Genomic DNA, 72089 nt, shown 5'->3' on the forward strand with positions numbered 1-72089 from the left:
TGTCGAACGCATTACTCACATTTCCACTTCGAAGAAACCTCATCTGCTACGGGTTCTCCCTCTCAAACGCATCATCCTCTCAGTAAGCCTCTATTTCATTTCTATCTTCATAGATTCACCTCTTCATCATCTATAAACATCATTCTCTTCACAGATTCCACATCCTTTTCACCATTTCTTCATTTTCACCGTTTGATCTAGCTTTTGGATCGATTAAAAACCTCTCCTCACCTTGTTTATCATTTTCCACCGATTAAACACCTATCTCATCATTTAAAATCCATTTTCCACTGTTTAAACCGAGGTCTAGGGTTTCGTTGTGTTCACTCTCGGTTTCCTTAGATTTCATTTGATTCATTCCTCGATCTCGTGTTCCTCATCATTCCGCTGCGTCTTTACTCGTCGGAGGGAGCTTCGAGGAGGTCCAGTTCATGTTCGCGCAACTTCAATCGACCTCTCCTCGGGCGCTCGTCCATCAGAGCATCAATACCATTTGCATTTCTAATGCACCAAATATTTGTGGCTGATTTAGGGTATATTTCAGCTGCTAACAGCTTATCAACTTTCTTAGCACCTGGTCTCTCCTTTGCTCCAGAACTAGTTGTAGGTGCACTCCTCCAGAGATTTCATTTTCCTACCACTCCCTTGTGACAATTTTCTATCTACTTTCACATTAGATTCATTTAGTGACATGTCAAAACTTTTTGCATCATCCAGATGAACAAGACCAAGAATGTTATCTCTGGCACGCATTTCCTTTATAGTTAATTCAATGATACTCTTAGAAAGTGGTGACAATAGGTGAGGGAGGTCGGTCATAATCAAAAGGAGCTTCATGAGGATCACAAGAAATCCCCTCACTTTCTGAGGGACTGTTATCAGCACCTTTCCAGCGCCCTAACTCTTCGCAAATCCATCCCCTCCCACCCCTTCCTCCGCTTCCACACCTCTCAATTTCCCTCCCAAAAAGTCGGTCTCCCCGACGCCCTCGAAAACATCTCCTCCATCACCGACGCTGACCAACCCGTTAAGGTCTTGAACGCCACCACCGTGCTCCAAACCCCATCTAGAACTTTGTGGAGGAGAATCCACCTGATTGCACCATCGCCAACTTTCTATTCCCTTGAGTTCATGACTTGGCCAACAACCTTAACATCCCTAGACTTGCCTTCAACGGCTTCTCCCTCTTTACTGTCTACGCCCTACACTCCTCCTCCCACTCTTCCAATTCTCTTCTCAGTCCGACCCTTCCTCACTCCATAACCCTCTACGCATCACCACGAAGGAGTTGGCCCAATTCCTTGATAAGTACCTAGAGACGGAGCTCGGAAGCTACGACCTAATCATGAACAACTTCGCGGAGCTCGACGGAGAAGAATACATCCGCTACTACGAGAAAACGATGGGGCACGAGATTGCATGCGGGATTGAAGCATCGGGTCATGGGTTCATATGGGTGGTGCCAGAGAAGAAGGGGAAGGAGGAGAGTGAGGAAGAGAAGGAGAAGTGATGCCCGAGGGGTTTGAAGAGAGGAATGCAGAGAAGGGGATGGTTATCAAGGGGTGGGCTCCACAGTTGGTTATCTTGAACCATCATGTCATTGGAGCATTCTTGAGCCATTGCAGGTGGAATTCCACCGTGGAGGCTGTGAGTGGTGGTGTCCCCATGATTACTTGGCCGGTACACGGAGAACAGTTCTACAACGAAAAGCTAATAAGAGAGGTGTGGGGAACAAGGGTGAGGTGGGCGCAGCAGAGTGTAACTACGTAGGGTTTGGTGAGAGACATATGATGTTGGTGTGGAGAGACAACATTGAGAGACATCAGTATCACTTTACCGAGAGAGGTGCAGAGGAAAAAGTATTGATAAAGTGTGAAAAGCATAAGAGAGAGAAAAAAAATTCAAAGAGAGAGAAAAAAAAAATTTCGGATCTCAATATATTAACAACTCTTCTTTGCTAACTTTTTTAAAACGCCACGTGTCAGCATAAGATTGTGAGGGTCAGATCACGAAAGCGATACAAGAGTACAGTCCTTAGGACTCCGTACACTGGAAATAGGACAAAACATGAGTGATTTGTGTATTTAGTTATTTTAGAAAGTAAGAGATCATTGTACATAGATGAACAAAATAATGTATTGTAACATTTTTTTTAACGTTAATGAAGATGGATCTTGATTTGCATTCATTATTGTGAATGTTATTTGAAGTGTTATTCCTTTCCCTATTGGCATTGTCAAGTGAGTGTTGTTTGGAATCTTTAAAACAAAGTGTCCAATGTGATTGAGTATCATCCATTAATAATGAGAAATTGACAAAAATTTATTGGATTTCAAGCATTTGCAGGGTACTCTGTCACTTATAATCGATCACAAGGACTCTGTAAATGATTACATGAAAAAAAATCTGGTTTTGTACAAAAACTTGTGCTGTAGGAGCCAGATGTGGGCACATAAGTAGCCAAAGACATTTTACATAATTTTTTCATATTTCTTGAATGGATGAGACTTCCTTTTAGTGTTTAAGTACGAGTAGAGCCTGAAAATGGAGGTTTGGGCAACCCATGGATAAGGAAAGCCCCAATGTTGGTGTGATGATCATGTTAGCTAAGTCCTGAACGCAGCTGTGAGAACGTGACTCCCCAAAGGCAATTTGAGTGAGATAACATGTTGTCAACTTTGACCTTTGCTAACTATTTTAATCATAACTTTTTCCACAAACCTCCAAATGATGTAATTTTTTATATTATAAAATAGACTCAAAACTCTTTCCAATGACTACTAATTTGTGATTTTTGGACGTATGAGTAGGTGCAGTTAATTCCTTAAAGTTAACGTTTTATACATTTCTGCCACCACTAACCTTTGCTGGTTGTTTTGCTCATAACTTTCTTCACCGAACTCCAAATGAGTTGATTCTTGTTTTGTTGGAATCTAGACTCAAAGACCTTTGAAATTATGTCTTGGTAATCAAGTGTAGGCCTTTTTGGCCATTGTAATCGATTACAAGGACCCTGTAAACAATTACACGAAAAAAAAATCTGGTTTTGTACAAAAACTTATGTTGTAGGAGCCAACTGTGGGCACATAAGTAGCCAAAGACATTTTACGTAATTTTTTCATATTTCTTGAATTGATAAGACTTCTTTTTAGTGTTTAAGTGTGAGTAGAGCCTGAAAACTGAGGTTTCGGCAACCCATGGTGGAGGAAAGACCCAATGTTGGTTTGATGATCATGTTAGCTAAGTCTGGAACTCAGCTTTGAGAACGTCACTCTCCAAAGGCAATTTGAGTGAGATAACATGTTGTCAACTTTGACCTTTGCTAACTATTTTAATCATAACTTTTTTCACATACGTCCAAATGATGTGCTTCTTTTTTTATTACAAAATATACTCAAAACTCTTTTAAATGACTACTAATTTATGATTTTGATCATCTGAGTAAGTGCAGTTAATTCTTTAAAGTTAACCTAGTCAATATTTTTAATTTTTTGACATTTATCCAATGGTTGACACTTTTTTTTAGTGTTGAAGTGTGAGTAGAGGCTGGAAAGTCATGTTTGGGCAGTCCAAGATGGAGGAAAGAAACAATGTTTGTGAGATGACCAAGTTAGGGGAAGTCCTAAAACTTGTGTAGACAAAAAAACACACTTGTAATCGATTACAACTAGCTCGTAAACGATTACGCAAACAAAAATGGGATTTTGTACAGAAAGTTGGACTGTAGGAGCCAACTGTGATAACCTGACTCACCATAGTATATATTCTTGTAGAAATATATATATATATATATATATATATATATATATATATATATATATATATTCTAATTTGAGACTTATAATTAAGTTATGTTTAAGTTGTACGATGATTTAAATATTAGCATAACAAATCAGATTACATAGTGAGCAGTAAAAGTTTATACCAAATTACTTTTTTTTATGTATATAAAGATCTTGAAGTAAATTTTGTTTAAAAATCTCAATTTTAAAGAATTTTCTTTTACTTTAGAAAAAAAAAATCATGAGTTGCTCTTTTATGGATATGATAACTCTATACACTTTCTCCAGTTTAAAACTTTATTTATCCTTAACCATGGTTAAAATCATACCCTATATATATAGTCAACCCAATTGGTAAAATCATAGAATAAACCAATCTTTTAATTTTTGAAAACTTACTCATAAGTGTAATTGATATTTCAATCTGCTCCCTATCATACTTTTGTTTTCTGTATTAGCATTATAGAATTATTTCAAATAATATTAGAAATATAATTATGAAACACATTCATAATCTCCAACAGCGCATCTGGTGTAGTGGTATCATAGTACCCTCCCACGGTACTGACCGGGGTTCGATTCCGCGGATGCGCATGTTATCATGTTCTGGTTTTATAATTTTAGATTTTTTCTATAAAATAGAGTGTTGTATTTTTTTTTATTCAAGAAATTACCATTTATTAATAATCACAAGACAAAAATAGTTTAAACCATTATTTATTTTATATACATATTATTTTTGTTTTAACATCTTAGTTTCAGTTAGGTTAAAATTAATGAATAATATGATTGGTTTATAGGAATTAACACTCATAAACATGGAGCAAAGACATTTATGCTATAGAAAATTTGTACACACCATCTTAGTCTTGGACGAAACTTAGAAGACTATCTGCGTAAGTAAGACTAGTAAATAGTTAAGAGGATTAAGAAATAAATGCTGTAAAAAGTAAAAGATGTTAATTTGACTTATTTGCATATCAAGCTTAACTTGTTTTTTAAAATACATATATTTTTATTGACTCATAATGAATAGGTTGAAAAAGGTCAATCTCACAAAATTTCCCATATACCCATGTAGAATGAATTAGGGTTAGAGTTAAAATAGGTTAAGATTAAAGTTAAAGTTAATTTTATCCATTAAAATATTAAAATAGTATTTTAATAAAGATAAATTAAAGATACATAAAATAATGCACAACGTTCATTATGAAGTTTTGTTTTTAAATTTACTTGTAGATTTAATAAAACATTACTTAAAAAATAATCACGTTTTTTTATACAAACAAAACTATAATTTTTTATTTTGCTTAATAAATTTGTATGATTAGTGTTATGTTTGATTTTCTGTTACAATATTTATAACATATTTATTTATTTAATTATAAATATAACTCACAGTAATTAAAAAAATTAATCTGTATATTTATTATTGTTTATAATTAAAATAAGTTTCAGTTTGAAAATTGATTTTAACAACGCTGAATTCAGGTGTTAAAGTCATATATTTTAATAAATCTTTTATTTTAATATTATTTAATATTTTTATTTATTTATTTGGATGTGTATAATAAATATTTATGTAAAATGTAATCCTAACCTAACATTTGGTTTTGATAAAGTGTTGTAAAACAAGGTATAAGTTGTGAAGACTCTTTTTGTCTTATAATCCGAGATAATGACACATATAAATACTTAGTCTCATAATGTCAAACACAATATTTTGTTGAATGATAATAAATACAATGTTTTATTTGAGAACATTTAAGATAATGTTTGGATAAACAATAATAATGATATTCAGATTTAGTTAAAAGTGGTTAAAATTTAAAGAATACTCAATTTTATTAAGAAATAATTGTGATCAAAAGAATATTTATACTTTTATAGCAATAGTAAATACAGTGATTTTGTTGTTATGAGGCATGTTTTCTGGTCATGTTATTTCTGACTTGCCTTGGGTGTTTTGTTGAGGTGCATATGCCATGTTTTTGTTGGAGTTGACCGTGGATTGTTATGTTGAATGATATAGTCTCTATTATTTATTGTTGATTTGTGTTTGGTGGATGAGCGGTGGGTTTGGCTGTCAAAATATTTTTTTTACTAATTTTTATATTTGTAGTCTGGTTCGGTGCTATTAATGATAAACCTCACAGGTTTCACTAGCTGTAGTGTTTGCATGTCATTGGCTTGACCATGCCTTACTGAATATGATCTGTGTTTAATTTACTAAACCATGACATCTTCCCGTGCATACATACTTGTAAAGTAAAACTTCATATGTATATATGTTTGAAATATGTAAGTTTTAACGTATAACTTCATTCATATAGACTTGGAATCAGTAAAAATTTTAATGAGTTAATTGACTTGTTTGGTTAATTCATACATATTTAAGAATTAATTGAATGGTAATTATATGATAACAAATGAACAATTTAACTATGAATGAATTGTAGAATTAAACTATCTTTATATAATTATTTTCTTTTGATGAGTTTTTTATATTTCATAAGGTGTCATTATATATAATAGATATTTTACTCTATTTAATTGAATAACAAAAATTCATGAGCTACCCTTTGTTCGTTGGACTTTTATGGATATATTAACCTCATATACTTTTTCTTGTATAAATTTTCTTCATACAAATCTATGTAGGTTAAAATCATACCTATATACTCAATCTAATTGATTGGTGTACACTAGTACACTAAGAGGATACTGCACCGGTTACTTTTGCTTTTAGGCACCGGTTCTACAACCGAGGCATATACCGGCGAGGTAAAAAGATTAAACTTTATGCCTCGGTTATAGACCGGGATAAAATGAGACAAGAATATGCCTCGGTTCTTAGATAACCGAGGCAGTAGAGTGTATTTTTTTTTTTTATTTTTTCGTACTGACTCTCTTTCCCGGTTCATTCATTTCTCAGTTTATTCATTTCTCTTTCCCGGTTCATTCATTTCTCAGTTCATTCATTTCTCAGTCATTCTCTCATATGCCAAACAAATCCAAATCCAAGAATTCTCCCAAAATTTCTTCCAATTTCAGCTCCCAAAATTTCTTCCAATTTCAGCTCAAAAATTTAAAACAAAGAAGAAAACTGTAACAGGAATCAAGTAAAACAAAGAAGAAAACCCAAATCAATGTCCAAAGCCTTCTTCCCTTCCCTTTCCTTTCTCAGTTCTAATCAATCTCTTTCCCTCTCCTCTCTCAGATCCCACTCGCAGTCCAACAATCACCCTTGTAATCCACCTGCGCCGCTGCAAGACCCTCTGCATGTTCCTCGCCCGACGCTGATTCATCCCCTGCCGCAAGATCCCCCGCCCCTCCCCGAGGCCCGCGTCCGCCACAAGCTCAAAGACCTCTTCGTCTCCTCACCTCCGCCACCCCTTAACGAAGACAAAACAATCTTCCATCAGCAACAACAACAAAGAAAAGAAGAAGAAGAAGAAAACCGATGGTATCTTTATGAATACCTTCCTCGGACTGGAATCGATTGAGGCATTTACCCTGTTGGACCCATCATTCAGATGAGGTCGATTGAGGCATCGGCTTCAGATCTATGAAGAGGCATCGGCTTCGGATCTACGAAGAGGCATCGGCTTCGGATCTACGAAGAGGCGAACGACAAGGGCAGCGGCGGGGCAGGTGGAGGTGGCTCCCGGGAACGGCGGGGCAGCGTAGGGGCAGCGACAGGGGCACTTAGCGCAGGCAGCAGTGGAGTGTATACAGAAGAGAGAGAAGCAAGAAAAATAAAAGGGAAATGGGAGAGATGTTAGGTTTTCTGAAGATTTGCACGGGCGAAGCCCAAGTTTTAATAGTCTTATGCCTCGGTCCATTTGTTAACCGAGGCAGTATCTCTTTCACCTAAAGTATATATCTCGGTCCATTCTTTTAACTGAGGCAGTATTCGGTTTAGACACCGGTTGCTTAACAACCGAGGCATATAGTGGTTTAAAATTTACAAAATTGCCACCGCGTTTTGATATGCTTCGGTTCTGGAAAAACCGAGGCGTAATGTGCGAGTTAAAAATGCGATTTTTTACTAGTGGTAATAAAATCATAGAATTAACCAATTATTTAATTTTTAAAAAGTTACTTATAATGCTTACGTATTATTCTAGATTTCTTCGAATTATGATTACTATTCATAATAAACTTTAAAGTACTTAGTGCTCTTTGAATAATCTTTAATTTATCTATTTAGGTTTCTATTTTCGCTCAGAATCTCAAATAAGTCCCCTTCTTTTTCGGCGTTTCAATTGGATATTTATTTTTGTAAAATTGAATCAAATAAAGGTTTTTCGTCAAATTGATCAAACGCCGTTAAGTAGAGTGTTATGTGGCATGCTGACAGTGTAGTTTTTTATTACGTGGTATTAAAAACGTGACTGAGTTGTAGTTTGTTAATTTTTGAATTAAAAAATGAAGTGTACAGAGTGGAAACACGTTTTTAAGTAAGGACAAAGTTGGAAATGAAATAAAATTAAGTGTTGAAAGCCCCATTGTCCTTTGCAATTGCGAAATCGAAATGAAATTGGGGGAAGTTCACGTTTAGGGTTTGTGGGAGAAAAGAATATTATTCACAATGATCCAAAATCGACTTGACATTCCGAACAAAATATATTTACACTTTGTCAAAGGTGGCGGAAGGAATTGTATCATGTGCCTGCTTAATTCACAAACTAATGAATTAAAAAGAATGAACGAATGTGGTGGATTTTGTTTATAATCACAGAACCAGCAACATTTCCAAGAACTTCACCTAACGCCGATCCAGCCATCCAATTCTGACCAATTCTCTGGTGTCTTATCGGTGATAAGCTGCCGGAGACGACTCTCCGGAGAACTCGACCACCCAAAGTGCTCATCGGAATCCATGGAGGACGGGAGCGAAGCCATTACGGTGGACGCCCAGTCAGGAAAATCGAAGTGGGTCTTCGACGACGGTGATGATAACGTTTGATGAACATTCTCGAACGAAAATGAGTCAACTTTGATGAAAGGGTGCTTCAGAAGCATCTCAGTGCTCCACCTGTTTTTGGGATCCTTATCAAAGCACTTCTCCAAAAAGTCTTTCGCCTCTTCCGACAATTCTTCTGGAATCTTTGGCATATCTTCTCCCACTCCAATCCGAATCATCAATGACCAAATATTGGAACCGTTGCTAACACCCCACGCGGGTTTTTCGGTCACCATCTCCACGATGGCACATCCCAAGGCCCAAATATCCGTCGGCGGCTCATATTCATCGTCGTTCACCGATTCCGGCAATATAAACAACGACGTTCCCCTGAACTCGCATTTCCCTTGTTTCTCCCCCTTCTCCTTGGTGAGCCCGAAGTCCGCGATTTTCACCTCGCCGTCGAAAACGAGAATGTTCTGAAGCTTCACGTCGGTGAGGGACCCTTCGGTGGCGCATTCGAAAGAAGATCACACTTTTGTTTTCTCCCACGAACCCTAAACCTCAACTTCCCTAATTTCATTTCGATTTCGCAATTGCAGAGGACAATGGGGGCTTTCAACACTTAATTTTATTTCATTTCCAACATTGCCCTTACTTAAAAACGTGTTTCCACTTTGTACACTTCATTTTTTAATTCAAAAATTAAAAAATATAATTCAGTCATGTTTTTAATGCCACGTAATAAAAAACTACACTGTCAGCATGCTACCTAACACCCTTCTTAACAATGTTTGATCAATTTAACAGAAATCTTTTATTTGATTCAATTTTACAAAATAAGGACCTGATTGAGACGTCGAAAAAGAAGAGAACCTATTTGAAATTCTAGGTCAAATTAGAGAGATATATTAAACCTTTAATGGGAAATGAACCTTTGTGTGTGTCTATATTTTTTATAAGAAAATACAATTAATAAGAAAATACAATTAATAATGATGATTGCATACAATAATAGTTGGGCTTTATAGTACATTGTGTGTGGTAATAGTATATTGTGGTGTTTAAAGATGTAATATGTTTTTGTCGTGTCGATATATATAATAATTATTTTTAGTATTTTGATATTTTATTTTCTTTTTCTTTTTAAATCATTATATATTATTTTAAGATATTCTCAAGAATAACTTAAGAATATGACATGTGTATACAAAATGGGAGAACTTCTTTATATTATAAGTAATGTAGTCCTTCTTTTCATAAAAACAATAGTAATTTTAAGTGTTGAGAACAAAACTATAAGAAAATATTTAGTTTAATATCTATGTTAATATTTTACTAACTCACAAGATAAATTTGAAATATTTTTTCTACTTATAGACTAACTTCTAGAGGGTAAATATTATTTAGTTATAGTTAAAACAAAAAATAACATAGCTAACAATTGGTTATTGAATATTACAATTTTTTATATTAAAGTTATGGTCTAGTTCTAATTTTCAAATCTTGAAATAGATTTTTCTCTTCTGCTTTTATGATTTTAGTCGTTGTATTTTAGAATTTTTCATAAACTTTTTAAAAGTATACTTGTTTTGTTTCTTTTATTTTTATCCAATTAAATCCTAAACTTAACATATCCGTTTATGGTAGTATTAAGAAATAATTTAATTAATCAACATTTAAAATGAACTTTTCGAAAAGAAATGATAATTATTATGAAAAGAAATTAACTAAAATTTAAGAGAAAACATTTTAAAATGATTTTTTTTTTTAAATTATGAAAAGATAAGAGAAGAAAATAAAAGCATATTTGAACATGCTAAGATCGAATAATTATTAATAGCATATTTTATTATATTTAATCATTGAATGATAGGCCTTAGCCAAGCGCATCTGGTGGAGTGGTATCATAGTAAATGTTTTATAAATGTTTAGTTTTTTCCTAGTTGTTTTCGTGGGATATTTTTTTAATCCAAAAAATTACTGTTTATTTATTAATCACATATAAACATTAATTTGATATATATATATATATATATATATATATATATATATATATATATATATTATTTTTATTTTAACATCAATGCCTACTTAAGGTTAAAAAATAATGAATAATTTTATTGGTTTATCATATTTTTATTATATCATAATATATGTAAACACTTAGACTTGGATGAGTGTAAGTGATTAGATATATTAGTGTAGGAATTCAATGTTTATTTCATTGAACTCAGGTTCTTATATAGCGAAAATGAAAACATAACACATTACCCATAAGAGACTACAGGTTATGCCTTGTGGTTTACTAATCATTGAAGAGATTTTTTTATTTAAAACATATATAAAATGGTTACTATAATATAAGATATATAAAATAATTATTATAATATAAACAATTATATACGAGGATTATTTCTTAAACGAATTCATTAAAAGGATATAAATTTATTATGTATGAGATTTTCGTTATATAAAACAAATTTAAAGAGATTTTCAAAGAAACATAAAACAAAAAAGTAGGATAAGATATATATAATATTTTATTATTTTTAGAAGATCACCTAAAATCTTTTAAGAGTATTTAGAATTTTAAAAGTGAGAATGAAACCCATAAATATACATACTAAACGAGTGAATTATTGTTACCTTTGGACGAAAAAGAACGTGACTGAGTAAATTTGAAAGAGAAGCAACGAGTAAGAGGTAAAGGGAGCTTAGATTCTTTTATTCTTGATTTTCTTTTCTTGTCTTTTTGTTTGTATGTGATGTAGTATTTTATATGAGTCTAAATTGCGGAGTAGATGTTATTTAGTAAGATTGTGTTGATATGTTAATATATATGTGCTTGTTTAGAAACATAAATAAATGGTTGTGTGTGGTGACTCGATGAAAGGTGGTGAATGGTAACTCTGTGCAGTTGTACCGGAGGTGAACTTTGTCGGGAAAGCTTTGTTAAAACAAGATCGTCTAAAGAATAGATCGTGTAAGCAACCCAGGTTTTCAAGTTTAACAAAAAGCGTTAAATGAAATATTTGTGCATGTGAAAAGTTGTTTAAAGCAATGGCGTCTAACGTTTGAAGCAAAGTTTATAAATAATGTTTTATAGATCAATCTGTCTAAATGAATTAGAAAATCATAAACAACATCTTGAAGATGTCTAAAAGAAATTATTTCTCTTTGAATTCATCTATTAGATTATATGAGAAAAACAATCTAGCATCTTATGAAAATAGAAGTCTATCTCTTATATAACACTAAATTTAAAAGAAGTTTTTATTTAATACAGTGTTATATCAAACAAAGTTTTCTAAATAAAACATCGTTTGATGAATAATCACTAAACGCTATAGCCTTTGAAAAACCATCTTATGTTTATACCATATGATGATTATATGCATTAACCAAACAATGCATTTATGAATGAAATGACAAATAAAAAATGTCTTGAACATGCTACATTATCTAACGCTTACCAACGTTCAAAACATTTAATGCATGTATGATAAAGTACATCAATGCTTGTATATATTTGTTTCTTGATATTCGTCCAGATCAATAAAAATGAAAGATATGTTACTGCATCCTAGAAAAAGACGTTGTGAGAGTAGAAGAACAGTCTGGGAATGTTTCCCTTAAAGCCATATGCTCTGTCACATTGTACAAGCTCAAGTTTCACTATGAACCCTATAAAGTAGACTAAAGTATGACTTCACATCTAAAGGCTACCATCTCTCCAAAAGTCAACTTCTTTGTCTAACAGTCATCTTTCAAGAGAAGCTATATATGGAAGAGAATAAGAAGATGATAACAAAATAAATATAACATAAAAAGAATAGCAACGTGAAAAGATAATAGAAAGAAAAACTTGTTGTGCTCATATATCGTTTGAAGTTGAATATCTTTTGAGAGAAAAATCTTAGCAAAATACATAACACCTCATACCGTTTACATCCTCTCCTTAAGAGTTATCATCTATAGTTTGGTTCCTAACACCGTTTGTGTTGTAAATTTTGAAAGAGAATTAAAACACTTGTTTGGACGTGTTGTCTAAGTTTGGAACCAAGAGTTGTGGGAATACTACTTGTTGTAAACCAGGAATGTCTAGTCGTGTTGACTATTGAACAAGGAGTGGTGAGAATACTCAGTGTAAACGTGGAGAGGTAAAACTCGTGTAATCTTGGAAAAGATTAGTGGAACCCTTTAAGAGCTCTTAAGGGAGAACTGGACATAGCTCAAGTTGAGTGAACCAGTATAGAAATCTAGGATTTATTGGTTTTCCATTCAAAATGTTTTCCATTCAAAATGTTTTCCATTTACTCATCTTATAAAAGTCATCGTCTAAACATCTTACAATCTTTATACATTCTCTTTACAAAGTATTAGACACTGTCATGCGAAAGAACTTTAAAAACTTCTAGTGTTTTTCTCACGTTTTCAAGCTCTCGATAAGAGTGATGGGAAGTGAACCCCATCTTTAAGGCTCGAGGGAAATGAGAAGGGTGTCATATCTGTAAGGATTCAGGGAAGAAGGAAAGGTGGTTTCTTTAGTGGTGAGTGGCTATTAGTAAGCTGCATGTGAGAGTTATAAATCAACTCTTGACGTTGAGTTCACTGGTGGTTGTATAAATTGTAGTGATGACATGTTTTATGTGTTTATGTGAAATAGTTAGTGTAATTGTATGACGTTGTGAGACACTGAGAATATGTCAGGTTTAAGTGAGTTGTTATATTGTGATGGATGTGTATGTGCTATGATGTTTGGATGTTTGTATGTTAGCTCACCCTTGGATTGGTGGTTTCCACCGGCGATGGTCGTTTTATATGAAAGCAAATGATCGTACAGGTGTTGAGGAAGATGCACCTAGGGAGAGTGGTCAATATCGGGAGACATTTGAGATAGTCTTTGAGTCTTATTTTTAATAAATTTTATGGTTGTAAAATAATTTTTTTTTTGTTTAATGAGATTTTCATTAAAATAGGAATTAAGTTTTATTTTAAATTATGTAATTTGTATTAATTATAGATTTTAGTAAATGAAAAAATTGCGGTGTTACATAAATTGATTGTAGTATGTAGTTAGTTCATTTCAACAAGATCAAACATTCCCATATTCTTCTTGTGTTTTTGGAAACCCTCAAATTTCAAGGCTTTAGTCATTAGATCTGCAACTTGTTCCTAACTTTCACAGTACACCATCTCAACTTCTTTGTCTTTCACAATATCCTATAAAAAATTAAACCTCACTCTGATATGCTTGGTTCTTCCATGCATAACTGGATTTTTTGAAAGTTTAATAGTTGAAATGTTATCACATATAATTCTAGTTCTATTTTGAGAATGAGATGCAAACCTCAAAACTTTTTTCATCCATATTGCTTGGCAAGCACAACCAACAACAACCACAAATTTACCTTTGTGCTTGAAAGAGTAACAATTGGTTGCTTCTTTGACATCCATGACATTGTTCCTGAACTGAATAAGAATACATAACCAGATGTTCTCTCAAAGTCATCTTTATCACTTACATAATCAGAATCTATGAAAGCTAGTAAATTTGCTTCCTCTCCTTTCCTGTAGAATATTCCATAGTTGGTAGTCCCTTTTAGGTAGCGTAGGATTCTCTTAGCTATTTACAGGTGTAATTCAGTTGGTTTTCGAGATGTATATGTTAGTTAAGCTTACACTGAACATAATATATGGTCGTGTAGTTGTTAGATACATTAAGCTACTCAAATTTCGTTTAAATTGGATATCATCCACAAGTATGCCATTAACATCTTTGTTAACCTTACTAAATGAGACAATTTGACTTTTCACAGGTTTACTCACAAACATTGCAAACCTTTTCAAGACGTCATTAGCATATTTTTGTTGGCACAAAAATATTCCTTTTGGTTTTTGTAAGACTTCAATTCCAAGAAAGAACCTCATCTTCCTTTAATTTGTCGTATCAAAATTTTGTGTCATACACTTCTTACAAAACAACACAAAGCTTTTATGGTCTAACACAAGCACCAAGAGCTTGGTTTAGCCATATAAAAGCACACTTCTCGTAAAATGACTTTAAAAAATGTCCCAGTGAACAAACTTGTTCAACAAAAAGGGCGTTGAGAAGAACTTATTAATTTTCAGCATCTATGTTGATGCCCCTTTTCACATATCCTTTTGGTTGATCTACGTACACATCTTCATTCAACTCTCCATACAAGAAGACAGATTTAACATATAGTTGAAAAATGTCACACCCTTTGCATGTTACAAGAGTCGCAATCACCCAAACTGTGTCCATCCGTTCAACAAGTGCAAATACTTTACATAAATCAATTCCATGTTATTATGAATAACCTTTGACTATTAATCTTGCTTTACATTTATCAATTTCTACCATTTTATTCAGTTTTGTTTTGTAAATCCACTTAATTCTAATTGTTTTTACTCTAACTGTAGATCCATTAATTTCCAGGTGTGATTCTTTTCAATTGATTAGATTTCATTGTCCATGGCTTTTCTCTATTTTTCATGTTTGATTGCTTCTTCAAACAGAATCGAGTCCTCACTAATGACATTTTGGACCATGTAAGACATTACCTCTTCTCCTTCTTCTTCACTTAAAGCTACACAACTAGCATAATCTTACATCTAATTGGTTGTTGTCGCTCTCTTCTTGGAACTGCATTGGTTTCACCATCATCTTCGAGTTCTCTATTTTCATCAAGTTGAATTCCATCATTGTGTTGATGTTGTTCACTATCATCACTATGGAGTTCATCATCACCCCAGACCAATTTAGTTTCGAGCTACTCTTTATAATTGTACTCCAATTCCAATCTTTTTCTTCTTCAAATAGAACATCTTTGCTAATCACAATTCTCTTGGCTTTAGGATTAGATAAGTAGTAACATTTGGATTCATCACTGACACCTAACATGATACAAGGAAAACTTTTATCATCAAGTTTACCTCGTGTTGCATCTAGTACATGAATGTGACCTAAGCATCCCCAAACTCGAAGGTGTTTAATAGAAGGTTTAATCTTACTCCAAGCTTATTGTGGTGTGACATTTTTTACAACATGTGTGTGACAACAATTAAGCAAATAAAATGCCGAACTGACTGCTTCAGGCCAAAAAAATTTAGGAACACTTCTTGCAAATAACATACATCGTACCATATTCATAATGTTCTTGTTTTTACGTTTAGCTACTCTGTTTTGTTGTTGCATGTAGGTTGTGGTAAGTTGTCGTTTGATACCATTTTCACCATAGAATGATCTGAAAGCAAGGGAATTAAACTTCACTCCTCTATTTATTCAGAGACACTTGATGAGTGCTCCCACCTTTTTTTCAATTGTGTTTTTATATGATTTGAAATGTTCCACAACTTCTGATTTCTCAAACAACAAATACATTCAACCTTTACGACTATGTTCATATGTAAGGCTAAAACAAATACCTTTTTCCACTATCGAAAATGGGTTTTATAGGTCCAAAAATATTTGCATGTGTGACCTCTAAGATGGTGCTTGCATGCCATTAGAACATGCAATACTCATGGAGTCAAGTGTGGGTAGACCATGCACGACATTACATGTCTTCATGCCTTTGTAATGTAGATGACTAAACCTCTGATGCCAAAGGTTAGTGATATCTATGGTAGTATGTAGGCAGTCGTCAATTGAAGATAGTGTGGTTCAACTTTAATTAAATAGAATGAGCATTCGATTTAAGGTCATGTTTGTTTAAACAATCAAACCTTTAGACAAGTGATAAATACTACATTTTCCATTTTGTATGAAAATGGAAAGTCCTCATTCCTGCAACTATCCAATACTTAACAGATTTGTATAAAGCTTAGAGACATAATAGACATTTTGAATAAGAAAAGTAGTACCTGTAAGACTCGTAATAAATAAAATACTTATTGATTTTAGTATTTTATTTATTAGTGTGATTTATAATATTACATGATTTAACTGTGGTGCATTAGTGGCTGATGAAATTGTGGTAGAAATGAATATAGATTTATTTGAATTTAGTTTTATTATTAAATTTTCAGAATTTTTGAAGAAAACCTTATATAGTAATATTTGTGTTATTGTTTGAAAAAAAAAAGTGGTGGGCCGTTATGGTATAATGGGAAGTAAGAGAGAGAAAATATAAAACTGCTTTACTCTTTTTTTTGGCACGTGATAAGGGAGGAAAAAAAATAAGGGGCTTGGCCTACATTTATTGGTAGTGGAGGGGGGCATGCACATAGCAAAGGGAAGTGGTTTCTTTTTAACAGACTATAACGGATTCAACGGGAAGGAATAAGAAAAGGTGGGTTTGGGTTTTAGGAGATATTTTTTAGGGTTACAAAAGTTAGCTTGGAAGAGAAGGATCCAGGTAAGAAGAGAAAACAAAAACCCTAGCTTCATTTATCCTCTAGACCGAGAGATAATGTGAGGAAGGAAGAAAAGGTTACATTTTAGTGTGACTATAGAGAGTGGGAAAGGAGGATTAGTCGGTAGTCATTAAGAGTGACTACACCAGTGACTGTGGAGGGGCATAAGCACTAGAAAACATTGGATTCAAGAAAGTGAGCAATCCTTGGATCCAAGTAAGGGGAGCAACTCGTGGCTTGTTGTGTGAATGTCGTATTTTAAACCAAACCTTCTATATTGGGGAATTGTTTCGGGTTGATGGGGTGAATTTTCTTGTGCGTGATTCGTTTATGTGTTGTATGTATTAAAGCATGTTGCTTTGCTTGTTGTTTTGGTAGTTGTAGTATTGTATGGTGGTGACCTATATGTATGTATGTATTATTTTTACCTTGAAAGGAAGAAAACAAAATGGAAAATGTTTTTTTAACAACATTTTTTGACAATTTAAAAATGAAAAATGTTTTTTTTTAAATATAGACGGGTAATATGTGTATGTACATGATTATATTCTTTTGGGTTTTTTTCAATAAAGAAGGGACACACACACAACGAAAAAAGGAAAGTAGGAGAGGCGTGCAGGGACATAGGTTTATTAAAAAATGCTATAAAACTTTAGGTTAAACTCCTTTAGTTGTCCCTATTTATGTAGGTTTTTCCCAATTCGATCCCCGTTTTTTTTAAATTCCCAATTGAGTCCTAAATAGGGCTAATTTGAATCAATTATGCCCCTTCCATTAAATTGACTTAACAGAGTTAAGTTTTTACTAAAGTTGAACATTGACGTGGCCAGTTTTTGAAACGTGGCATCATGTGGAATTTGATAAAAGAAACATTTTAAAAATAGAAATCCTATGTGTTGCGTCCTTTTTGGCAGTGGATCGAAACCTCTGAAGCTCAAGGCCATGCCACCGTCTTCATTGCCAAATTCTTTGGTCGTGCTAACCTCATGTCCTTCATTTCCAACGTTCTAGAAAATCAAAGACCTGATATATTTTTTTTATTTTTTTTTACTCTCTCTACAGTATTCCTTTCATCATTTGTCAATTTTAACCATTGTATCAAGTACTTTCTAGCTTTGTATCACAAAACTTTTGAAGTTTATTTGGCTTTTCATTTTGCAACTTAAAGTGGCTTGGAAAAATGCTTTTTAAGCAATTTCAAGTGCACAATTAAACATTGTAATAACTTAGTTTTCACTTGTTAGTGTGAAAGTGTATCAAGGGGCTCAAAGTGTCACTTGCACTTTCACTTAGGACCGCTTAGCATTTTCCATTTGCATTCCTTTACTTTGCTTGATTTTCTTTTATGTTTTAAGTCTCCGTGATACATAGGGGCGCGTTTCATTTAGCTAAACCTTCATTTGGTTTCTAGGTGCATTTCATCTTGCATTCAAAAAGCTTTTGAAAGATTTCTACCTAGAAACTAAGGTAAGAAACAACCAAAGACACTCTGACTAGGAAGGACAAGGTTTTTAAGCTTGTCCATTTGTGACTCACCTCTCGTTCTTGGGAGCTATTTGGTTCATTTTACCTCTAGAATCTTTCTAGAAATCCTTCACCAAAAATCTAAAAAAAAAGTTTGTGAAAAGTTTTTAGACTCTCTACTTGTGCAAGTTTTTCAAACTCTTGTGGAAACCTTTCTTTCTTACTTCACAAGTATGAGTCACTCAAGTGTCCAAGGGAGTATAAAAAATGATTGTGAGAATGTGCAATTAAGTGAGAAGCTTCATAGAACTCAAGCTCAACTTAATAGGACTGAAGCCAAGCTTAATAGAACTCAATCTGAGTTTCAACTAGCTCAACAAGAGATAAATGAGCTTATGCAAATGGTTACTAGCCTCACGCTTAACCGAAGAGGTCAAAATCATGCCGAGTCTTCTCATAGGCAAAACAATGATCGTGGTGATCATCATTCCCATCATAGTGACCAAAATGTTTATGGTGGTCATCATAATGACTACTATCAACACCAACCTAAAAGACACCACCATCATAGAGATCATTATGTGGAACCGAAACTTGACCTTCCCCCCTTCTATGACCGAGATAATGTAGAAGAGTATTTTGAGTGGGAGATGAAGGTAGAACAAATTTTTGAGTGCTACCACATTAATGATAGAAGACGAGTTACCTTGGCAACTTTGACCTTCCAAGGCGCAACTCTATATTGGAGGACATCCTTGATTTGTGAGCAAAGAATGCAAGGAGACTACACCATCCAATATTGGAATGAACTCAAAGCAACCTTGCATAGAAGACATGTTCCAGCATATTATGCAAGGGAGATCATGGATAAGCTCCATAGACTCCAACAACGAAACATGAGTGTCGAGGAATATCGACAGAAGATGGAACTCCTCATGTTATGAGCTGGAATTAAAGAGGAAGAAAGATTCACCATAGCTAGGTTTCAAAGTGGCTTTAATTATAAGATCCGTGATAAGGTAGAGCTTTTACCTTACCTAGATCTCAATGATTTCGGTCAGCTATGTGTGAGAGTGGAAGAGCAAAATAGAAGAAAATCTTCCACTAAAAGGAATTACCCTACCACCTTCAAGTATAGGAAAGATCCTAAGAGGGAGGGTAGTAGATCGAGGTATGAGGAACCTCGAGAAAAAGAAAGAGAAAAACATAAAGAAAGAGTGAGAGGAAAAGAAAGAGAGAAAGAGAGAGAGCGAGGAAAAGAAAGAGAAAACTCTCACCAAGAACCTTCATGGGAAAGAAGGGGTAGAGAGACCAGATGTTATAAATGTGGAGAAAAGGGACATTATTCTTTTGAATGTCCTCACAAAAGGTCTACTTATCTCTTAGACCATCAGAGTGAAGATGATGATTGTCAACACCCAATTTTGTCCGGGTTGAAAAAATGTGTTTTTATTATTTTTCTTTTATTTTATCTTTTTATTTTTTATTTTTATTTAATTCAATTTTTATTTTATTTCTTATTTTCAATTTGTTTTAATAAAGTTAATTAAATAAAATAGTTAAAAAAATTGAAAAATAAAATTAAAATTAAAAATAATTAAAAATAAAATTGAAAAAAAATAATAAAATAAAAATAAAATAAAATAAAAAAACAAATAAACAAAAAACGTGGAAAAGGGGTACGTGGGAGGCGTGTCTCAACAGGGGGGACCAGGTGGTTAGGATAGGATAATTCCAAGATTTTGGGGAGCAGAATTTGGTTGGATCAGAGAGAGAAAAAAGGGAGAAAGAGCACGCAGGGAACTATCATCTGGAATCATCATCCAGAGTCAGCATTGGCACCGGCACCGGCGAGAAGAGATCACCAGCTACACAGCTAGCAGTAGCAGCAGCCATAACAGCAGGTAGGTCTTTTGTTCACCTGTACATTCAGATTCATCATATATGCTTACTGCATAAGCTCCATTCACCCCTTATCTCGTCAGCCCATGCACCATCATCAGAATCATCTATCCCCTTCACGCTCAAATGCACACAACACACTCATCTCTTCCAATACCAAATTAACGAGGTTCAGCCAACATTAAACCCATCAGTAAACATTAAAAATTAGGGGAGGCAGAGAGGGAAAAATGGTGTTGCAGGGGGGCATTCGGTCTTCGAGAAAATCATCGAATGAGAGGAAGAGAGTAGCTGATTGTTTCGTGGTTGGCGGTTTGGAAGTAGTAGTCTGCTGTGTGGTGGTGGCAGTGGCGTCGCTAAGGTCGTCCTGGTAGGTGATGGTGACCGTGTGGGTGGCCGAGGAGGTGGACGAGTATAGGCACGGGGAGGGACATTATCGTGACAGTGGTCGTGTTCGTCGTGGAGGTTTTAGCAATGGTGAAGTTGATGTTGATGGATGATGATGGCGCGAGCGGATCGGAGATGAAGACGGAGGAAAACCATCCCTGAGAATCGCTGGTTTTCGAAGAGAGAGAAGTGGAGACGGTGGTGTCTTGGCTGACGGTGGTTCTGGTGGCGCGAGGTATCGCCGGTGAGGCCAAGGAACGTTCTGTTTGAGGCGACGGTGGCCGGCTATGGCAGAGGCGGCGGTGAGCTTGTGGTGTCGAGAAGGAAACCTTGGGTCTCTGGAGAAGGCGTGAGCTGGGGAGTGGGAATGAGGATGAACCTCCTGAACCCCTAGAAAATTCTAGGTTAGAAATTAACCATGTGGGCCGGGCCCAGAAATGAGCGTACGTCCGGGAGCCTTGGGCCTCTTTTGGAACGCTCGTTATATAGCGTTCGTTCGCCATCTCCCCAACACGAACGCTCGTTATGAAAACCAACGAGTGCTAGTTATCTAAACGAGCGAACGCTCGTTATCCTTAAGCCTTTTTGACCGTTCGTTCAACATTCTCACCAATGAGCGCTCGTTCGTCATCTCCCCACAACGAACGCTCGTTACTTAGCGCTCGTTCGCCACTTCCACAGCGAACGCTCGTTATTTAGCGCTCGTCCGCCACTTCCACAGCGAACGCTCGTTACTTAGCGCTCGTTCGTCACTTCCACAGCGAACGCTCGTATTTTAGCGTCCGTTCACCATCTGCCCAACGAACGCTCGTCATTCAGCTCACATTTTTAAACGTCCGTCCGTTATGTTCCCCAATGGGCGTTCGTCTTCTCCCCCAACGAACGTTCGTTATTCTGAATCTCTTCCCAGCGTCCGTTCGGCACTTCCATTTCTTTTGTTTGTTCATTTTATTTTCTTTTATTGTCTTATTTTATTTTGTTTTATCTATTTATTTTAGACATCTACTTATCTTAAAATATATATTTAATAATACAATATTTATAGTTTAAATAAAAAGAATTTACAAAAAAATATTTTGAAAAGGTTTAAGCACACGTGCGACCGCTCGCGTAGGCCTTGTGCTAAAAAAACCTTTTCCTTTTCTTTTACAAAAGTTAAAAATCAAATAAAAATATTTTGAAAAGGTTTTAAGCACACGTGCGACCGCTCGCGTAGGCCTTGTGCTAAAAAAACCTTTTCCTTTTCTCTTACAAAAGTTAAAAATCAAATAAAAATATTTTGAAAAGGTTTTAAGCACACGTGCGACCGCTCGCGTAGGCCTTGTGCTAAAAAAAACCTTTTCCTTTTCTTTTACAAAAGTTAAAAATCAAATAAAAATATTTTGAAAAGGTTTTAAGCACACGTGCGACCGCTCGCGTAGGCCTTGTGCTAAAAAACCTTTTCCTTTTCTTTTACAAAAGTTAAAAATCAAATAAAAATATTTGAAAAGGTTTTAAGCACACGTGCGACCGCTCGTGTAGGCCTTGTGCTAAAAAACCTTTTCCTTTTCTTTTACAAAAGTTAAAAATCAAATAAAAATATTTGAAAAGGTTTAAGCACACGTGCGACCGCTCGCGTAGGCCTTGTGCTAGAAAACCTTTTCCTTCTTTATTAAAAATACTAAAATATTCCCGGCTACAAGTAATCTTTCAGCTAGAACTACGTTACCCTTGATTCTTCACCAAAAATGGAGATACGTAGGAGCAAGGCCAGTCCTTGTCAGGTTCATTTCCCAAAAATACAAAATCATTTCCAAACAAATTTCTCAAACAGTTTCAGAAAGAACTACGTAACCCTGATTTCTCATTTTGAATGAGAATACGTAGGAGCAAGGTCCATCCTTGTCGGGCCCAAAAAACTAAAAAATATATTTTGTTTATTTAGAATTTTATTTTAGGGACTAGTTAAACATTTTGAAAACCACATCATATTCGTGCATTTAGTTAAAGGTACTGCCTTCGGGCAGGCGTTGTAGGGTGCTAATACCTTCCCTACACGTAACCGACTCCCGAACCCAAAATCTGGTTTTCGTGGACCGTGTCTTATTATTTTATGGTTTTTCCGTAGTTTTCCAGAATAAATTATGGTGGCGACTCCAAATCTCTTTTCCAAACCCGTTTCTTTTTGGATCGTCGTCCCGTCGCGATTCCGGTTGCGACAGATGGCGACTCCACTGGGGATGTTTAGAGAGTCGAGCCATTTAATTAAATGCGCGAATTCGATGTTGTTTTTGCTTATGTGTTTTTCTTTCCCTTTTCTCTATTTGTGCTTGATATTTAGAATAACTGCAATAACTGTTGAATATTGAACCCTAGGGTAGACAATATGTTCATATCTGCCTGGGAATTTTTCTGGTTGTTTTGCAGGTGAGGGTTTGGGTGTGCATAATTTCCTCCCTTCACACACACACTTCTAGCATATCATGAGTGGGGCCCTATACCCGGGTCTGAGCGTAGCTTAGAATTAGAGGGGTTGTGTAGCGGTGTCACTCTGGGATGTACTTCCTGTTTGGCTATCGTGAGAACTCCAGCTAGAGTCTGTTCTCTTCATATGTGTTTCCACACCTAGTTGATTACTCGACTGTTGTGGAGATGCTATGAAGGGGGCCATAGCTCTAGTGACCTTTGACCTTTAGGTTCAGGGAATCATCCTTGTGAGATTGCATATACTTGACCTTGAACTCCAAGCAGTGAACCTTTGGTAGGGCACGATGGGAGGAATATGTACTTCTGTAACCCTCACGCTGTTCATTTTTTTTTGTGACATTCCATTTTATACCATGCATGTGCTTTGTTTCGTCATGTTGTTTTATTATCATGCATCATATTCATACATCATTTAGTAACATGTTAATTTTAAGGGAAATCACAGGTACCTACTTGACTTCATACGAGATGGATGTTAACACAAGATCCGATGCTACACAGCACACCGACTCTTCCGATTTAAGAAAGAAGTATAGTCTAAGGACCCAGGTTGGAAATTTGACCGGGCTGATAAACTTGGGCAAGAGGCTTAAAACTATGAAGAGGGAAACCTTTCAGAGAAGATATGGAAATTTGTTGAATTTAATGGAGGTTGAAGTACAAATACCCGCTATCACAGCCTTGGCACAATATTATGATTCTCCGCTTCGATGTTTCACATTTCAAGACTTTCAGTTGGCGCCAACCATAGAGGAGTTCGAGCATATCTTAGGTTTGCCACTGGAGGGCACCACTCCCTATCAACATTTAGAGCATCATGCCTCTATACCCACCATTGCTACCATTATGAAATTACATCCCAAGGAACTTGAAGACAGGATGATGATGAGGAATCAATTGCATGGGTTATCACAGGGATATCTAGAGCAGTATTTACATCACCTGGCTGATAAAGAGGATTGGGAAACTTTCATGGATGTATTAGCCCTCACCATATATGGCATTGTCTTGTTTCCCAAAATAGAAGAATTCGTGGATTACGCCGCGATAGACGTCTTCGTGGCGAGTAAAACCAGATCAGAGAATCCTGTAACAGCAGTCCTTGCGGATGTTTATGGGTCCTTAAGTTTCTGCCATGAGAGAAAGGGAAAGAAGATTCTTTGTTGCTTACCGGCGTTGTATATATGGATGACAGCGCGCGTGTTTAAGGAGATGGTCGATGTCAAGAGTCTATCGGAGACTTTGTCACACCAAGGGCTTAAAGGTAAAGGAGGAAACGATTGGGCCCGATTCCTTGCTGGTTTGAGCGAAAGAAGTATAAAATGGCGCCTTCCTTGGCTCGGAAATAAACTGGCTATCCAGCATTGTGGTAGTTTTCCTAACGTGCCTCTCATAGGTGCCCGGTACTGTATAAATTACAACCCTCTTTTGGTGCAAAGACAATTTGGGCATCCCATGAAAGGGGCACCTTCATCAGATTACCTTGCTACCCTATTCATTTATTACGAAGACGGGCATTTCATCGAACTGTTAAGAAAGGTTAAAAGTGCATGGGAAAATGTTGTTCGAGCAGAGAAGGACTTGAGGGATGGAGTAGTGGATAGCAGGGTTAGTTATCACACCTGGATTCTGGAGAGAGTGAAAGTGGTCAAGCTGCCTTTCAGGCCAATCAAGGATCAATCAGTTAGTGAAGGACCATCCCAAGCTCCAGAAAGTGAAGAGGTGCAACAATTAAAAGCTGAGATGGAGAAATTGAAAATGAGGAATGCCAGGTTGGAAAACGAATTACAAAGGGCGCGTAATGATCTTGTGGATATGAAAAATGATAATGAAGAAAAGTCGCGGGCTTATGAAAACCTTGTCAAAAGCCAGAAGGCTGAGAGGGATTACACATTTCGAGTGAAACAGGATCTAGTTGCCGCGAGTAAGGAATTATCCATGAGGGTAAATGAGAAGAAGATGGCTTTAGAAGAGGGAAAGGAGTGGAAGCACCTCTACGAAGAAGCCAAAAGAGATAAGCGAGAAGCCCTGAAGAGATTAAGAGAAGCGCAGATTCAGATAGAAAAAGCGGGGCATGAGATGAAAGAGATGGCCATGTCGTTTGAAGCGGATATGAATCGGGAGCGTTGGAAGCTAACAGAAGCAGAGGAAGAGCATCGAACTCTGATAAAACAAATGGAGGAATATATCGAGGAACAGGAGGAGCGATGGAGGTCGATAGAATTTGAAGAAAGGCATCAGGCCTTGATAAAGCGAATGGAAGAGCACATCGCCGAGCAAGAAATGGCTGTAAAGCACTGGAAGGAAAGATTCTCTCAGTTGGCTGCTTTGGCAAACGGGGCAATTGAAGACATCCCCAGGATGGTGTCGAATGCTGAAGCAAGCACTCATTTTTGTAACTCACCAGCGGAAATAGAATTGTTTATTAATCATTGTAAATGGTTGGTGCGAGAGATGAAATCTTTCATTGCTCGAGCGCGGGATTGATGTACATCAGAATTATGTGTTTTGTTCCTTAGACGATGTAATGGATCAAATTTTCTTGAAATGAAAGATAGGGGATGTTTGTTTGGTATCGGCTTGTGTTAATTTTCCATCAGTATTGTCATTGTTATCTTGTGATTTCCACTTATCACTAGCATGCATCATGTTTTCTTTTTGCATTTTTCATCCTTATCTAATTTAATAAAAAATAATCATCAGTACAAGTGAGAAAACAACGGCAAGTTTTCCAAGACATCCGTACAGGACCAGAGCTAATTCGAAGGTCATGGAGAATTGGGAGCAGTCACACGAATCTATTAAGGCCGATGTCAGCCAGTTGAAGGATCAGATGGCCCAGATTTTGGCGGCTCTCGAAGCCCTGAAGACTACGGGAGGGGTGACCCCTGCGCAAGTTGAGGGAAGTGCTCAATATTACCCTCCGTTGTTCAATGCTGGGAGCCAATCTGTTTCATTCCCAATGTATGGATTGCCTCCAGGTTACACCCCACCTGTGGGAGAATACACAGAAGGGGAGCATACTTCATTCTCTTTCCCTACCACTGCTAACGTACCGCCAATCAGTACTCAGGGACCTGTTGTAATGTCTGCACCTATGGTAAATGAAGGGATGTATGCAAGCATGACTGATGGAGTACGAGTAACCCCGGTGCCACCTGTGATTACCGGAGAGGGCTTTTCTACAAAGGCTGCGCCATATACTTTGTTTCAGGGGGTAACTAGTAATGTTGATGGGGCGAAGGATAAACTGGAGAGCCTAGAGGCAAGATTGAGGGCTGTTGAGGGGTATGAAAGTTATGGATTTGGGGATGTTTCTAGATTGAGCTTGGTTCCTGGCGTCAAAATACCACATAAGTTCAAAGCGCCAGATTTTGAGAAGTATAAGGGAAATACATGCCCAAAGAGCCATCTAACCATGTTTTGTAGAAAGATGGCTGCATATGCTTATGATGAGCAGCTGCTCATCCATGTTTTTCAAGATAGTTTGGCTGGAGTGGCGTTAAACTGGTATACCCATTTAGAGCCGACTCGAATTCGTTGTTGGGCGGACTTGGCTGATGCTTTTGTGAAGCAGTATATATATAATACACATGTTGCGCCAGATCGTTTACAGCTGCAAAACATGTCAAAGAAAGACAACGAAACTTTTAAGGAGTATGCTCAGCGGTGGAGGGAATTGGCTGCACAAGTTGAGCCACCTTTGTATGATAGAGAAATGGTGGCAATGTTTGTTAATACGCTCCAACCACCATTCTATGAACATATGGTGGGAAATGTATCTTCAAATTTTGCCGATATCATCGTGATAGGCGAGCGGATAGAGATCGGGTTGAAGAATGGGAAAATTGCATATGGCTCATCGGTGGTTGCACATTCTAAAAAACCCAACTTCAACTCAGGAAAAAGAAAGGAAGGAGATGTGCATGCAACATCTGCAACCCCGGTGTGGAGAGGTCAGGTTCCCACTCATAACTATCGACCATACTGGGGTCAACATCCACATGCAACTAATGCGTCATTTGGTCATCAAATTAGGCCTCAACAACAACCGGGATACTATCAACCACAATACATCCCGACGAACAATTGGAGGGGAGGGGCAAATGTAGGTTCCAATATGAATGTGGGTCCAAATGCTTATCCAAGAAGGAACCAGGAAAGAAATTATGTTAACTTTACTCCAATTCCTACAACTTATACGGAATTATTGCCTCAGCTTATCAAACAAGGGCTAGTTGTCGTTTGTCCCCTGAAGCCTTTGCAGCCTCCGTATCCAAGAGGTTATGATGCAGATGCAAAGTGTAGTTATCATGGAGGGGCCACTGGTCATTCCACTGAGAGGTGTCTGGCTTTCAAGCATAAAGTGCAGACTCTAATTGATTCCGGGTGGTTAAAGTTCCAAGAGGATAAGCCTAGTGTCGAGTCCAATCCTTTATCAGGGCATGGAAGTGCTTCGACGAATGCTGTTGAAGTGAAAGAACATGAGCTGGTGAGAAATGTGAAAGAAGTCATGAGCTCTAGGAGGTTTATTTTGGAGGCGTTGCTGAAAGTGGGTATCGTGAAGGGTGATTATAATGAGAGTATGGCATGCGCGCTCCACCCAGATGCTGAGCACTCTATTGAGGAGTGTGTTAAGTTTGAAGAAATTCTGCAAGACCTGTTAGATCGTGGCCTGATGCAGGTATGCTACAAGAAAGAGGAGGGAAATGTATTTGCACAAACTGGTGATGAATCCGGCATGAGTTTACCAGAACCATTGGTGATTCGTTTCACTAAGACTACCTCTATCCCACCAACTCAAGGAAGGTCGCCCGTTGTTATCCGTGTACCAACTCCTTTTCCTTACAAGAACGAAAAAGCCGTCCCATGGAGATATGGGACACATGCGTCAAGCGAAGCACAAAGCGTTGACCCTGTCGTCAAAAACATATCAGGGATAGGTGGAATGACTAGGAGTGGTCGAATTTTCACATCACCAGAGTTGGCACAAGAAAGAGTCAATGATAAGGAAACAACGATGGCTGCGAAGGCAAAAGAATTCTTAAAGGGGAAGGGTGCACAGACAGAGGAGATCCCCGACAAGGAAGAGAGGAGAGAGGTTTCTGAAGAGGAGGCTTGTGAATTTTTAAAATTCATACAACAAAGTGAATATAAGGTAGTGGAATAGTTAAATCGTATGCCTGCTCGTATATCCTTGTTAGATTTGCTCATGCATTCGGCATCACACAGAAAGTTGTTAATGAAGATACTCAGTGAGGCTCATGTGGAGCAAGGTATTTCGTTGAATAAATTCGAAGGTATTGTTGGCAATATTGTTGCTAATAATTATCTCACCTTTACGGATGAAGAGATACCTGCTGAGGGAAGAGGGCATAACAAGGCTCTTCACGTCTCTGTGAAATGCCTGGATCATGTTATTGCGCGTGTTTTAGTGGACAATGGGTCCTCCTTGAATGTTATGCCGAAAACAACCTTGGAAAAGCTACCTTGCGAAGGAATGCATATGAGGCCGAGTTCAATGATTGTGAGGGCGTTCGATGGCAGTAAAAGAGAAGTGATGGGAGAGGTGGATTTACCAATGCAAGTTGGCCCGTGTGTCTTTCAAATAACATTCCAGGTTATGGATATCCTGCCAGCTTATAGTTGTCTGTTGGGACGCCCCTGGATTCATTCGGCTGGGGTTGTGCCTTCTACACTACACCAGAAGTTGAAGTATGTGATGGGAGATAAGCTGGTGATAGTATCAGGAGAAGAAGATCTTCTTGTGAGTGGGCCATCATCCACACGCTACATCGAGGCGGCTGAAGAAGCTCTCGAGACAGCCTTCCAGTCGTTGGAGATTGTGGGAAATGCTTGTGTGGAACCGTTTCCAGTAAATCCTCGTCTATCATGTGCTTCTATTATGATGGCCAAGATTATGATAAAAGGGGGCTATGTATATGGGGAAGGTTTGGGCAAATATCGGCAGGGGCGAGCATTCCCTATAGAAATCGTTGAAAACAAGAACAGATATGGCTTGGGGTACAAACCTACCAAGGAAGACAGGAAAAGGATGATTGAAGAAAGAAAGGAACGCAGTTTGGCCCGTGCAGAAAGACGAGGGCCCAAAGAGAGCAAAATTCACATTGTTGACATCAAGGAAAGCTTCCGCAGTGCAGGGTGGATCAACACTGGCCAGATAGCAGCTGTGAAGGATGAAGAAAGGACTCAAAGTTTGAGCTTTGTGTGGGCTTGCTCCCCTGATACTCAACTCAACAATTGGGAAACACTGGATTTACCTATGATGCTTAATATGAACAAAATGTAATAGTTTTAATTAAGCTTATAGTTTCGATTGGGGCTTTAGAACTGAGATTTTGCGGATTGATTCTTTTTTACTTTTCACTCAGCGTGATAATAAAGATGCATTTCATCATCATTTGGCATTTTTCTTTGTTTATCTTATTTATTTATACTTTTTCATAAATTTAAATGATGCAGATGTGACAATGATTGTTTTGAAAATAATGATATCAATGTTCCTAATTTTGAGCACCCTATCAATAATACGGAAGATGATTTCGAAGATGATGTGGAACCCTCTCCAGAATTGTTGAGATTAGTGGAACAAGAATCTAAGGAGATAAAACCCCATCAGGAGGAGATTGAAATACTCAACTTGGGAGAGAAGGATGAGATAAAGGAGGTGAAAATCGGTACTAGTATGAAAACGGAAGTGAGGGAAAGATTGCGTGTACTGTTGAAGGAATTTAAAGATGTGTTCGCGTGGTCTTACAATGACATGCCGGGTCTAGATACCGATATTGTGCAGCATAGGCTCCCACTCAAGACGGAATGCCCTCCAGTCAAGCAAAAACTGAGAAGAATGAAGCCGGAAATGTCCTTAAAAATTAAAGAAGAGGTCCAAAAGCAATTTGACGCAGGATTTTTGGCTGTGGCAAGATACCCACAATGGGTAGCGAATGTTGTACCAGTGCCTAAGAAGGATGGGAAGGTTCGAATGTGTGTTGACTATCGTGATTTAAATCGTGCAAGTCCGAAAGATAATTTCCCGTTACCACACATCGATACTCTGGTTGATAATACGGCCAAATTTTCGTTATTTTCGTTCATGGACGGATTCTCGGGGTATAATCAAATTAAAATGGCACCGGAAGATATGGAAAAAACGACCTTTATCACGTTATGGGGAACATTCTGTTATAAGGTGATGTCTTTTGGACTCAAGAATGCTGGGGCAACATACCAAAGGGCAATGGTGACACTCTTTCATGATATGATGCATAAGGAAATTGAAGTTTATGTGGATGACATGATTGCAAAGTCGGAGTCAGAAGAGGAGCATATTTTCAATCTAAGGAAATTATTTGAGAGACTGAGAAAGTACAAACTCAGGTTAAATCCCACGAAATGTACGTTTGGAGTAAAGTCTGGAAAATTGTTGGGCTTTATTGTCAGCCAAAGAGGGGTAGAAGTTGATCCTGACAAAGTAAGAGCGATAACGGAAATGCCTGCGCCCAGAACAGAAAAGGAGGTTCGAGGTTTTCTGGGAAGGCTGAACTACATTGCTAGGTTCATCTCCCAATTAACTGCTACTTGTGAACCAATGTTCAAGTTGCTACGAAAAAATCAGGCTGTAGTCTGGAATGAAGATTGTCAAGTTGCTTTCGAAAAGATCAAACAATACCTGCAGGACCCTCCTGTATTGCGTCCACCTATGCCAGGAAGACCGCTCATTTTGTATTTGACCGTACTGGATAATTCAATGGGTTGCGTATTGGGTCAGCATGATGAAGACGGGAAAAGAGAGCATGCCATATATTACTTGAGCAAGAGGTTCACAGATTGCGAACAACGATATTCGTCGTTAGAGCGAACTTGTTGTGCACTGGCATGGGCTGCTCATCGTTTAAGGCAATACATGTTGAGTCACTCTACTTGGTTGATATCTAAAATGGATCCTATCAAGTACATATTCGAAAAGCCCGCTCTCACTGGAAGGATAGCTCGATGGCAGATGCTATTATCAGAATACGACATTGTATATGTTACTCAGAAATCTATCAAGGGTAGCTCTTTAGCAGAATTTTTAGCCCATCAACCCATTAGTGATTATCAGCCGATGCAACCTGAGTTTCCTGATGAAGATATCATGGCTTTATTTGCTGAGAACAGAGATGACAAAAATGAAAAAGCCTGGACGGTATTATTCGATGGGGCATCGAATGTAATGGGGCATGGAATAGGGGCAGTGCTTATCTCTCCTAAGAATCAATACATTCCAATGACGGCAAGGTTGTGTTTTAATTGCACAAATAATATCGCAGAATACGAAGCCTGTGCTATGGGTATTCGAGCAGCAATAGAGTCTAAAGCAAAAATTCTGGATGTATACGGAGATTCAGCTTTGGTTATCCATCAATTGAAGGGAGAATGGGAGACTAGGGATACTAAATTAATTCCATACCAAGCTTACATCAGGGGATTAATTGAGTATTTCGATTCCATCACGTTTAATCATATACCGCGAGAAGATAATCAATTAGCAGACGCGTTGGCTACCTTGTCGTCGATGTTTGAAGTTGATCAAGATGCAGAATTGCCAATGATTGAAATGAAGAGTCATGCGGGGCCAGTGTATTGTCATTTCATCGAGGAGGAAGTAGATGGTAAACCTTGGTACTTTGATATCAAGCATTATCTTAAGACTCGAGAATATCCAGAGAAGGCATCCGAAAACGATAAAAGGGCGCTAAGGAGGTTGGTTGGCAGCTTCATTTTGAGTGGGGATATTTTATATAAGAGGAATCATGACATGGTTCTCCTTAGATGTGTAGATGCAAAAGAAGCCGAATTGATACTAAAAGAAGTGCATGAGGGTACATTTGGCACGCACATGAATGGGCACTCAATGGCCAGGAAGATACTGAGAGCGGGGTATTTTTGGTTGACTATGGAAAATGATTGCTGTACAAATGTGAGAAAGTGTGAGAAATGCCAGGTATACGCAAGTAATATCAATATGCCACCCACAACATTGAACGTGTTGTCTGCACCGTGGCCCTTTTCGATGTGGGGAATAGATGTCATCGGAGCTATAGAGCCAAAGGCGTCAAATGGACACCGTTTCATATTAGTCGCAATCGACTACTTCACCAAGTGGGTTGAGGCTGCTTCTTATGCTAATGTGACTAGAAAGGTGGTGACCAAGTTCATAAAAAAGGAGTTGATTTGCAGATACGGGCTCCCTAACAGGATCATCACCGATAATGCCACTAACTTGAATAACCAGATGATGACAGAGTTATGTGAGGAGTTCAAAATTCATCATCTTAATTCTTCTCCTTATCGTCCAAAGATGAATGGGGCAGTAGAGGCTGCTAACAAAAATATCAAGAAGATTGTGCAGAAGATGGTGGTCACATATAAGGATTGGCATGAAATGCTTCCTTTTGCTTTACATGGTTATCGCACTTTGGTACGAACATCGACTGGGGCAACGCCTTTCTCGCTTGTATATGGAATGGAAGCAGTACTTCCGTTTGAAGTGGAAATTCCGTCCTTACGAGTTTTAATGGAAACCCAATTAGAAGAGGCTGAGTGGGTTCAAGCTCGTTTCGACCAGCTCAATCTCATCGATGAAAAAAGATTAACAGCAGTATGCCATGGACAATTGTACCAAAGAAGAATGAAGAAGGCATTTGACAAAAAGGTACATCCAAGAGAATTTCATGAAGGTGAGCTGGTGTTAAAGAAGATCTTACCTATACAAAAAGATCATAGAGGCAAATGGACTCCAAATTATGAAGGGCCATTTGTAGTGAAAAAAGCATTTTCTGGTGGGGCACTAATTCTCACGAGAATGGACGGAGAGGAGTTACCATTGCCAGTTAATTCTGATGTAGTAAAAAAGTTTTACGCATGATGATTCCGTGATAGTGGTTGCTATTAAGGGGATGTTGATATTATTGTTAAAGATTATTGTACTCTGTGTTTTTTTTAATAAAGGAAGTTCGCGTAGTTCATTCATATTTTGGTTGTTTGCATTCCATCTGAAATATTGCATGTCACGCTGAGCTGTTAAGTAATCAAGAAAAAATGAAAATGAAAATAAGTAAACGCATGTTGATAAAAGCATCACAGGTATATCAGGTTGGTGAGCTCGGTCCTGGAGGATGTCGAAAAAGGAAAACGAAAAAAAGAAGGTCACATGTTGAGTTTGTTGTTAATAAAGTTGTCATGGACATAGTATTTTCACAAAAAAAAAAAAAAAAAAAAAAAAGGTTTTGAAAAAAATACCGTTGGTGAGCCTTTTCTTGATTCAAGGTTTTGGGTGTAACCGGTGTTCTTTTCTTGATAAAGCATCTGCATTCACATTACTTGAACCCTAATTTTTTCGTTTCCCACAAGACGAAGGATTTCGCCATATGCTTAATATTGGGGCAGTTTTCATCATGTTACATATCACCGATAATCCGTTGATTAGGGAGATGAAATAAAATAAAAAAATAAATAAAAAAAAAGAGAGAAGAAGAAGGAGAAAACAAAGGAAACAAAACAAAGGAAAAATGAAGTTGATGTGTCAAGTACTACATAGTTTAGTTTCAGGGTTAAACTCAAGAGAAAGTCAGACAAACAAGATTCGGAGTGACGTGTGGCCGTTTTTCGTTACCCAATCGTCAAAAGCAGTTCAACCAATTGCACCCCTTTTGAGCCAAAATGCATAATTGTTTTCATCACCCTAGACAAGAATCATTAGCAGGTCGACGTCAATTTAAAAGGGTACATCATAAGCATCCAAAGAAAAAGGAAAAAATGAATGAAAAGGAAAGAATCATAAAGGATCACAACAGGGGCAACGAAAAGAATGATCCGAAGGAAAAAAAAAAAAAACAACAATAAATATGCCTGAAGTTCAAATCCCTAAAGACAGTTGACTGGGCACCTTGCAAATGATTCTTGTCTAAAGATTTTAACCGTCAAACAATTATTTGGGCCTTCATTATCCTTTCTTTCAAAACCCTTTGACCTTTAACCACGGTACAAGCCCATAAAAGTCCACGCTGACTGAAGACTGTTGGTCCTAATCTTTCTCACGAATTTAACTTTGAAACAGAATAATGTGGTGAATGACACAATTCAGTGTTATTTTCAAAAAAAAAAAAAAAAAAAAAAAAAAAAAAAGAGAGGTCTCCCTGTCAATCGACGATCATCCAATTTGGGGGATCCTTCATACCCAAATCTTTTCGCTTTTCCATTGTACAAAATTGGGGCAGTATGGGAGCACAACATGGTAATAGCACTTTCCCCCAAATGAGGGACACACATACGTTAATTTTTGCTCACAGAAAATCATTATTCATTTGTTTTTCATAACCATCCTCCCACATCATACAGGGTTCAAGTTAATTGGGATTGCAAAAAGCGATAAAAAGAATTTTAACTCGGGGTTACACTTTCTTCCTGCTCATTAAAGGGTTCTATACCTATCAACGTTGTTTTTAAATGCGTTTTGAACATACATTGTGTTTGATGACAATATTAACAATGGATTCCAAGCATGGAATTTTCAAAAAAAATATATATATATATATATATATATATATATATATATATATATATATATATATATATATATATATATATATATATATATATAAATAAAAAATAAAAATAAAAAAAAAATAATAATAAAAAAAAAAATAAAATAAAAAATGAATGAAAAAATGAAGGTCTCATGTGTCTATGCATCCATGCATCATCATGACATAACATCATCTCAGAGGAAGCGAGGAAAATTGTTTGCAAAATCTTCATGTTTTACTCGGCATTTATCAACTTTTCAAAGCTGCAAGCCAAGTTTTAGTTTTCTGTTATCGGCCCTCTGCATGGCAATGGTCGGATTTAAATTTTTGTTCTGTGAGTTTGGCCCTCTGCGAGGCAATGGTCAAATCCAGGTTTTAGTTTTCTGTTATCGGCCCTCTGCGTGGCAATGGTCGATTTTAAATTTTTGTTCTGTGAGTTTGGCCCTCTGCGAGGCAATGGTCAAATCCAGGTTTTAGTTTTCTGTTATCGGCCCTCTGCATGGCAATGGTCGGTTTTTAAATTTCTGTTCTGTGAGTTTGGCCCTCTGCGAGGCAATGGTCAAATCCAGGTTTTAATTTTCTGTTATCGGCCCTCTGCATGGCAATGGTCGGTTTTTAAATTTCTGTTCTGTGAGTTTGGCCCTCTGCGAGGCAATGGTCAAATCCAGGTTTTAATTTTCTGTTATCGGCCCTCTGCATGGCAATGGTCGGTTTTTAAATTTCTGTTCTGTGAGTTTGGCCCTCTGCGAGGCAATGGTCAAATCCAGGTTTTAATTTTCTGTTATCGACCCTCTGCATGGCAATGGTCGGGTTTAAATTTCTGTTCTGTGAGTTTGGCCCTCTGCGAGGCAATGGTCAAATCCAGGTTTTAATTTTCTATTATCGACCCTCTGCACGGCAATGGTCGGGTTTAAATTTCTGTTCTGTGAGTTTGGCCCTCTGCGAGGCAATGGTCAAATCCAGGTTTTAGTTTTTGTTATTACTTGACATTGGTCATTTGGCATCGTAACTTGAATTGTTTTGTTCGTTTTCTTTCATGATTGAAACCCGGACAAAATTAGTGTCTTTATCTTTACTTAGCTTTACTTAAATAATACGAAAAGATTAATTTTTCATATTATTTAGTAATATCTAAGTAAAGAGGGGCAGCTGTCAACACCCAATTTTGTCCGGGTTGAAAAAATGTGTTTTTATTATTTTTCTTTTATTTTATCTTTTTATTTTATTTTTTTTTTATGTATCTAGATATTTGCTTTTAATTCAATTTTTATTTTATTTCTTATTTTCAATTTGTTTTAATAAAGTTAATTAAATAAAATAGTTAAAAAAATTGAAAAATAAAATTAAAATTAAAAATAATTAAAAATAAAATTGAAAAAAAATAATAAAATAAAAATAAAATAAAATAAAAAAACAAATAAACAAAAAACGTGGAAAAGGGGTACGTAGGAGGCGTGTCTCAACAGGGGGGACCAGGTGGTTAGGATAGGATAATTCCAAGATTTTGGGGAGCAGAATTTGGTTGGATCAGAGAGAGAAAAAAGGGAGAAAGAGCACGCAGGGAACTATCATCTGGAATCATCATCCAGAGTCAGCATTGGCACCGGCACCGGCGAGAAGAGATCACCAGCTACACAGCTAGCAGTAGCAGCAGCCATAACAGCAGGTAGGTCTTTTGTTCACCTGTACATTCAGATTCATCATATATGCTTACTGCATAAGCTCCATTCACCCCTTATCTCGTCAGCCCATGCACCATCATCAGAATCATCTATCCCCTTCACGCTCAAATGCACACAACACACTCATCTCTTCCAATACCAAATTAACGAGGTTCAGCCAACATTAAACCCATCAGTAAACATTAAAAATTAGGGGAGGCAGAGAGGGAAAAATGGTGTTGCAGGGGGGCATTCGGTCTTCGAGAAAATCATCGAATGAGAGGAAGAGAGTAGCTGATTGTTTCGTGGTTGGCGGTTTGGAAGTAGTAGTCTGCTGTGTGGTGGTGGCAGTGGCGTCGCTAAGGTCGTCCTGGTAGGTGATGGTGACCGTGTGGGTGGCCGAGGAGGTGGACGAGTATAGGCACGGGGAGGGACATTATCGTGACAGTGGTCGTGTTCGTCGTGGAGGTTTTAGCAATGGTGAAGTTGATGTTGATGGATGATGATGGCGCGAGCGGATCGGAGATGAAGACGGAGGAAAACCATCCCTGAGAATCGCTGGTTTTCGAAGAGAGAGAAGTGGAGACGGTGGTGTCTTGGCTGACGGTGGTTCTGGTGGCGCGAGGTATCGCCGGTGAGGCCAAGGAACGTTCTGTTTGAGGCGACGGTGGCCGGCTATGGCAGAGGCGGCGGTGAGCTTGTGGTGTCGAGAAGGAAACCTTGGGTCTCTGGAGAAGGCGTGAGCTGGGGAGTGGGAATGAGGATGAACCTCCTGAACCCCTAGAAAATTCTAGGTTAGAAATTAACCATGTGGGCCGGGCCCAGAAATGAGCGTACGTCCGGGAGCCTTGGGCCTCTTTTGGAACGCTCGTTATATAGCGTTCGTTCGCCATCTCCCCAACACGAACGCTCGTTATGAAAACCAACGAGTGCTAGTTATCTAAACGAGCGAACGCTCGTTATCCTTAAGCCTTTTTGACCGTTCGTTCAACATTCTCACCAATGAGCGCTCGTTCGTCATCTCCCCACAACGAACGCTCGTTACTTAGCGCTCGTTCGCCACTTCCACAGCGAACGCTCGTTATTTAGCGCTCGTCCGCCACTTCCACAGCGAACGCTCGTTACTTAGCGCTCGTTCGTCACTTCCACAGCGAACGCTCGTATTTTAGCGTCCGTTCACCATCTGCCCAACGAACGCTCGTCATTCAGCTCACATTTTTAAACGTCCGTCCGTTATGTTCCCCAATGGGCGTTCGTCTTCTCCCCCAACGAACGTTCGTTATTCTGAATCTCTTCCCAGCGTCCGTTCAGCACTTCCATTTCTTTTGTTTGTTCATTTTATTTTCTTTTATTGTCTTATTTTATTTTGTTTTATCTATTTATTTTAGACATCTACTTATCTTAAAATATATATTTAATAATACAATATTTATAGTTTAAATAAAAAGAATTTACAAAAAAATATTTTGAAAAGGTTTAAGCACACGTGCGACCGCTCGCGTAGGCCTTGTGCTAAAAAAACCTTTTCCTTTTCTTTTACAAAAGTTAAAAATCAAATAAAAATATTTTGAAAAGGTTTTAAGCACACGTGCGACCGCTCGCGTAGGCCTTGTGCTAAAAAAACCTTTTCCTTTTCTCTTACAAAAGTTAAAAATCAAATAAAAATATTTTGAAAAGGTTTTAAGCACACGTGCGACCGCTCGCGTAGGCCTTGTGCTAAAAAAAACCTTTTCCTTTTCTTTTACAAAAGTTAAAAATCAAATAAAAATATTTTGAAAAGGTTTTAAGCACACGTGCGACCGCTCGCGTAGGCCTTGTGCTAAAAAACCTTTTCCTTTTCTTTTACAAAAGTTAAAAATCAAATAAAAATATTTTGAAAAGGTTTTAAGCACACGTGCGACCGCTCGTGTAGGCCTTGTGCTAAAAAACCTTTTCCTTTTCTTTTACAAAAGTTAAAAATCAAATAAAAATATTTGAAAAGGTTTAAGCACACGTGCGACCGCTCGCGTAGGCCTTGTGCTAGAAAACCTTTTCCTTCTTTATTAAAAATACTAAAATATTCCCGGCTACAAGTAATCTTTCAGCTAGAACTACGTTACCCTTGATTCTTCACCAAAAATGGAGATACGTAGGAGCAAGGCCAGTCCTTGTCAGGTTCATTTCCCAAAAATACAAAATCATTTCCAAACAAATTTCTCAAACAGTTTCAGAAAGAACTACGTAACCCTGATTTCTCATTTTGAATGAGAATACGTAGGAGCAAGGTCCATCCTTGTCGGGCCCAAAAAACTAAAAAATATATTTTGTTTATTTAGAATTTTATTTTAGGGACTAGTTAAACATTTTGAAAACCACATCATATTCGTGCATTTAGTTAAAGGTACTGCCTTCGGGCAGGCGTTGTAGGGTGCTAATACCTTCCCTACACGTAACCGACTCCCGAACCCAAAATCTGGTTTTCGTGGACCGTGTCTTATTATTTTATGGTTTTTCCGTAGTTTTCCAGAATAAACTATGGTGGCGACTCCAAATCTCTTTTCCAAACCCGTTTCTTTTTGGATCGTCGTCCCGTCGCGATTCCGGTTGCGACAATGATTCATCTAGTGATTCAGATACTTCCATATCTGAGGAAGAAGCTTTACCTTGTGAGGGAGAGTTATTGTTGATAAGAAGACTTCTTGGAAGTCAATCTAAAGAACTAGAACAATCCCAAAGGGAGAACCTATTCCGAACAAGATGCAAAGTTTTTGAAAAAATTTGTTCATTAATTGTGGATAATGGTTCCTTTTGCAATTGTTGTAGTTCTAGAGTGGTGGATAAATTGGCCTTACCCACTATTCCTCATCCTAAGCCTTACAAGATTCAGTGGATCAAAGAGGATGAAGAAATAGTAGTTAAAACTCAAGTAACCACACCAATATTCATTGGAAACTATGAAGAAAAAGTTTTATGTGATGTTGTTCCAATGGATGCTGGACATGTATACTTGGTAGGCCATGGCAATATGATCATAACTCCACTCATGATGGTTACACAAACAAAATAACTTTTCTCTACAAGGGAAATAAAATCACATTGATTCCTCTTACACCTGAACAAGTGAAAGAGGATGAAATAAAAATCAAAATGAAAATTGAAAAGGAAAGAAAAGAAGAAGATAGGTTGGAAAAGCAACCTTCTCAAGAGAAGAAACATGTATGCATGTTGTTAAATTCTTCATTCACAGGTAAATACCTTGACTCTTCTTTTCAAAAACATCACTTTGCTTCTTCATTTCATTATGGGGAATGTTCCAAACAAAGTGAAAGCAAAAATAAATTAAAGGCCAAGACTCATTCTAATAAAATTTTTGTCATAAGGCCTGCATCTTGTCGTCTTATCTTTGCATACATCTTAATCGTACTAACTTTTGCTATCTTTTGTAGATATATTTTTTATCATTGTGAGTATATAGTGTTTAATTCATGTATGATAATGTGATGAGTAGTTTATGGTGTCTAATTAAGAATGATTGGAACCAATATAAGGAGGAATCAGTGATGACATGATGTAGTGTGTGCTATGACATATGTGAGTTATGAAAGTAGGTATATTGATACACTACCAACCATTTAACCCCCATAGAGATAAATGGAGTGGGAGAAAGAATGGCAAAAGGTCTTTACCTTGAACTTTTGGTCACAAGTGTGAAAGATTAACCTTATTAGCCGTAGGGTGATAACCCCTGCGTTTATGACTCTACAGAGTATAAATACTACTACGGGTATATACCTATATTGAATACATGTCAAAACATGTATCTGAATAATTGAGTCTAGAGTCAAATGATTATATGTTTATATTAGTTATAGAGTTACAAATATTGAACTAATATGTGATGTGTTAAATTGTTTATGATTTTTTCCTTTGAACACTAGCTCAATCTATTGTTTCTTTTGTCGTCTTTGGTATGCAATTTGTTTTTTTTTTTTGTGAAGATCACTTTAGTGATGTGAGCAGATGAGGGACATGTGTTGAAGTATCTTTGGTGGAGGATGGTGATGCTGCAAAGTGTCTTCGTGGTTGTCTAATGGTTACATTTAGCTCTTTTAGATATATTTATTATTATGGTTATTTTCTTTTAGATAATTGTATTAATATTATCTATAAATTGAGACAATTCTATTTTGTTTTATCAATTTTATAACATCTTATTTTATCACTGGTAGGAGCTAAAATTAAAATGTTACAATATATATTTAGTGTAGCTTTAACCAGCACTAACTTAAATAAATAAAAAACTAAAAATAAAAAAGAATAACTAAAATTTTAGGTAATATCACATCAAAACTAATATTTAAGAATTAAATTTATGTTTTAATGTGTATTTTAACCATACGAAATATTAATCCTATTGTTATAAATAGATTTAATGTTTCGGTAGGTCCCTATTTTCTTCTAGAATCTCAAATAGGTCTCCTTTTTTTTCCCATCTCAATTGGGTCCTTATTTTTGTAAAATTGAATCAAATAGAGGCTTGTCGTCAAATTAGACAAAAGTCGTTTAGGAGATCCTGACGTGACATGCTGACAATATACTTTTAATTAACGTGGCAGTAAAAACTTAATTGTGAAGTAAAAACCTGGTGGTCGGTCTGGTGGTCGGCCACTTGGTCTGGTGGTCGCCCTAATGATCGGTCAGCCTGGTAGTGCTAGGAGACTGTACGGTACAAAAAGGGTTCTTCAAAATCTTAAATAATGAGAACATGTATATACCAATTCTCATAGCATTCCAAGGTTACTGCTATAACTGTTAGAACAGTAGAGAAAGAGGGTTTGAACCTAGTGCACCAAACCGAATGGTTTGAGAAGGCCTACTGCAGACATCTAGTGTACCAAGCTAAACGGTATGAGAACGTCTGCGCAATACACCTTAGAACGCACCAGTAGAGCACAGCCGCACCGAATGGTCAAGTATAGTTGAACCGAACAGTCAATTAAGTGACCAAAGAAAGAAAATAACAAAACTCAAAAATGCACTGAAAATCTATGTGTTATTCACTAACTCACTTACACTTTTTTTCCTATCTGATATGTACACGCTAACAATAACAAGTCATAAATCTTCATTTAATTGGCTTCTCATATACTAATTCTCATAAATATTCATTGAACTAGCACCACCAGGCTGACCACCCACCAAGTCGACCGACCACCAAATTGAGTGGCCAACCACTAGACCGACCACCAGGTTTTTACTTCATAATCAGGTTTTAATAACGTGTCATTTAAAAACACACTATCAGCATGTCACGTAACACCCTCCTTAACGTCGTCTTCTCAATTTGACAACTTGATTCAATTTTATAAAAATAAAAACCCAATTGAGATAGCGAAAAAAAAATGGAACCTATTTGAGATTCTAGAAGAAAATAAAGACCTACCAAAATATTAAACCTTATAAATATTAAATTTCGTCAAGTAAGTATTTATCATAATATACAATTTTATAGTGTGATAAATTTAACATCACACTGTACAATAATATATCACACTAATTTACATTATGTTTACATTATGAGATAATTTAATATCACACTATACAATTTTATAATATACTAATATATATATATATATATATATATATATATATATATATATATATATATATATATATATTATATATATATATATATATATATATATATATATATATATATATATATATAGATTTTACCATCTATCTAAATATGATAATAAGTATAAACGCATTTTTTTTAAAAATAAACTAAAAAAATGATATTTTTGTTTAGCCAAAAAAATACATTTTAGTTTATGATGAATTATTATTCTTCATTGTTATAATAATTTAAGTTAGTAACTTTATTTTTAATTATTTATCATTAGATAAATATAAGAATATAATATTAATGTTTGTGTCTACAGTTCTTTTTGTATACAAGTTTTTTATTTTTTTATTTGAGAATTATAATTAACTTATGTTGCACCATCATATCTAATGTGAGTATGATAAATCATATTAAACTGTAAATAGTAAAAGTTGATGACAAATTACATCTTTTTATGTATAGAAAGATTTTTGACGTAAATGTTTGTTTGGAACTCTCAATTTTAAAGAAAATTTTGTACAAGAAAAAAACAATTCAAGAGCTACCCTTTTTGTTCGTTGGACTTTTATGATATATTAACTCATACTTGTATAAACTTTAAAGTAGTTATTTTAATAAAGACAAAGTTATTTAAATTTAAATATACTCTGGATATTCTATCTTAAGTCAGCGCATCTGGTGTAGTGGTATCATAGTACCCTCCCACGGTACTGACCGGGGTTCGATTCCCCGGATGCGCACAGATACTCTTGTTTTAATACGATGCAATTTTTTGTCTTTGAACAAGTTTTTTGCTTTTATTTTTAAACTTAATTATGTTTAATAAACTTCTCTAAATTTTACAATATAAAACATAATTTAAAAATCGAAAATCAAAATAAGAAACACGTTAATCCCAAATTCAAGAATCAAATTATCCTTTTATGTTCTATAAATATTGAGATCAGTGATTAACCGATTCAATTAAATTGATTATATAAATCAAATCATGACTCAATCTAATATGTATTTAAGCATCAAATTAAATTCAAACAATTTCTAAAATAAAAAATGAAAATTGTAATTATGCAATTTTAAATCGAAATAAGAAATGAGAAAAAAAAAATGGTCGGTGCAAAATTCAATTTAGTTTATTTGATTTTTATTGTTTCTCAAAATTTAGTTATCCACGGATGAATGTCACCAAACGAATTTTAAAGAAGAGAGGAAGAAGAATAAATAGAAAAACAAGAATAGAGAGAGAAAGAGATGAAAACTAAAACTAAGTTTTAGCAACAATTGTTGTCTCTCCATTTACATTTAAGTCATATATAATATGTGAAATAAAAAAAACAATACAAGTTACTTTACAAAATTTTAGTCAATTTGTCTCAAAATTAAAAAATCATAAAAAATAGCATAAAATTTTAGCAAACCATATGTTTATTTTAAAGTCAAATGTAATATCTAATGTAATTGAAATAAACGAAAAAAAAAATCCATAGAAAAATTTATGACTAAAATGGTAAACAAATGTCAAATAAATTAAAACAAATGTATACAATTGATAATTATCTCATTATGCTAGGTTTGACCAAAGCAAGGAGGCGTGTAAGGAGTGATATTTCCTTAGAAGATGAGTGTGGAAATATGGTGGGAATAAGGTCTAAGGTCGTGTAACTAGGGCCGGATAAGGAGAAATGCTCACGGTTTTGGTGTATATGGTGATAGTGTGGTGATGTGTGATGACTCCAAGAGAGGTGTGGCCAACTCAAGGAGGAAAGTGACTAGAGGGACCTTTAAGTTGTTATAGTCTTGATCTAGAAAATGTATGGCTTAAATTTGACAGCATAACATTACATTAACTCAAGATGAATTACAAGGGTGGAGACACCTCTGTATATAGGCCAAGGGTGTCTCCTTCTAACCCTAAAATAATATTTTGTAAACCTAAAAGCAAATCTAGCCACCATGCATGGTTTTGGCTGAGAATTTGCACCTAATAGGAGGGAACCATGTGTCACAAATCTTCTCCAATGGTGGAGGGACATGTGGCTACTATAAAAAAGAAATCTTTTCTACTCCTAGGGTGTTATGTGGCCACTTCTAAAAGCAAATCTTATCCAATAGAAACATGACAAATGATATCACTAGTAAAAATTATGCTTTTTAACTCATCCAATAGACTTCGGTTTAAGGAAAACCGAAGTCTATGAGAGAGCGGTGGCAATTTTGTAGTTTTGATGAATTTATATGCCTCGGTTTAGTAAGGACCGAAGCATATAAACTGTGTTTTGGGCTATTAACTCGGTTAAAAGTGGAACCGAGACTGTATTTTGGCGTATTGACTCGGTTAAAGGTAGAACCGAGGCCTATTACCCCGGTCAAATCAGTCACACCACACCTGACCCACTTTTTCATTTTACACGGTTCTTTCCTCTGGCACTCTCATCTCCCCTTTTTCATTTTCATCTGGCAAAAACAGAGAGGGCGCAATCTCTCTTCTCCTCTCCCACTTGACAGCCACGGTGCGAGGACGAGACGCGATGGTGGCCGGCGTCGAAAGCGGAGGGGAAGCGCGATGGTGGCCGGCGTCGAAAGCGGAGGGGAGGCGCGATGGTGGCCAGCGTCGAAAGCGGAGGGGGGCGCGATGGTGGCCGACGTCGAAAGCGGAGGGGAGGCGCGATGGTGGAGACGAGTACCGCGGCGACGGCGATGATGGGAGGCTCCCCGATCTAAGGCGTTTGGCGAGCAGAGAAGATGGTGCCTTGGAGATGATGAGAGGTTCACCGATCTAAGAGTTGAACGGAGTTCCTTGGCGAGGTAGCGGCGAGGTCGCAGCGAGGTTGCAGCGAGGTTGCAGCGAGGTCGCGGCGAGGGCGTCCTGCAGCGGTGGCGTTGGCGAGCAACGAAGAGGTGGCGGCGAGGCGTCCTACAGCGGTGGCGAGCAACCTCACTTCTTCCCCAAATCTTTTCTTCTTCCCTAAATGCTCATTGTATCAAAATCCATACTTTTTTTCTCTGTTGTTTTGGGAGCAATTTTGTTAAGGTTGGTGTAGTTGATTTTTCTGTGTTATTATGATATTTGGTTCTATGTTCTGAGATTTGGTTCTGTGAAAGGGAAAAAAATTCAATAACCCTTTGCTATTCTGATATTTGGTTCTGTGTATATCTTCTGAGATTTGGTTATGTGAAAAGGGAAAAAAATTCAATAACCCTTTGCTTGTCTGGACTATGCAACGAAGAGGTAGAAGTGGATTGTTTTGAAAAAAAACACGCAATTTCCTCGGTTATCTAATAACCGAGGCATCATTTTGTCTCTTTTTAACCCGGTTAAGAACCGAGGCATAAAGCCACCCTCTTTTACATCGTCCGAATATGACTCAGTTGCAGAACCGAATCCTATAAACAAAATTAGCCGATGCCATTTCCTTATCTTGTACTAGTGTATATACTTTCCACTTGGTTTTGATGTCTAATTTAAAGAAAATCCTATGCTACTTAGGCCTTAATACAAGGCTTATACAAACCTGCACTACATGGTCAAATACATTGACCTAAAATCTTATACTTTCATCTTCCATTATGGCCCAAATGAAGCAAAACTTTGTTTCTCCTTCTAAAAATGCTTCTTTTTTTAAGAGTTTGGATATACTTTTAGTAATAAGACCCTTGGCTATGAGTTTACCATCAATAATAAACTTATTTGATTACTATTCAAAAACATAAACTAACAACTGAAAATAAATTACATGAAAATGATTATCAAACAATAAATTTAATAAATTTATAAATGTATGTGAAAATATATATCATTACGAACTTTTCATTAAGCTAATATATTGTAATATTAATAATAACAACTATATTCCACCATTGTTGACCAGTACTTTTCTTGTCAATACCAAAAGCTACTTTGTAACTCCTAACCACAAAGGGAGAAGTAGCATTAAAGAAGACTAAATTAAGAAAAATAACCATCATAATAAAAATGTAGAACAATAATACCTTGTCACAATTTAATGGATCAAATCCATTTGCATGTTAAAGTTGAAATGGAAAAAGATAAGTTATCAATGTGAAAATACAGGAAAGATCAAAACCAATAAGATATGAATAAAATTTATATTTTACTCAATGTAGAAATAAAATTCACACTTCGATCCTTAAAATAAACCCATAAAAGATGCTGATCATTGTTGGTCATTTCATAATGACATGGGGGCTGCTTTACGAAAGATGTTTCCCTTTCCTTGTTTTGTTCACTACTGACCAAGTCTAGAACCAAACTTTTTCTTGGCTCCCATATCACATGTACATGACCAAGAAACATTTGCTTCAATATACATTGATGTTTGAATATGGCAATGCCTTAAATGGCTTCTTGTAGAGGTTACAAAATAAACTCTGGTACTCAAATTTCTTTTAGATAATAATTTTGTTTGATTTGTGTTGTGTGTCATTTTAGAGATCAAATTGATTCCTTTTAAAAAAATTTAAATAAGTTTATTTTTAATTTTATGAGGAAAAACAAACAATGATAATACAAGGTGAAATAGGTTAGATATATAGCTTTCATAATATAGGTCTTCAAAGAAATGTATTGAAAAAGGTTTAAACTTAATAAAAGAAATGTCCACAATTCAGTGTTAATTTTGTCTCAAACAAAATTGCCAAAAAAGATGAATATGAGAAAAAAAAAAATAAGTGTGGTGGAACAGATGAAGAAGAAACGCTGCGGAAAGTTGCCATCAAAACAAGTGAACATAATAAACTTAACAATACAAGAGCAGATATTAGTGCAAATTTCAAAATCCAATCAATAGAATTGTTCGAGGCACAAGTTTAAACTTCTCTCTTCATCTAGTCAATAATAATAGTAAGAAAGGCCAAATTACACAGCAAAAAATTGTGATAAAAAGAAGAAGAAAGAAAACAACATTATTCTACATCGTAACACAATCTGTACACAGCCTAACAAACACCAGTGTAGCTGGAACGTGATAACAGCAAGCATCACAAATAAAACTAAAATCGAAATCATATATCTTCCGGTAGTTGAAAATTCTGTGAACCAAAAATCTGGTGAGAGCTGTTCTGAACAAAGACAGCCAAACCACATTTGGTGCTGTTGAATCCTTCCCACAAGGGAAAATTAACTGTTCCTGATACTGTTTTCTTGTGAGAGATGTCTTTGACAGTGCAGAGTTTTTCGAGCTTTCTGACAACATAGTCGTTGGATAGAATACGTCCTTTGTTCTCTCCTCTTGGACAGTCAGTGACCAAACCACTTTCATATAATGCTACCATGACGTTGGCGCCACTGCTGTCCACCTTAGTCCTCAATGCTCCTGTTAGAGACACTTGCAATGAATCTGGTGCAGGCTTGGTAAAAGTGGCCTGATACAAAGACAGTTTTGCGTTAAAATGAATGAATACAGATAAACAAAACTTTTTGCATACATATACAAGCATGCACACAAGTAATATATTTGAAAAAAAGACGATACAATGGTAGTGTAAAATAGTTTTACACCACAATTAATAGACATTTAGACATGACTTTTACTTGATTTTGGTTGGCATATGTGTGACAAGACATCATACTCATATGCCATGTCTAGAAAAAAGCAAATGTGTGCATCTTACAGGCTAGAATTTCATGTTGTTGTTGGTAGGTGATTTTAAGTTGTGTGTGAAATAGTTAGTGATGCTGATGGTTTCAAAGTATGCCTTTGATCCAACACCTAATAAAATTTAGGTGATGAAAAGAACATGATAACATCTTCTTAATTTGCATTAGGTGAGCAAGCGACCTCCCACTTGGTGTTAGGTGGGATGATGCATAGTATTGAAAATCGTATGAAAACTTCGGTTTTGGATCTTATCTTTAAGAGTTTTGTAGTTTATCTTTAGTCAGAAGTGATGTAGTGGCTTTTAAGACATTCATTTATCATTTTCTTTGGGAGTGCTGCTTTTCTTAATCATATAATATCCTTTTTTCATAAAGAATGCAAATTTTATATCACTTTAGTTATAAATTTCTGGCACCTAATTGCAGAGACTTGGTGTGCAGAGTGTATTTAAAGGAATTAAAATTAGCAGAATTAAGGATAAACAAATGAATGTTTGAAAATGATATTTTAAAGTGTAAACAAGATATAATTAGGGGTTGTATACATTGAATCTATTATTTACAGCAAAAAAATATTTCTTTTGCTTACAGGAATATATATATATATATATACACACACAAACTTGTAAGATAAAAAAAGAGAAAAAAAGTTTCCATACATTAAAACTATGAATAGATTCAAAGTAAACATATAAGGAAATTTATATAAAAGACTTCTTTATAAATGTTAAATACATTGATTTTAATTTTTTTTAAATTATTTCAATTTTTCTCTTATAAGTAGTTATAAATACGTTTTCCCAAATCTTAACAGTAAATAGCTACTTTATATTTTAACTTCAAAATCATTATAAAATCTTAGAATTCTCTCTCTCTCTCTCTCTCTCTCTATATATATATATATATATATATATATATATATATATATATATATATATATTATAGCATCTTATTATTGATTTCAAGTAATCTTTATCCTACAAATAACCTTTTAACATGAAATTTGTTTCAATAAATACACAAATTTAAATTAAGTTTTGCAAGTAGGAGAAATCGATTAATTTTTTTTTTCTATTCTTGTGGATTTGACATAAAAAAGGGACAAAGAGGTTGCAAACGGGAATTTAGAAAAGGAAATGTCTTTTTTAACAATTTTTTTTTAACAATTTTTTGACAACACTGACGTGATGGCTTATGATGGGTTGGTTTCAAATATTTTTCTGAAAACAAATTCAAACATACTAATAAAACAATGACATATGATCCATTGTCAAAAAATTGTTAAAATTTGTTGTTAAAATATCAGGATCCTTTAGAAAAACAGTGTAATCCCATCTAACCTGGAGGGTTGGAGCAGGAAATCTAGGAGCATTAGTGATGGTTTCAATAAGGGCATTCTCGTCATTTCCGATACAGTGGGCCTTGCCCTGGACCACAACCTGGGGCGTGAAGATGGTGTCAAGCCCAAGGGCCTCAACATAGGCTTTCTGCCGAACGGTCCACTGGCTCAACCCAAAGGGATCCTTCCATCCCACGTAGTCCCAATAGTCCACGTGGAAGATCAGCACCACCACCGGCACCTCCAGCTCGAAGTCCCCCCTCCCCAGCCGCGACAGCACCAGCTCCGCCTCCGGCGACGTCGCACACCCCTGCGACGAGAACATCTCCACCACCACAGCCCCCTGGCCCCCGCCGCCGCGACTCGATTCCGAAGCGACGTCCGCCGTGCTAACTCGGCGCTCCGCGATGCCGTCGCCACGGTTGGAGCCCTTTCTGGTGAAGCAGGACCAGAGATGCGGCGCCATGGCGTTGAAATTAGCGGTGGCGTGCCAAAGGAGGGGATTGGTTGAAATAACGAGGGAAGTGTTTACGGAGAAAAATGGAAACAATGAAGAGAGCACGATCGATCGACCGATCGATCGATAGAGAAAAAAAGAGAGAGAACCAAAAGAGAAAGAGTGGCGTGGTGTTAATAAGGGATGTTAGAAGAGGGAGATGGAGATGGAAAGTGGAGAACGTAAGGTGGCGAAGACCATGGGTTACTAAGAATATTAAAAATACTCTAATAAAATAAAAAAATATTATGATAATAATACAAAAACCATTAAACTTTTTTTTTTTATATATAAAAGGTGTTTTCCATTGAGTTTTAGAAATAAGAACAATGTAATAATTTGGAAATTATCGATGATAGATTTTTTCCCAAATTAATTGTTTTAAAAAAACTTATTCGTATAAATCCCCTCCAACATTATTTATTCCATTAATGTTGTGAGATCCAAGATATAGTAACCACATCATATAATTTAGGAGTCAACATTCTCAATAAAGAGAACATAATTAAATACGGAATTACAGTCATCCAAAATATAGAGGGAATTAAAACGAAATCAAACTTGAATACAAGTTTCCAAAGTTCTCCAAAATACAAGACTATTGAAATTTTAAAGAGACCTAAAAAGTTTTCCAAAAGTGTCGAATTATATAAAATAAAAGCTAGGACTTTTTCAAAATAACAAGCTAATCAACTAAGAGCTAGTAGAAGGCCTAAGTACTAGGGGCTAGATCTTCTTCAACCTCCAAAGCTTGGTCCAATGGTACATCATCACCTACTGCTCACATTCAAAGGATTGGATGATCATCGCAAGGGAGAAGACAAACACGTGCAACACATACAATGCAAGGGTGAGCTAGGTCTCAAACAAACATACAGATAATTTCAATTCAATCTAGCATTTCCAAGAACGTCCATACACACATAAACATGTAAGTCATTATAAACATAAATATTTATTTCACAAAACTCATTAAAGCAAGCATCCTATCATGTTAAGACTCTTAGACACGTCCGGACATAGAATGTATGTAGAGCTGGGGCGGGTTGTGCACTTGTGATGGCCCCTACTGCTTTGCAAAGCCATTGTCGAGGGGTTCCACCCGACCATCCACAAGGCTAGTCCGTACTGCGGAATAGACCTTCAGTGATAACGCCTACCCTAGGACCTCCCACTACTCCCACCACACGCGTCCATCCTCTCTAAGTGAGAATGAAAGACCGTTGGAGTGTTAGGGATAACCCCCCATATGGAAGCCTCTCACATTCATTCAATACACTAATTGATCCCACCAAGAGATCTTAATTTCATATTCAATCCAACCACTTTAAATCACATGATATTCCTCTTGGATCAATAATGTACCTCATAAACCACTTTGATTCATCAAACATAAACTTTCATAGTCATTCAAGTGCATTCTTACTATATTGTCTCATACCAAACCCATATACACCATCATACAACATCAACCATGTCATAAAAACCACTCATACATTACATACTTTCACAAAACCATCACTTATTAACACAAATTTCTTTAGGACTTTTAATTTTCAATACTTAAGTAATTCAAACAGCTTGGAGACCCTCACCAATGGCTCCGGAAGGGTCAAAACCCCCCAGAACGACCTAAAGAACGTCCAAAACGGACATCCGGAACCCCGAAAACCACCCAAAACTATCCTGAATGATTTTCCGACGACAATAAGCGATTATCATATGTGATAATCGATTATTTGCGAGAGCTTTGAAGAGGATACAACTCTCTGACTAAAATAATCGATTATCAAGTGAGATAATCGATTATTCTTATCAGTTTTTGACAGCAACGCGATTTTTCTAGTTTTGGTGCATCTTAGACACTTTAATGAGTTTCTAACACTCCAAACTTGATCTATATGACGAAATAAACTTGTATAATTGATTCTAATACTTCCTAATCTTATTATCTAGTGATTTAATGTTGATTTAAACTCTAAACCCTCAATTTCATCAACCTAGGTACTCAATTCTGAATCTACCACTTATAAATTATTTTTAACACTTTTAACACTCCTAATGAGTCATAATTAACTTACCCAAGTTATCTAAACTGATCCTAACAACTTGAAATACAAAATTCAGATTTTGACTACCTTAGTTCTCTTCATAGGTTATAAACTTCAATGATTCACATGGTTATTTCCTAATAAATTATTTAACAGAATTCATTTCTTCTAAGCATTCAAAATTATCACAACATTGTATCAATACCAGTTCCTAATCATCCAATTCACAGTTCATACCAACATCAGTACAACATGATTACACAATTTCTTCATTTTCAACCAACACAATTTAAACATGTTCATCACCAAAACAACATAACAGTAAAAAGCAAAATAAATCCGACAAGCATATCATACATCATCTAAAATTGTAACTAGCTCCCCTTACCTTGAAGTTGAGTTGTACAGCTTGCTAGAATACTTTAAACAAGACCCCACACAGCGGAGAACCAAACATGACCTACAGATCACCGTATTGGTGACAGCCAACAACTCTTAGAGCTAGAATAGGGTAAGGAATGAAAGGAAGAATACACAAGGCACATGCAAGAGCAAAATCACATGCCATAGTTTCAAGAACAGTGGAGGAAAAGGGAAAAACCACTTACCCGCTATAGAACGCGAAACCGATCGGTTCAAGTCGAAGCTCTCGACTCCGGGAACGCAGAATCACCACCTAAATGACAATGCAATGACTGGTGCAGTGTGGAGATTAGAGAGAAGGTAGAGGAAGAAGAAGAAGCTTTCTAGAGAAAGGAACACTTTTAAGAAAATGAGTTCAACTTCTTTTTTCTAAAAGTTTAGCAGAAACTATAAAACTATTTTCTTTTTAATAAAAAGCCCCTCCCCTTTTTCTTAATAATGTTTTCACCCCATCCTCTTTTAATATATACATATATATTTTTAGGTTCTTACATTCTCCCCAACAACAAAAATTTTCGTCCTCGAAAATTCACTTATCAGATAGAAGGAACACCCTACTCTCATCACATTCTCTAATACAACCACCTATTTTGACTAAGATACTAGTCCCCAACGATCTGTCTAACTCGAAAAGCCATGCCTCTGTGTTAAATGCTCTAGTGTTCAATAGTGTAGATTGGTTTAGCCATTATTCTCAAAACAAATCTAAACCTATACGCCTCAACTTTTAAGTACCTTTCTTTCATATAACCAACCCTATGGTGTCTGCCACACTGCTAACCACTTATCAATCTTCCGCTACTTCTTGTAAATCTCTTTTAAGACTTCCATTAATCTAGTCTTCAATTTAACCCTTGACTCATACTCATTTACCTCCTCTTGCTTCTTCTAAGAACCACCATACCATTGACTTGATCACTACCGCTTCTGATTTAACTACCGTCTATTATGCTCTTGATCACCTTTAACCACATCCATTCTGAGGACTTCACCTTGCTTTACTAATCTCCACTCTTGAGTAGCATAGTTTCCAACTATACTACCCCATTACCAAATTAAATCTTTACTCCGTTGCAGCGACAAAACCAATTTGAGCACTCTATCTTCACTTCGTTATCTCACTAACTTGAACCATATGTAGTTCTTGATCCACTAGCCTACACTCATACTTAGATCTGTAACCTCTTCAACTTGAGATCACTAGGTTGATCAGTATCAAGCCAACTCATGATACATCTCAAACTAGGATTGTCCAAATTGCGCTTTCTCAACCATTTTGAGAAACCCACTAGTTATAGTATTTCAACTATACTAACGAAATCACTTTACAACTTCACTAGAGACCCCAATCTTCATATTCTTCAACCAACTCTTACTCAATCCTTATCAAACCAAGAACCTGAATCTTCTCTTTGTTCAAACCATCTGTTAACATAACCTTACCTCTATATTGCCACTATAACTCAAAACCACAGCTCAAATAGTCTCCTTCGTCCATTGACCCACTCTTCCCATTCCAAAGCCATTAATACTTTCTCACTTTAAAGTTGACCCTGTAGCTTGCAACCGAAGGCTCACTTATCTTCCCTACCTGATACACGTTTCTTTCACACTTAAACTCACTTCTGACTCTTGAAGATTACCAAACACTCCCAACTCATGCTCATATAACAACACCAATACTGTTTCAAAGAACTCGTCCCTCACAAACCACCAATCCACAATTTTGAAAGCTCTTCATACATACCTATTATTGACAATAACATGCTCACCATCATCCACTGCGCTACTCTGATCCTTATAATTTCTTACTCACAAATTTACTGAAAAGAACACTTCCTTCATGACAACTGTAACCAGAAAATGATCACCCGCAAAGAACCTTTCTCAGAACTTCTATGACCTTACAAAACCCTGAAAACTCTTCCCTTGCATAATAGCCTTGTCATTCCATTTCCTCAACACTGTTTTCTACTCCACAAAACGACCATGCCCGAAATCACTCCTGATTGTTAAGACTTATACTAGACTGTGCCAACCTGTCCTCTATTTCTCTTCTACGATTCTTCAACCTTGTAGTTCTCCCTATGATTATACTGAGTCCAAATATTATTGCTCTAACTCAACCTCCATCTTCCTCTTGCACTACACAACTTAAACAGGAACCACCCAAAAATTTCTGACACTGGTGTTGCCTAAGACCCCACTCCAAAGTGAATTCCACTTCTCCAAGTTATAAAATCCCATACTTGTTGCAGAACACCAACCAAAACCCTTACACCATAAAGATTTATCTTCTCTTTTTCACATATCCATGCTAACCTCTTTTGATTCTCACACCCCTTTTTCTTCACTTTCTAATTTGATCCAAAATTGATATATAACCGTTGACTTTTCTTCTTGAAATACGAAGCTTCTATTGAAGACTATAAAGCACTAGAGAACTAGTTTGAAACAACAAACCTCCCTTGAATCACACCTCAAACTTACGAAAGAACAACATCATCTCTTCTTCATTTGCAATTGACAGACATCTTGAATTCTCATAACACTTGCTTCCATCTTTCGCTCAACTATACTTGATGCACCACCTTTGTTCTCCTTCCCTGTCAAGAAACCACTCCATATAAACTTCAAACTTGAGCCCTTAGATTAACTCCACAAACGCCACATCACTCATAATTCTTCTTGCAATCATCCCGGCCAGATTAACATAAAACCTTCTTCTTCAAGAATTGCCCTCTTCAACTCGGAATCGTCAAAATACAAAACCTATCTTTAATCCTCTAAACCTCAAGATACCCTTAACCAACAACACCAATCCTCTGACCTTATCTGAACTTACCAACTCACTGCCTTCTGCAATCCATCATTCAACATCCACTTCTCTCTTGATCAAACTCAGCCGAACACTGAACATCACCATAAAACCACACCCAAAGAAAATTAACTTTATCACAACATGCAACTTCATAACTCTGAACATCTCAACCAACCCAAACTTCTCTGATCATTCTCGATACCCTCTTTAGCAACTTATACTACAATCACCCTTTATCATCTGTTCTAAAACCTTTCTTCTCCTTTCTTCATCCACTATGCTCTGAATTCTCTGACCTTATACTTTCTTACCAAACTGACATTCTGATGTACTCCTTCCTTCAACATTTGAAATCTCTCATCTCAGCCAATGATTAAACCTTTATTCTATACGAACCACTAATCTTGAAACATTCTTCTAAACTTGACTATGCATTATCCAATTGCGATTAATGCTTAACCACTCCATTTGGTTATTCAACTCACAACCCTACAATACTTCAATTCTCCTCACACACTTCATGTTCCCTCAACTTGGAGATCTGGCTTTTATTACACCCTCCTTAAATCCGTTCTATGTTTTACCCACTGCTCCTTAAACCCTTCTTCTTCTACTTCCTATCAAAATAACGATTTCTCGTGGTGCACTTATTTCTTTCTTAACTTAAGCTTCAAACCATCTATCACTTCTCTTATTCAGATTCCAATCACCGCCGATACATTGGTCCATGTTACAAATCTCACTCAATGCTACTTCGTCGCTCACCAACACTTCCCTTTCTTCTAACCTCTGACGTTATTGATACACTGAACTAAATTGATCTCTCAAACTTTGTCACACCCATGCTTACCCAAAGCTCCTCTTATTCTAACCTTCAAACCCAACTCTTCTTGTGGAATACACGGTATCTGACCTTTTGACTCTATTCTTGAAAACTTCTTTACCCCAAAAACATTACTTATAAACTCCAACATCTTCACCCATCCTTTGAAACCTAAACTCTGGTCTTCTATCTCCTTATCTTCGAGGCAAGAATTTGCCTCAAAGGCTCTAACCAATTCTAATGAAGGTATACAGGTCAAGTTCTTGAATCTGCATCCCTCTACCACTATAGAGCATAGTACACTACCACAAAGGCAAGAAGAAGACAAAGATTTCTAAAGACAACCACACTGGAACCACAACTCTATCTTTCCCCAAACCTTCAGAATCAAGAAAGGAAAATCATCTATGGTAAAAGTCATGAGTATGCACCCTCATTACTCTTATAAAGACGTTTTCTGTTGTCAAAACTTCTAGTTAGATACACACTCTACTATATAGATTGGAGGAAATGGTAAATCATACCATTTAGACTCAATTCTTCATAGAGAAGGCAAGACAAGCCCTCAACTCACAGGTCATCCTAAGAACAAACTGCTCTGATACCATTAGTGTGACATCCCAAAATATAGTAACCACATCATATAATTTAGGAGTCAACATTCCCAATAAAGAGAACATTTAGAGTATGACTAGCAATTAAATACGGAATTACAGTCATCCAAAATATAGAGGGAATTAAAACGAAATCAAACTTGAGTACAAGTTTCCAAAGTTCTCCAAAATACAAGGCTATTGGAATTTTAAAGAGACCTAAAAAGTTTTCCAAAAGTGTTGAACTATATAAAATAAAAGCTAGGACTTTTTCAAAATAACAAGCTAATCAACTAAGAGCTAGTAGAAGGCCTAAGTACTAGGGGCTGGGTCTTCTTCAACCTCCAAAGCTTGGTCCAATGGTACATCATCACCTACTGCTCACATCCAAAGGATTGGATGATCATCGCAAGGGAGAAGACAAACACGTTCAACACATACAATGCAAGGGTGAGCTAGGTCTCAAACAAACATACAGATAATTTCAATTCAATCTAGCATTTCCAAGAACGTCCATACACACATAAACATGTAAGTCATTATAAACATAAATATTTATTTCACAAAACACATTAAAGCAAGCATCCTATCATGTTAAGACTCTTAGACACGTCCGGACATATAATGTATGTAGAGCTGGGACGGGTTGTGCACTTGTGATGACCCCTACTGCTTTGAAAAGCCATTGCCGAGGGGTTCCACCCGACCATCCACAAGGCTAGTCCGTACCGCGGAATAGACTTTTAGTGATAGCGCCTACCCTAGGACCTCCCACTACTCCCACCACACGCGTCCATCCTCTCTAAGTGAGAATGAAAGTCCGTTGGAGTGTTAGGCATAACCCCCCATGTGGAAGCCTCTCACATTCATTCAATACACTAACTGATCCCACCGAGAGATCTTAATTTCATATTCAATCCGACCACTTTAAATTACATGATATTCCTCTTGGATCAATAATGTACCTCATAAACCACTTTGATGCATCAAACATAAACTTTCATAGTCATTCAAGTGCATTCTTACTATATTGTCTCATACCATACCCATACACCATCATACAACATCAACCATGTCATAAAAACCACTCATACATTACATACTTTCACAAAACCATCACTTATTAACACAAATTTCTTTAGGACTTTTAATTTTCAATACTTAAGTAATTCAAACAGCTTGGAGACCCTCACCAATGGCTCCGAAAGGGTCAAAACCCCCCAGAACGACCTTAAGAACGTCGATAACGGACATCCGGAACCTCGAAAACCACCAAAAACTGTCCTGAATGATTTTTCGACGACAATAATCGATTATCATATGTGATAATCGATTATTTGCGAGAGCTTTGAAGTGGATACAACTCTCTGACTAAAATAATCGATTATCAAGTGAGATAATCGATTATTCTTATCAGTTTTTGACAATAACGTGATTTTTCTGGTTTTGGTGCATCTTAGACACTTTAATGAGTTTCTAACACTCCAAACTTAATCTATATGACGAAATAAACTTGTATAACTGATTCTAATACTTACCTGGAAGTTGAGCTTTACAGCTTGCTAGAATACTTTAAACAAGACCCCACACACCGGAGAACCAAACAGGACCTATAGATTACCGCATTGGTGACATCCAACAACTCTTAGAGCTAGAATAGGGCAAGGAATGAAAGGAAGAATACACAAGGCACATGCAAGAGCAAAATCACATGCCCTAGTTTCAAGAACAGTGGAGGAAAAGGGCAAAACCACTTACCCGCTATAGAATGCGAAACCGATCGGTTCAAGTCGAAGCTCTCGACTCCGGGAACGCAGAATCACCACCTAAATGACAATGGAATGACTGGTGCAGTGTGGAGATTAAAGAGAAGGTAGAGGAAGAAGAAGAAGCTTTCTAGAGAGAGGAACACTTTTAAGAAAATGAGTTCAGCTTCTTTTTTCTAAAAGTTTAGCAAAAACTATAAAACTGTTTTCTTTTTAATAAAAAGCCCCTCCTTAAGAATGTTTTCACCCATCCTCTTTTAATATATACATATATATATATATATATATATATATTTTTAGGTTCTTACAAATGTGGTTGATGATTCCTTTTCAATCATCATCTTTAGTATAGGATTCCTTCGCTTTCAATTTTTTTTATTTAAAACAAGAAATTAGACCCAATTCAATTTCGAAAAACAAATTCTGACTTATGTTTTAATATAAGTACATTTGGTTAAATTCTTTTAAAGATAAATATATTTTAATGTACTAAGAAATTAAATGTTTTGTTTATGTTTATTTTGGTATAAAGTATTCCTTTTGATCTAAAAAACATTATAGATATGAATTTGGCCTGAATTGGAGTCTTGGTTAGTTGACTTTACCAACTGGTGAAGGTTTCGTTGTAGACACGGTTGTGTCGGTGACATGCACGTTGGCTTGTCAGTGTTAGAAGGGTAGGTCAACAAATAAAATAAAATATGGTGGGTGTTACAGATCACCAATATAACAAAGAGGAAAGAGAAATAGATGAGAAGGTTTGTAAGGAACACAAAGTTGTCCCTTTTATGGTGGCTGGTATGTGGGGACTATAATCTCCAATTTTCAAGTCTCTGCCAACGTTTTCTTGTTCATTGTCTTTCGAACAAAGGTGGAACTTATTTTGGGTACGTAAACAATGTTTAAAAATGACAGTTTCTTCTTTTGTATATCATTAAATTAAACAGCCAAGAAAAAACAAAATATATGTTTCCTTTACATGATAATGGATATAATTTCTTACAACGGCTTTTGTATTATTTTCTAACTAAAGACTTATCTTTTTTTATCAATTTTTTATTTACATCTAAAGGAACCGTATAAAGTTTTAATCCAAAAAAGTATTATACATGACACTTTCTTTATGTTTATTATTGTTTTTAAGGAGCCGAGCATATATTCACATGATAAGCTTTACGAATTTCTCAAATCTTTCAGTCAAATATTTATTCTTTTATGCTTTTTTTGATACTTGTCTCTCATGGACGATAATGGTATGTCTGAAAAAAATATTCTAACACCCAACTTAGTAGGGTGTATCAGATAACAATTAATTATATAAATATAAATGTGAATTATTTATCTAAATAGTATTATTATTTATATGATAATTATAGGTTTGTAAGTTTTCATCTAAATAGGTCAAGTGGGTTTAATGACCATTTATTTTTAATGAAAATTATGTCAAGTTAAAAAATAACACGTTGGTAAAGTACGACATACCAGTTTATAGGCGATTAGTAAGATGTTTGTTTGTGTTGGGTAGAACAGATCAGATAAGAATAAGCTGGCTTGTATCCGGGTAGGAAGACAACCATGATCCATAAGGTAGGAGATGCTAAATTTTTGTTCCTTAATTCTTTCTATTCAAATTTTTTAAGTCTTTATATCCTAATTTTTTTACCTTGACCTTGGCCACTTTGAAAAGTCCTTATAATCTTTGAATGCATGTTTTCCAAAAGCATGTGAATATTAAAATCTTACTAATTTATGGTAATGTTTACTTACATAAGTATTTTGAGTACAAACACAAGCCTAAACACTTAAGATCACTAGTGTAGAAAGGGCTTTAGACGTTTGTTCTTTTAGCCTTTTAACGTCTGATATGTATCCGACGTCTTTGTGGTGACGTTACTCAGACGTCGGGTACGCTGCCCCGACGTCTTTATAGACGTCGGAGATGATCACACCCGACGTCTATATAGACATCAGAGGGATACACCCGACGTTTATATAGACGTCAGAGGCGGGTATACCCAACATCTATATAAACGTCAGATGTGGCCATCTCCAACGTCTACAGGCCCTGAAACGTTTTGTTTACTGTAACTCATTGGACGTCGGTTTGTGCATTGACAGACGTCTATAGACGTCGGTCAGTGCACTAACCGACGTCTACTAGGTGTTTATTTTTAAAAAATTAATTTATTTTTGCAATAAAATCACACCTGAAAAACAAAAAATTGTCCCAGAACAATATAGTATAATATATATATGCGTTTCATATAAAGAAAGTTCTACTTAATGTCAAAAACAATCCAATACCAAAACTATCAAAATATAAACTTAACCTAAACCTAAGTAATGTTCAACAACAAATATAAGTGTTCCTAGCTCCATCTTTGCAGAAGATAAGCTGTCCACTCCTGCCTTATCTGCCTAATTGTGTCCTCTGATATAGGAGATGTACTCTTGAAGCGTTGCAAAATGAAAAAAGATTCATTATGGTTTCATATATGTTTAAAGATGAATTTGATTTGTAATGTATTCAAGGTATGCATCATTACCTCATTCCAGTCATCTGTAATGACAACTCGAATAACACATGACATAGAAGCCACATTCCCATGAATCTAGCTGCTGGTTACACCAAAATGACAAACTAAATAGTCAAGAATTTAGATCATTCAATAACATAGAAAATGAATTAGATGTATAAATGACTTACAACCTTTGGATACAAAATTTGAACTAGTTGACCTCGAGATTTACCAATAACTCTATTTAGATTGAAAACACAAAGTAAAATTAATATAACTATATTTATCATAAAAGTTTAAGGTGAACATCAAATTCAAAGTCATTTTTGGAGAAACACTTACCCTTGAAGCATGGTTCTCAAGTTAGTTTTCATCTTCCTATGCAATGAACAAAACCATATAATTTTACATTGTTTGGGAATGATGACCATCAGCTGCTAGTGCGACCTATCACGAAGGACAAATAGTTGTTTAACTAATTAAGGAAACTTTAATAATGAACTTTTACATATAACAACACCTACCCATCAATGTATGGCACAAGGTATACGTCTCTTTTTGACTCATCCATTCATGTTTGCAAATAATGTTGTTTGTTTTCAAGGGTGTTACCAGAAGGTTGAATGGTCTGAGGTTCAACAAATTCGTACATGGAAGACCGATCTTGGTCTACAACGATCGTGTCCATGTACCTAAAACAACAAAGTTAAGTTGTTAGAAACTAGGAATCTAAATAAAACTAATATGGAAGACAAAATTAACTATCTTACATGCACCACAGTTGAATGATGAAAATATCCAACATCCCCTCTCCCCCAATCACCTCCAATGCATCAGTCAATGTGATATATACTGGCACATGGCGGAGAAGACCAAATACTCTCAAATCCCAATATAGGCAAATACCACATCACCTTAGCATGTGCATCATCATTACCTTCATCAGCAGTGTTTCTGCCAGATTTCTTTTTAAAACGGGATAAACCACATGTTGGACAATACTTTCGCGAAGCAAACTTCTTTATGTACAAAACACAATCATTAGGACAAGCATGTATCTTTTGATATTCAAGACCCATTGGACATAAAAAAAATTTTGCCTCGTAATTACGAATAGGTAGAGTATTATTTTCTGGAAGTATCGCAACCGGGACCGCGACGGGACGACAAACAAAAAACATACGAGTTTAAGAAAATATTTTGGGAGTCTCCACCATAATTTATTCTGAAAAAACTATGGAAAACCATAAAATAAGACATGATCTACGAAAAAAGATTTTCAGGTTTGGGAATCGGTTACGCGTAAGGAAGGTATTAGCACCCTACTACGCCTGCCCAAAGGCAGTACCTTTAATTTAATGTGTAAAGTTAACGTGCTTTTCCAAAATATTTAATTTTCCCTAAAAAAATAATGATATAAAGAAACTAACAAGAAACCAAAAAAATATTTTTTTGTTTTATGAACCCGATAAGGATTGACCTTGCTCCTACGTATATCCATTTATGATGGACAATCAGGGATCACGTAGTTCTTTATCTAGAAAATTGTTTATGAGTTTGTTTTTAAAAATTATTATAGATTGATTTAGATACCTGACAAAGATTTGGTTTAACAAGATTTGACATTTTTTTGGTTTTAAAGATCTTGTATTTTTTTATTTAAGAATGGTGGAAAAAAAAAAGAAACCGGCCATAGGCCGACACATACTTATAAAAAAAATTATGATTTAAAAAAACATTATTTGTGTGTAGGAAAAACAAAACCTTTTAGAGAAAGAAACTTCAAAGTACAATAAAAAGAGAAAAAGAATGGTGTAGCGGTGACATACCTTTTTAACTTTCAATACTCTTCTATTTCTTCTTTGGTGATTGTCGTTGACAGAACCCTTATGGGTGAGAACCTATTTTTCTCTATACTCTCTTTCTCTCTTTTTATTACTTCTGCTTGTTTCTCCTTCTCTCTTTTTTTCCATCCCTTTTTCCTATGATAGAGTGCGTAATTATATACACACATTGTAATATTATGGCAATCTTGCCTTAATTGTGAATTAATTGACAATAAAACAAAATAGGGAAAGAAATGGTCTTGGTTGCCAGAAAACAAATTAAATAATATTCAAAACATTGATTATCATTATTGTTAGAAAATTTGTTCATTTTAAAAATCATATTTTCCTCTTTAAAAGCAATTGACGCAGCAAATTATACTATTTAAATTATTTTTTATAATTATTAGCATAGTATTGATTCAAATTATTACCATATTAAACTAACATTTCAAAAATATTGTGTTTGGTATTAAAGTTATTATTTTATCCTTTTTATCCACCATTAATTATTATTCTTTTATTCTTTATTTGTATTTGTTTACTTACTTGGACGAAATTGGGTGTTGACAGGAAGCATCTCCTTCAACAACTCCAACAACCCTGTTAAACTTTTATCGGTCCATCCATTCCTTGCTTTTAAACTAAAAAACTTTAAAGTTGCAGACAGACGTGTAAAGTTCGAGTATCCTAGAAACAACGGTTGCTCTGAATCATTTATAAGAGAATCATACAAATTAGCTCTTCCAAAATTATCTTCACCGACATCACATATCATGTCCTTTAAATGATCATTCATCTATTCTTCCACATAATCTGTTCCTCGTGACGTGGTAGCCTGGTCCAGTACTTCTCCATGCCAAGTCCAAACGATATAAGTTCTCATTATGCCGAACATGAATAGATGGTCACGCACATTGCCTAAGTCTTGCCGTATTTGATTAAAACAACAAACACAAGGACAAAAATATGTCCCGTTCACAGACTTAGCATTTTGTTCAACATATTGCAAGAACTCCGAAACACCCTTATCATATTCTTCACTGATGCGACGTTCATCCATTAAGCTTCGATCGATACTATGTTCGTAAAATCATTCATCAGTTTCAGTTTTTTAACTCTCACAAGGTTGGGCCCTACCCATTCAGAAAAATTATTTTTCATAATTTGCTAAGACACATGCAAAGAAGTCTACATCATAAATTTGATAAGATTTCGGCAGCATTTCGCATTGGTCTCTGAAATACACGAAATGAGAGTAGTCAAGGATGACCACAATCAAATATGCATCCGGAGAACAACACAAATACTGAACCAAAATTTTATCAATTTTATCCATAAACTCCAACATAAATGTTATAGCAAATTATGAAAAATAATTTTCTCAAACTCTCCAATCGGAAAATTCAAAATTTAATACAAACGATTAAAAGATTAATCGTTTGTGTTAAATTTCAAATGGGAACTAAGTTTCACTCAATGATTTGATACTTATAATCTAACATGTCAATTATAATAACACAACTATCACATGCATATTCAAAAGCCAATAACACATGCAGACCTTAAAGTCAAAAACATGCATACGCAAAAGCCAATAACATGTATACACAAAAGCCAATAACATGCATACAAAAAAATTATCAACAAAGAAGTTAACCTTTTTAGCAGATTAAAAAAGCAATGCAGGGAAATGGAGTAATGCAGGCCCAAAAACGTAGGCCAAAACCAGTCAAAAGCGTCGCCCAAGAACAAGCCAGAAACTGCACCAAAACGTATCAAAAACGAATTTTATTCGGTTCAAATGGAAGATATTTCATGAAAGAGTAATTTAATCGGAGTAAAAGTAAGTTTAAACGGTCCAAAAGAGAGGAAACACACCTGGAAATGCAATGTCTAAGAGAGAAAATGCGGGGAAGACGATGAACAATGAGCGTAACTCCTCGCGGGTTCGCGTTTTCAGTATAAATGCTGTAGACGTCGGGTACCTGGGGGGCCCAACGTCTATAATATTATAGACATAGGGGCCCTAACTAATATGACGTCTTTCTGATTTAAATATTCATATTCGCGGGGCTTATAGTCGTCGGTTTAGAGGTGGCCCAGCGTCCCACTGAACGTTTCACATACCCTGTCAGCCATTTAGACGTCCGTTAGGGGATGCCCCGACGTCTATAATAGTATAGGCGTCAGGGCCCCCCCTAACGGACGCCTTAATGGCTGAAGAAAATAACTCCTCACCCACCCTATCAGCCATTAAGGCGTCCGTTAGGGGGGGGCCGACGTCTATACTATTATAGACGTCGGGGCCCCCCTAACGGACGCCTTAATGGCTGAAAAAAATAACTCCTCACCTACCCTGTCAGCCAGTTAGGCGTCCGTTAGGAGGGGCCCCGGCGTCTATAATATTATAGACGTCGGGGCCCCCTAACAGACGCGTTAATGGCTGAAAAAAATAACTTAGAACCTACCTTGTCAGCCATTTAGGCGTCCGTTAGGGGGGGTGATAAGCTGTCGTTGAAGCTATCAAATTAGTACTACTTTTCAAGGCAACTTCAGTATTGCCAAGTAGTATAAGAAGGTAGATAGGGCTAAAGTAACCCTGAGTCGTCTCCCAACGAACACGGAATTGCTTTTGAATATCTGACTCTTATGCTATGCAATGCTTATGAATAAAAATGATGTTTGGAGAATGTTTAAAGAACAAATAATAAACTTAAAAACAGTTATGATTAAATAGGCTAATTCCACTGCTTTTCCAAGATAGATTCATCATCGGTTATTCACGGATAATTGTTCAATTGATTATTGTTTAAGTTTCAAATTAATTAAAGTACATTCTTAATTAATTTGAAGGCGATCATGCATTTAACCAAAGTAAATTCTCAATCAAATGCAAAACCTTTCTAGATTATTCACAATAAATTCAACCAAAGTACATTCTCAATCAAATTCTATTGTGTTTAATCATGTCTATTCTTAAATCTCCTAATCCAAATTAAAAGCTAATCAATCAAAGTAAATTCTCAATTGATTATAGTTGAAATTATTACTAATCAATCAAAGTACATTCTCAATTGATAGTAAAAACCATTTAATCATATGAAAGTTCCTAAATTAAATCAAAGTAGATTCTCAATTTAAACCTAGAAACCCTAAAACTCATAAAATCAATATGCATGTAGATTCAAACACATTATGATGCAAAAATCTTTGCTTTTAACAAGATAGAGAGATGAAAGACATAGAGAGAGAACACTTAAATTAATAACCAAAGTAAACAATTGCATTAAATCACTCTAACCTCAGAATCCATAATGGAGTTACAGCAGAATAGCCCTAGATGCTTAATTCTCCATGAATGGAGTTGAATACAAGATGAAAGAAAAGTGAGAGGAGTATGAGAGAATGAATTTTTTAAGTGAAGTCCCTGGGTCTCTTTATATAGGCTTGATTGGGCTTGGACTTTGAATAGTTTGTTAATAAGATATTTTCTGTTGATATATTATATCTTCCAAATAACTAAAAGATTTGAATAATTATAACATTATTTGGAAGATATTTTCTGTTGATATTCTTTAATTAAATTAATTTAACAACTGAATTTTATCTTTTAACTTTTCTAACTTTCTAAAATTGTCCAAATGCCCTGAAAACTTCTCTTATCTACACTTTAACCCCTTTCTGAATTTCTGAAATTGCAAGAAAGCCCCTCAGTTGACCAGACTTTGACCAGAGGAGGACGCGCCCAATGGGAGCTCGACACGTGTCAGGCTCCTTCCTTCCCAAAATTAGGGTTCAGAATTGGGAAAAGGGCTTTCCCCTCCGCCTCTGCCTGCGCCGCCTCCCCTGCTCTTGCGTCTTTGATGCTGTTCTGTTTTTGGATTTGTAGGTGGAGGTCCGATTGCAGAGTAGGAAGGTGCGGTGGCTTGTGATGGCTGCCATGGAGGTTGGGCAATGGCGAGGAAGAAGAGACGCTCTCTGTCGCGGTGAAGGAAACAAAGATGGAGAAGCTTAATCTCACAGTTTGTTGATGGCGCGACGGAAGAGATAAACAATGGCGCGATTGGGTTTTCTGGGTTTTTGCTGTGTGATTTTTCTGAGTGCAGGTGGTGGTTATCGGCGGCTGGCGTGGTTGCTGTGCGTGACGATTTCGAAGGAGACGAATCGGGACTCCAGCGATGGTGGTGCGCGAGAAGCGTGGATGATTTCGCAGGAGGAATGTGCGGCGGCGGCGAGACTGGTTACGATCATGGTAGCGGCGAGGATCGCGAAGTGATGGCGGCTTTGGGTTGTCCGGTGACGGAGCGATGGCGCTGAGGTTGGCGGCGGAGCGGCGCGGCGAGGAAGAAAAAGAAGTTGGCCGGCGGTGAGGGTGATGATGCGCGACGGAGGTGGAGCGGCGCGGCAAGGTTGCGGATGGTGCTAGAAAGTCGCGCCTTGGTGGTAGCTGTCTGGTGACGGAGCGGCGCGGCGGACGTTGACGGTGGTCGTGGAGGTTGCGGCAGCGGCGGACGTTGACAGCGGAACGGTAGTGGCGGCTAGGGTTTGGATTAGGGTTTCTCTTTGGAGAAGATGATGCACATGTGTTAGAGCTGAGGTGGCGAGATGTGGTTGGCTAGATCTGTGTGGGGAGGATTTGGACACGTGGCATGATCTGGTGGAGTCTAGCTTAGGAGGGGTGTGTATAGGAAACTTAGGGAGGTGTAGTAGAAATGGCTTAGTGTTTGGGCTTGATCTTTGGCCTGTTTCAGAAATAGGAGTGTATGTAGGGATTTTAGGGGGTGCAAGGGTAAAGCTTGTCTTTTTGGCCCATATGTACATTATTTTCCAAATAAAACTTGACTTTGGGCCTTGAATTGCCATTTGGACCAATAAAACTTATATTCTCAGCTGCACAAATAAACATTAGAACATCCAAGAATAATTTATGCGCTAAAATTTACGTTTTACGTCTCTTTATTTCCCAAACCCAATAATTCCAATCATCACAAATTCACTTAAAATCAACCATTTAAACACAATTATCCCATCAAAATTTTAATTTTCAAACATAAATATGCACTCATCAGGGGGCCCCGACGTCTATAATATTATAGACGTCGGGGCCCCTCCTAATGGACGTCTATATGCCCACTTATTTACGAAAATGCCACCGGTCAATAATTTACGTTGGTATTTTGGTGGACCGACGTCTATTGGGTGACGTTAAAGGCCAATTCTACACTAGTGGATGTGCTATTTTTTCATATGAAAATAATTAAAAATGTGATTTTGAAATGAAATATGACTACTATTCTCAACAACCATATGATTCATATGGTTATGAACAACAAGTTGTCACACCTAATATTTCACCTGATATAAGTAAATTGACTATACATCAAATAAATTATGTATATCGTACATCATCTTTTTTGAAATATGAGAAGCAACCATATGGACCATCCTATAGGGATCTTGGATTATTAATGGATGGAGTGAAAGAGAAACTAAAAGTTATAGATGAAAGGTGGCAAACTTATCAACGATGGAAAAATATTGTGTATGAGTGGTACGAAAATGACAAAATGTTATGCACATTGATAGAGGATGCAAGTAACAACAACTTTTAGAATTACTTCTAAGTGTTAATTCCACCATCCACTTCTATCCAAGATTTTCTAATACTATAGAGTTTAGATCAATTCATCATGACATAAAAGATATACTTTTAAAGTTGGCTATTAGAGCATAACAGATGTTTGATGATTTAAGTCAACTAATGAATGGCAAAGCTAGCGAGGCTGGGTTAGAATTTTTGTCAGAGATAATGATTGAGCAAAATATTGAATTCAAGAAAATGAGAGAGGACATGGATCAAAAGTTCCAAAATCGGATAACTGATGCGAACAAAAGCAAGATTCAAAGATCAAATCAACAACCAACTATAGAATCACATCACGCTAATATGTTTACTGATGAAGATACAGATTTTACTAAAGGTATTGTTGAACTTGTTAATGATGAAGCAACAAAGTCAACTACATTAAGTGTAGACTTTTTCTCACAAGATGAGATTATGAGGATTACTAATGATCCTATTAACCATCCTAATGCACCTGATGATGCTGAAAATAAGTTGGCGCCATATGCTTCACACATCAAGTTTGTTGATGTGAATAATGAAAATAAATTTTAATAGTGATATTTGTTGACTTGGTTGCAAAACAAAAATATATTGAAACAAGAAAATAGGTTAGATTTAAATTCATTTGATATTATTGGTGATAAAAAAATTAAATTTCATGCTTGTTTATTTTGTGTATTTAGCATAAAGAGAGAAAAAATTATTAGAATTTTAAAAATATTTGTTTTTATTAAAAATAAAAATTTAAAAATTAATAAAATTGTACCCGGTGACTTATATTTTATAAATTTGAAGAGAATATATTTTGACGTATGGCTAAATTTAGCCAAAAATCTAAAAACATTTCTATCTCCTCCCAAAATAAGTTCATCAAAAACAATTTTTGAAATAAGTGTGAGGGAGACAAATAGTAATTAGGATTTTTTTTATTCTTTTTTGTTTTTCAATTTTTGTTTAACTTCCATAAAAAAAATTGTGATTTCTTTTTGAGAAAATTGTCAAAGTATTAACTTTCTACTAGGTGAAACTTTTACACAATGTCTCTTGTTTTCAATAAAACATATTCATATTGGATTTTAGGATTTGATTTAGTAATTGAAACTATCATAATCTTGAAATAGTAGTCATCTTTTATATTGAACGAATTGTTGAATGATTAGAAGCTAGCCTAATTGATTCATAACTATAAATTATTAATTGACTCAATTTGAGAATTACTTAGTTGAATCTTTTGAAAGAGTTTTTTAGCCTTGTGAGTTTTGAGCCTAATTGTGATGGATGAACCATCATGTGTCATTCCTATTTTTTTAGTAACTTGCTCATGTTTTGTTTATACTATAATATTTAGCTTTATTCTTTTGTTTTACAACTTAGGTAGATATGCATGATTTGATATGATTGAGACATTTCCTTTTTTTAATTACTTGGTCAAATCAACCCACCTTGATATTAATCCATCGATATTCCATTTGAGCCTTAAACCTCTTTTTCTTTTTTTAGCCCATTGAAAAACCTTGAAAAGAAAAAGACCATGTTTCTCCCTTATCTTAGGAAGAAATAAGGAGCTAAGGGGTTATGTTATGAATGAGTGATAAATAAAGTATGTGGAACCCACAAAATAATAAAAATCACAACAGGAAGAAAAAAGTTTTATAACAAATAAATAAGGTGAAAGGAAAAATAAAGATAAAAAAGAAGAAAAAATGGAAAACAAAATGTAGAAATAGAAGGATAATTGCTTTCTAAAAAAAAAAGCACCAAGAAAATAATATATTTGTTTTTTCAAAATTTTTGCTCCTTAATTCTTTCTATCCAAACTTTTTTTTTAAACCTTTATATCCTAAAAAGTCCTCGTGATATTTGAATACATGTTTTTCAAAAGTATGTGAATATTATAATCTTGCTAAGTTATGGTAATATTTACTTACATGAATATTTTGAGTGCAAACACAAGCCTAAACACATAAGAGGTGAGAGAATATGCATTTTAACTTGAGTGATCTCTTTCATATTAGATTACTTGTTAAATTCAAAAGACTAACTCATGTGCTTAAAATAGAATTTTCCCATTCACATGATTCGTGGCAACTTGATTTAAAAAGCTAATTAATATTCAATGAAGTTTTTTTTTTCTTTTGGTTTAGTGTTGATATGAATATTATTGACCCAGAATAAAGTTTTGAAATTACTCAATTTTGTCTAGGAGTGCAAAAAGATAAGTGTGAGGTGTGATGAGTGCATGCTTATGTCCTCATTTAGCCTTTAATGTAACTATTAATTAGTTTTTGTACTTTAAAAGATTATTTTAATTAGGATTTGTTATAATTGAATTTATTGAGCATGAGATACAAAAACATGATAAAAATAATTTTTTAGTTGAATAAATGTTCTTTGAATATTTTGAGGTGTGCTACTTAGCTGCAGTAAAATTGAGCTCATAGATGTATAAAAATAAATTGATTAAAGTGTCATGATACCGTAAACAAAATTCAAAAGTAATAAATAATCAAAACCAGAAAAATTCAACAAGCTTTATAAAGTCCAAAAATCTCATAAAGTTTGGCTTTATCATCTCGCAAAACTCCTTAACAAATATGAAATTATGCTCATCAAGATATGAGATTTTTTTTACTTTTTTATAACTCATTTTTTTCATACTTTTTGTTTTTAGTTTTGTTATTCATGTAACTTTTTAGAATTATAGATATTTTTGTTTTGGGTTAAATATGTTTTTGTCCCTTAACTTTGAGCGAAAATTTGAATTAGTCCCTCTTCAAAACTTTGACCTAATTTAGTCCCCAAACTTTAAAAATGTGTGAATTTAGTCCTTTTAACTAAATTTTGTTAGGTTTATTTGATGTTTTAAGTGCGTTTGATGATAGCATTTGAGTTGTTTATCCCGTTTGACACATTTTTGCTTTAATGTTCACTGATAAATGCGTTTGAAACATCAAATAAAGTTAACAAAATTTGGTTAAAAGGACTAAATTCACACATTTATAAAGTTTGGGGACTAAATTAGTTCAAAGTTTTGAAAAGGGACTAATTCCAATTTTCGCTGAAAGTTAAGGGACCAAAAACATATTTAACCCTTTTGTTTTTAGTCATAAAAATAGTTATGTGAAAAATGTGTTAAAATTCTGTTTTTAAATAATAACTTTTTCCAAGTATAAAATTATATTTTGTTTATGAAAATGAAAATTAAATGAAAATAAGGAATAAAATAAAATTGTGTTTTTGTTTAGATAGCTTTATTTCATTGTTCACTTTGACCCTAGGCTTTTGGTCAAAACGTATTGTTGTAGGTGGGATACATCTCAAGCCTAAAATAAATCAAAATTTAATGCGGCAAGCTGGCCTGACCAAGGGATGACCTAAATGTTGAACCCAGGTGCTCGACAGAAGTTAGACAGAATTGAGCTAGGGCACGGTGAGAGCTGAAGTTGTTGCATGGGAATGTGACCAAGTTTAGCTAGTCTTACCCAGAAGCCTCAAATGCAAAGTTGAATCCAAATGAGAGGCTTAACTATTTTCAACTCTCGAAGCTGTGAAGCAGAAGGACCAGGGGTTAGGTCGAGGGCTATCTTGTTTTCTCTCTTTTAAAATAGGTTTCTAGATGTTGAGATTGTTTATAGGAGAGCACTAGTTTAGCTGAATCCACAATTTCAGTTATATTTGTGTTTTTTGATGATGACAACCCATAATTAATAACACATAAGTATTTTGTGTTATATGTTCTGTGTTTACATGTTATATGCTTTTGTTTACTGTGATAAATCTGTTATAAGCATATTTGTGAACATGATTGTGTTGTTCATTGCATATCACTATGTTTAATATGTCATTTTATTTGTGTATGCATGACATAAGTTCTTGGAAATGGAAAACCACAAGCACTTTGGTTGAACTTTGATGTGTAGCAAAACAACAATTTTAAGTCGATTACATTATGGGATGAATCGATTAAAACTTGTGTGTTTGCACAAACTTTTATCAAATGTGTTGTGAGTTATTTTGAAGAGAAAAGTTTTCAAAAA

At 36.0% G+C, this 72089-nt stretch overlaps 2 protein-coding genes, 2 non-coding genes and 2 pseudogenes across 4 annotated transcripts; 4 read left to right on the forward strand and 2 right to left on the reverse strand.

Moving 5' to 3' along the window:
• Positions 1-504: 504 nt before the first annotated feature.
• On the forward strand, positions 505-7288 carry LOC108339282 (UDP-glycosyltransferase 73B5-like; annotated as a pseudogene).
• Positions 4306-4376, forward strand: TRNAG-CCC (transfer RNA glycine (anticodon CCC)). Its single transcript has one exon. It is a non-coding gene; the product is annotated as a tRNA-Gly (tRNA).
• Positions 7289-8549: 1261 nt separating the features above from the next.
• On the reverse strand, positions 8550-15622 carry LOC108339284 (mitogen-activated protein kinase kinase kinase 20). Its single transcript, XM_017576421.1, has 3 exons — positions 15332-15622; positions 14106-14166; positions 8550-9196 (listed from the first exon to the last, which is right to left on the reverse strand). Exons 1-3 carry the CDS (start codon positions 15620-15622, stop codon positions 8550-8552), a joined length of 999 nt encoding a protein of 332 aa, XP_017431910.1.
• Positions 15623-26065: 10443 nt separating this feature from the next.
• Positions 26066-33223, forward strand: LOC128196681 (uncharacterized; annotated as a pseudogene).
• Positions 33224-42821: 9598 nt separating this feature from the next.
• On the forward strand, positions 42822-42892 carry TRNAG-CCC (transfer RNA glycine (anticodon CCC)). The gene has a single exon. It is a non-coding gene; the product is annotated as a tRNA-Gly (tRNA).
• Positions 42893-46927: 4035 nt separating this feature from the next.
• LOC108340680 (uncharacterized) lies at positions 46928-49796 on the reverse strand. The gene is made up of 2 exons (XM_017578198.2): positions 49107-49796; positions 46928-47531 (listed from the first exon to the last, which is right to left on the reverse strand). The coding sequence occupies exons 1-2, from the start codon at positions 49569-49571 to the stop codon at positions 47172-47174; spliced, it is 825 nt and encodes a 274-aa protein (XP_017433687.1). The 5' UTR covers positions 49572-49796; the 3' UTR covers positions 46928-47171.
• Between the last annotated feature and the right edge of the window lie 22293 nt (positions 49797-72089).

Source organism: Vigna angularis, chromosome 5, assembly GCF_016808095.1.
Source record: "Vigna angularis cultivar LongXiaoDou No.4 chromosome 5, ASM1680809v1, whole genome shotgun sequence".
NCBI classification, from domain to species: Eukaryota; Viridiplantae; Streptophyta; class Magnoliopsida; order Fabales; family Fabaceae; genus Vigna; species Vigna angularis.

Coding starts and splice junctions, on each gene's coding strand:
- LOC108339284 (XM_017576421.1), bottom strand. CDS start 15,622: ATGTTAGGTGTCAGTGATGAATCCAAATGTTACTACTTATCTAATCCT. Junction 14,167..15,331: donor GCGACAACAACCAATTAGAT/GTAAGATTATGC, acceptor ATTCTTATTCAG/TTCAGGAACAATGTCATGGA. Junction 9,197..14,105: donor TTACTCTTTCAAGCACAAAG/GTAAATTTGTGG, acceptor GCGCCACCGAAG/GGTCCCTCACCGACGTGAAG.
- LOC108340680 (XM_017578198.2), bottom strand. CDS start 49,571: ATGGCGCCGCATCTCTGGTCCTGCTTCACCAGAAAGGGCTCCAACCGT. Junction 47,532..49,106: donor TTCCTGCTCCAACCCTCCAG/GTTAGATGGGAT, acceptor TCTTTGTATCAG/GCCACTTTTACCAAGCCTGC.